The sequence below is a fragment of the Oncorhynchus masou genome, chromosome 2 (assembly GCF_036934945.1).
Source record: "Oncorhynchus masou masou isolate Uvic2021 chromosome 2, UVic_Omas_1.1, whole genome shotgun sequence".
Classification (NCBI taxonomy): domain Eukaryota; kingdom Metazoa; phylum Chordata; class Actinopteri; order Salmoniformes; family Salmonidae; genus Oncorhynchus; species Oncorhynchus masou.
Window position 1 is genome coordinate 37,570,867 of NC_088213.1, and position 72,089 is coordinate 37,642,955.

Consider the following 72,089-nt stretch of genomic DNA (forward strand, 5'->3'; position numbering starts at 1 on the left):
CATCACCCAAGGGGCTTGAAGTTTTTAGCCCTACTCTTATATGCTGACCAAACCACTCGCGCACATGTGACTGCGTGTGTGACTGCGTGTGCCATTGCGCCCAAGAACAGGCCACGCAGGTTGAAATACCAAAACCAAATCTGAACCAACTATATTAATTTGGGGACAGGTCGTATATCATTAAACATTTATGGCAATTTAGCTAGCTAGCTTGCTCGCTATTTTGTCCTGGGATATAAACATTGGGTTGTTCTTTTACCTGAAATGCACAAGATCCTCTACTCTGACAATTCATCCACAGATAAGAGTTTGTTTCTAGCAATCTCTCCTCCATCTGGCTTCTTCTTCGGACTTATATGGCAGTTGACAACCAACTTTAAGGTGCATTAGCACCACCAACTGGACTGAAGTGTGGACCTCAGTTCATCTTTCAATCACCCATGTGGGTTTATGCTGCTAATAACCAATGAAGAGATGGGAGAAGCAGGACAAATAGAGCAGTGTGGCTGCAATTTTTTTATTTAAATGTTTTAATTTCATCTTTATTTAACCAGGTAGGCTAGATGAGAACAAGTTCTCATTTACAAATGCGACCTGGCCAAGATAAAGCAAAGCAAACAACAGAGTTACACATGGAATAAACAAGCGTACATCAATAACGCAATAGAAAAAAGAAAGTCTATATACATACAGTTTGAGCAAATGGCATGAGGACGTAAGGCAATAAATAGGCCATATTAGCAGAGTTATTACAATTTAGCAAACTAACACTTGAGTGATAGATGAGCAGATGATGATGTGCAAGTAGTATTACTGGTGTGCAAAAGAGCAGAAACGTAAATAAAAACAATATGGGGATGAGGTAGGTAGATTGGATGGGCTATTTACAGATGGGCTATGTACAGCTGCAGCGATCGGTTAACCGCTCAGATAGCTAATGTTTAAAGTTAGTGAGGGAAATATAAGTCTCCAGCTTCAGTGATTTTTGCAAATCGTTCCAGTCATTGACAGCAGAAAACTGGAAGTAAAGGCGGCCAAATGGGGTGTTGGCTTTGGGGATGACCAGTGAGATATACCTGCTGGAGCGCGTGCTACGGGTGAGTGTTGTTATCGTGACCAGTGAGCTGAGATAAGGAGGAACTTTACCTAGCATAGACTTATAGACGACCTGGAGCCAGTGGGTCTGGCGACGAATAAGTAGCGAGGGCCAGCCGACTAGAGCATACAGGTCGCAGTGGTGGGTGGTATAAGGGGCTTTGATGACAAACTGGATGGCACTGTGATAGTAAACTGGATGCAGTCTGAGCAGAGTATAGGAAGCTATTTTGTAAATGACATCGCCGAAGTAGGATAGTCAGTTTTACGAGGGTATGTTTGGCGACGCGAGGGGAAGGTGGCTTTGTTGCGAAATAGGCCGATTCTAGATTTAATTTTGGATTGGAGATGTTTAATATGAATCTGGAAGGAGAGTTTACAGTCTAGCCAGACACCTAGGTATTTGTAGTTGTCCACATATTCTAAGTCAGAACCGTCTAGAGTAGTGATGCTAGTCGGGCGGGTGCGGGCAGTGAGCGGTTGAAGAGTATGCATTTGGTTTTTACTAGCGTTTAAGAGCAGTTGGAGACCACGCTAGGAGTGTTGTATGGTATTGAAGCTTGTTTGGAGGTTTGTTAACATAGTGTCCAAAGAAGGGCCAGATGTATACAGAATGGTGTTGTCTGTGTAGAGGTGGATCAGGGAATCACCCGCAGCAAGAGTGACATGGTTGATATATACAGAGAAAAAAGTTGGCCTGAGAATTGAACCCTGTGGCACCCCCATAGAGACTGCCAGAGGTCCAGACAACAGGCCCTCTGATTTGACACACTGAACTCTGTCTGAGAAGTAGTTGGTGAACCAGGCGAGGCAGTCATTTGAGAAGCCAAGGCTATTAAGTATGCTGATAAGAATGCAGTGATTAACAGAGTTGAAAGCCTTGGCCAGGTCGATGAAGACGGCTGCACAGTACTGTCTTTTATCGATGGCGGTTATAATATAGTTTAGGAACTTGAGCGTGGCTGAGGTGCACCCGTGACCAGCTCGGAAACCAGATTGCACAACGGAGATGGTATGGTGGAATTCGAAATGGTCAGTGATCTGTTTATTAACTTGGCTTTTGAAGACTTTAGAAAGGCAGGTCAGGATGGATATAGGTCTGTAACAGTTTGGGTCTAGAGTGTCACCACCTTTGAAGAGGGGGATGACCGCGGCAGCTTTCCAATCTTTAGGGATCTCGGATGATACGAAAGAGAGGTTGAACGGACTGGTAATAGGGGTTGCAGCAATGGCGGCGGATAATTTTAAAAAGAGAGGGTCCAGATTGTCTAGCCCCGCTGATTTGTACGGGTCCAGGTTTTGCAGCTCTTTCAGAACATCTATCTGGATTTGGGTGAAGGAAAAGCTGGGGAGGCTTGGGCAAGTAGCTGCGGGGGTTGCGGTGACAGTGTTACCTAGACTCAGTGCAGTGGGGCAGCTGGGAGGAGGTACTCTTATTCTCCATGGACTTTACAGTGTCCCAAAACGTTTTGGAGTTAGTGTCAAGTAATTCCCAGGTCACAATTGACCAGATCCCAATTTATTTGCGAGAGCTCTCAAGTTTTCACAAATACCTTCCTTCTTAAACCATCCTAAACTACGCACATGCATACACACCAACATAGATTTTCTCATGGGTCTAACCACAGTTTATAACCTCTCAGGCTCCCCCAGACACTATAACTCTGGAGGAGCTCTCCCTGTCCTCTACTTATCTTCACATACATTCCTTTCTTCCTAGGTACATGCCATATAACCCCTTCCTAATGAACAAACATGATTTAATACTACAAGAAAGACAGGGTAGAATTTTTGCCAGTTATAGTGCAGTATACCTCATTTAATCATTATTGATAAAAATCCCATAACATAGAGCTACAGGATGCAAATTTCTGTTTCGAAAAAGCTAGTCTTTGCTTTCCTGACTGACTGCGTGTATTGATTCCTGACTTCCCTGAAAAGTTGCATATCGCGGGGACTATTCGATGCTAGTGCAGTCCGCCACAGAATGTTTTTGTGCTGGTCGATGGCAGTCAGGTCTGGAGTGAACCAAGAACTGTATCTGTTCTTAGTTCTACATTTTTTTAAAGGGCATGCTTATTTAAGATTGTGAGGAAATTACTTTAAAAGAACGACCAGGCATCCTCGACTGACGGGATGAGGTCAATATCCTTCCAGGATAACCTGGACAGGTCGATTAGAAAGGCCTGCTCGAAGAAGTGTTTTAGGGAGTGTTTGACAGTGATGAGGGGTGGTCGTTTGACCGCGGACCCATAATGGATGCAGGCAATGAGGCAGGGATCGCTGACATCCTTGAAAACAGCAGAGGTGTATATGGAGGGCAAGTTGGTCATGATAATATCTATGAGGGTGCCCATATTTACGGAGTTAGGGTTGTTCCTGGTGGGTTCGGTGATAATTTTTGTGAGATTGAGGGCATCGAGTTTAGATTGTAGATTGAATAACATGTATATGTACATTTATTTAGCAATTCTCATGAACACAACGTGGGCGGTGTGGTCAGCATGTTAGATTTGGCAGTGATTAAGTGTCCCCATGAGTTACAGAACACAAAGCCAATCACGGCACAACTAGAGAACATTACCAACCCCTAAACTCCGTATTTTCCGCTGGCTGCCCCACCACCACCACAGAAAGCGCTAAGCTAGGCTGAAACACCTGCATTGTGGAGCTGCCTTACTCAAGGAAGCAAAAAAGAGACCATGTTTGTATGGAGGCTTTATTAACTCATGTGATTATTAAATTTTTTTTACATTGTTTGGAAACTGTTATGTGACACGTATTAATGCTAAAATTATATGCAAAAGTGTGGGGCTCAAAGCAGGTGCCCCACCTACCCTGGATGACTGGTCGCCACTGGCTAGTAAACATGATTAAATTATTATGGATATTTATATTTTACAAATGGCAGTCTGCATCGTGTCACCAGAATAAGACCCTCGATATTTATTCGGAAAGGAGCACCATGCTTATCACCGCGCACTGTCACCACCCTGTGAAGTTCATAATTTATTTAATCTGTAGCCTAATAAACTGCATGGTGTCCTCTGAGTCGTGGTGGGAGGGCCACACACAATATCATCGTGTGACAAGTTTACTTCGAAATGATGTTATTACATAAATATGTGAGCTTAAAGGCGTTTCCACCGCCATTCCTCCATAATTAATTTTACAGACACAAAAAGATCCCACCATGTCAAACTAAGAAATTATCTGTCCGCATTTATACAATTGTACCAAATCTTCCTGTTTCCATCACAGCTGGTGTATTTTTTTATACCGTATACTTTACCCACATATCAACTGTGGATGAAAACGTGGTTACGGTAGTTAATTACCACATTTCTGCTCTGAACAAGGTGAATTAATAGTTGGTTAACGAAAACTACAACTCCCTTCAGCCCAGTGTCCCGTATAGTTTTTGACTCGATTTCTCTCGTTAATGATTTTACATCTCTCTAGAGAAACGGCGCGTTGGGATCACAAAAATAACGACCTAAATGGAATTCAAGTAATTGAACCGACATCGTCCAACTATTTGTTTAATAACCGGAGAAAAACAATGACATTTCGGTTAATCACTCAGCACTTCCAATCTTCTCTCCATTTCCGGAGAGAAGATGCTTTCTCTAAACCGCTATTCACCTCTCTCATTCCCTCACTCCAGTGCTTAATTTGACCGGGATCCTACCGGAACAGGATCTGGCACCGCTCAGTTTTGGACTGTTTCGTTCTAGAACCTACAGTTGAAGTCGGAAGTTTACATACACCTTAGCCAAAAACATTTCAACTCACTTTTTCACAATTCCTGACATTTAATCCTAGTAAAAATTCCCCGTTTTAGGTCAGTTAGGATCACCACTTTATTTTAAGAATGTGAAATGTCAAAATAATAGTAGAGAGAATTATTTATTTCAGCTTTTATTTCTTTCATCATGTTCCCAGTGGGTCAGAAGTATACATACACTCATTTAGTATTTGGTAGCATTGCCTTTAAATTGTTTAACTTGGGTCAAATGTTTACGGTAGCCTTCCACAAGCTTCCCACAATAAGTTGGGTGAATGTTGACCCATTCCTCCTGACAGAGATGGTGTAACTGAGACAGGTTTGTAGGCCTCCTTGCTCGCACACACTTTTTCAGTTCTGCCCACAAATTTTCCATAAGATTGAGGTCAGGGCTTTGTGATGGCCACTCCAATAGCTTGAATTTGTTGTCCTTAAGCCATTTTGCCACAACTATGGAAGTATGCTTGGGGTCATTGTCCATTTGGAAGACTAATTTGCGACCAAGCTTTAACTTCCTGACTGATGTCTAGAGACGTTGCTTCAATATATCCACATAATTTTTTCTTCCTCATGATGCATCTATTTTGTGAAGTGCACCAGTCCCTCCTGCAGCAAAGCACCCCCACAACATGATGCTGCCACCCCCGTGCTTCACGGTTGGGATGGTATTCTTTGGCTTGCAAGTCTCCCCCTTTTTCCTCCAAACATAACGATGGGCATTGTGGCCAAACAGTTCTATTTTTGTTTCATCAGACCAGAGGACATTTCTCCAAAAAGTACCATCTTTGTCCCTATGTGCAGTTGCAAACCGTAGTCTGTCTTTTTTATGGCGGTTTTGGAGCAGTGGCTTCTTCCTTGCTGAGCGGCCTTTCAGGTTATGTCGATATAGGACTCGTTTTACTGTGGATATAGATAATTTTGTACCTGTTTCCTCCAGCATCTTCACAAGGTTCTTTGCTGTTGTTCTGTGATTGATTTGCACTTTTCGCACCAATGTACATTCATCTCTAGGAGACAGAACGCGTCTCTTTCCTGAGCGGTATGACGGCTACGTGGTCCCATGGTGTTTATACTTGCGTACTACTGTTTGTACAGATGAACGTGGTACCTTCAGGCATTTGGAAATTGCTCCCAAGGATGAACCAGACTTGTGGAGGTCTACAATTTTTTTTCTGAGGTCTTGGCTGATTTCTGTTGATTTTCCCATGAGGTCAAGCAAAGAGGCACTGAGTTTGAAGGTAGGCCTTGAAACACATCCACAGGTTCACCTCCAAATGACTCAAATGATGCCAATTAGCCTATCAGAAGCTTCTAAAGCCATGACACAATTTTCTGGAATTTTCCAAGCTGTTTAAAGGCACAGTCACCTTAGTGTATGTAAACTTCTGACCCACTGGAATTGTGATACAGTGAATTATAAGTGAAATAATCTGTCTGTAAACAATTGTTGGAAAAATGACTTGTGTCATGCACAAAGTAGATGTCCTAAATGACTTGCCAAAACTATAGTTTGTTAGCAAGACATTTGTGGAGTGGTTGAAAAAAGAGTTTTAATGATTCCAACCTCAGTGTATGTAAACTTCCGACTTCAACTGTATTTGGCCAGATCCGATACCTCTTCTGGCATGAACAATAATTGTCCCTTTTTGCAATGTACAAATTATAATAAACGCAATCAAAGTTAATTCAAGTTGCCTCATCTTTAATTCTCTCTCTCACCCCTCCATCTCTCACAGAATTACAATGAGATCCACTTTCTATTATCTCGCTCTCCCACTCTGCTTTGAGACTTCAGAATGTATTTCCTTATAGAGCGAAGGTTCTGGAGGAGCTGCAGCAAGCCTGAAAATTTGAAATACTTTTGCCAAAGTTATAGAATTACTGCTGTCTGTTCAGAAATAAATGAAATCATTCAGAATAGAGAAGGCCTATCATCTAGACACAGAGGATCAATAGCTTATTTTAAAAATGGCCTAGCTGTGTAATGTAGCCCAATAATAAGGCATAGCCTACAGTCGGGGTCGAGCTGCAAATCTGTGGGTGAACAAACAGCATGCAGACAAAACTGTCCTTTCCCAATATTTCAAATAGTCTACAATCGTGGGAAAATACAGGTTGGAAAGCAAATGGCTCCTGCTGAAAAGATAATTTTCTAATCTGTCAGCTGTAGGCTACCAATATTTGATAAACCTTTCTTCCAACTATTGTTTTACAAAGTAAAATGAAATTTTTAAAAATAAAACTTTTTTTGACACGAGCGCATATGCCTTTTTAGGACTATAATTGATTCCTCATATTGTAGCCTCCACACACCTAGGTCTAGGCTATTGATGGATTCAAGACAAGGTCATTTTCATTGATCTCAGATTCTCAGTTTGTCATAGCCTGTCATTTTGATCATCAACTGGGAACTCTGAAAAAAACTAGGTTGAATCATGATGTCAGTGATCTTCAGGTCAGAAATTCGGAGGTCTAGAAGAGGCCAGAGTTCCCCACTTGGAATTCCGTTCAAAACAAATTTTCCATATCGGAGCTCGTTTTTTCCCCAATTCCCCAGTTGTCTTGAACACACTGAAGTCAGAAGTCAGAGATTTCCCAGTTCCGAGTTACCAGTTGTTTTGAACGCAGCATTCAAAAAGATTATGCCAAAGTCTCCAGTCATGTAAAATGAAGTAGAATTACATTAAATGCGTTTGTAAAAAGGCCAACAATTTTTCGGACCCTAGGCCACAAATGTTTTTACTCCCATGTGTGCAACTTCTGTAAGTGCCTTTACTTAGTGCTCTATGCCACAACGCAAATGTGATGATTTGCATGCAATGCTTTCTTATGAAGGTGATTTTTTTCTCATGCGTTCTGGTACCTCAGAGCTCCCCAGGTCACCCCCCTCTGATGCTTACTTTTTGTTCCGGCATCTCCCGATTTACAAATTAGGCACTGCTTCGCTGTATTTTCTCCCTCAGTCTGTCTTTTTCCAGTCACTCCACAGTCAACAACTCCACAGTCAACAACGTCTAGCCCAGGGGTGTCAAATTTGATTCCCAAGTGTCTGTGGGTCTTTGGTTTTTCCTTTCATTAAAGACCTAGACAACCAGGTGAGGGGAGTTCCTTACTAATTAGTGACCTTAATTCATCTATCAAGTACAAGGGTGAAGGGATAACCTGCAGATACATGGCCCTCTGTGGAATGAGTTTGTCACGTGATCTAACCCTTACGGAACTCTCTCTCTGTGGCTTGTATTCTTTCCCCTGGCTTCCTTGTTAGGGCACACTCTCCTTCCCCTACTCACTCTCTCCTCTTCCCCTACTCACTCTCTATCCTCTTCTCCCTTTCTCCCCCTCTCTCTCTGTTTTTCTCCCATTCTTCCACCCCTGGCAGTGCACTCTCAATCCCCCGCCAGAGTCCATGCCCTTGTGGAGCAGAGAGCATATGATGGCGACCGTCAGCCCAGCTCCAGTAGGTGCGGTAGCAGCACATCGCTTAGGGGCCCTGGCATGGGTCACATCCTGCCACGGCCCTGTCGCAGCCCTCAGGGAGGCACCACCCCAGTCAACTCCCCCCTCCACTATCACTGCACTTCATGTGTAAGCACTGAGCATGCTTGGCTGCTTCACCCAATCATAATAACTTATCACAATCAAATAACAACAGCTTGTAGTCAACGGTAGATCCACAGAGCCAGGTAAACACTTCTTCAATCACTAGATGTCATATTGTGGTGCTGAACTATTAGTGACTTACTACATAATTGTTAACAACATGTAAATGAACTTCATATAAATGCACACACTCAATCACATAGAAATACAGCAAGGTCATTCTTCTTACCGATATGGATAAACTGGCAACGTCAAAGCATTTCCCCGAGCATGTCCATGTTTGTCTTGTCTTATAACGCATTTGTGTGGTATGGAGTCCACATACTGTACCTGCAAACCCCTAAGGCTATATAAAAATAACATGCTGACTGTTAATGGAGAGGGACAAACGTATGACTTTACGGTCTGTTTTGGCTTCAAGCTCATGTAATGAATACTACAACAATCTCCACCTGTATCAGGGCAGTCAATGGGCCTGACAGTTTATATTATCAGCACAGTGTCTTCCCTCCAAGATCACACTCAAGTCAACTTGTCGTTGGATTACACAGACAAGATAGCAAAACCATACCGCTGAGAAAATACAGTTCTCTGTTCATTATAATCTTTTAAAAGCTAGTCAGCAGGTAGTGACATAGCATGATGCAAATTAGAAATTACAGGAGAAAAACTCTCCATGTAACTAAATTAGGCTCTGAGTGAAAGTAAGCTCATCCATGTGGTTAATTTGACTAATTTTCCAAAAGGACTTTTGTTTCTCATGAGAGGATGTAGCTAGCTAATGTGTTTGTCAGTCCACTCCAGCTGAATAATATGTATAGAGATCCTATTAAATAACTATTCTAACTCCTAATTCTATGGTCATATGACCCACAATGAGAGACAACTGGGGAATGCAGCTGATCAGTAGACTACACTACGCTGACATCACAATATCAGACCCAGGAAGCACTGCTCCCTTTGCCTTCCCATGCACTCTTCCCATTTTCTCATTTGGTCACAGCAGACCCAGAAAGCACTGCTCCCTTTACCTTCCCATGCCCTCTTCCCATTTTCTCATTTGGTCACAGCAGACCCAGAAAGCACTGCTCCCATTGCCTTCCCATTTTCTCGGTCGGTCACATTAAATGGCTCATTTGATCTGCAAAGTTCCTTGATGTCCTTTAACCATATGGTTCCCCACAGCACGGCATTGACCACACCATCTCTTTAAAGGTACAGCACCCTGGTGAGAACTGTATTTCAACCACATGGCTGTCAGGTAGAGTCGTAGCATCTGTGCTGAGTGGTGTTATATTTTTGCTTTGAGTGCTTTACTATGTAGATTCTCCTCTTGTCAATTGTGAATTCCTCCATCCTGTCTTAGAAGCACCCTAATGTAGCCAATGGTAATCTGCAGTTTGAACAATAACAACGTTTTACATTTACATTTAAGTCATTTGGCAGACGCTCTTATCCAGAGCGACTTACAAATTGGTGAATTCACCTTATGACATCCAGTGGAACAGCCACTTTACAATAGTGCATCTAAATCATTTAAGGGGGGGGGGGTGAGAAGGATTACTTTATCCTATCCTAGGTATTCCTTAAAGAGGTGGGGTTTCAGGTGTCTCCGGAAGGTGGTGATTGACTCCGCTGTCCTGGCGTCGTGAGGGAGTTTGTTCCACCATTGGGGGGCCAGAGCAGCGAACAGTTTTGACTGGGCTGGTAGGGAGGCGAGCAGGCCAGAGGTGGATGAACGCAGTGCCCTTGTTTGGGTGTAGGGCCTGATCAGAGCCTGGAGGTACTGCGGTGCCGTTCCCCTCACAGCTCCGTAGGCAAGCACCATGGTCTTGTAGCGGATGCGAGTTTCAACTGGAAGCCAGTGGAGAGAGTGGAGGAGCGGGGTGACGTGAGAGAACTTGGGAAGGTTGAACACCAGACGGGCTGCGGCGTTCTGGATGAGTTGTAGGGTTTAATGGCACAGGCAGGGAGCCCAGCCAACAGCGAGTTGCAGTAATCCAGACGGGAGATGACAAGTGCCTGGATTAGGACCTGCGCCGCTTCCTGTGTGAGGCAACTCTGCGGATGTTGTAGAGCATGAACCTACAGGAACGGGCCACCGCCTTGATGTTAGTTGAGAACGACATGGTGTTGTCCAGGATCACGCCAAGGTTCTTAGCGCTCTGGGAGGAGGACACAATGGAGTTGTCAACCGTGATGGCGAGATCATGGAACGGGCAGTCCTTCCCCGGGAGGAAGAGCAGCTCCGTCTTGCCGAGGTTCAGCTTGAGGTGGTGATCCGTCATCCACACTGCCAGACATGCAGAGATGCGATTCGCCACCTGGTCATCAGAAGGGGGAAAGGAGAAGATTAATTGTGTGTCGTCTGCATAGCAATGATAGGAGAGACCATGTGAGGTTATGACAGAGCCAAGTGACTTGGTGTATAGCGAGAATAGGAGAGGGCCTAGAACAGAGCCCTGGGGGACACCAGTGGTGAGAGCGCGTGGCGAGGAGACAGATTCTCGCCACGCCACCTGGTAGGAGCGACCTGTCAGGTAGGACGCAATCCAAGCGTGGGCCGCGCCGGAGATGCCCAACTCGGAGAGGGTGGAGAGGAGGATCTGATGGTTCACAGTGTCGAAGGCAGCCGATAGGTCTAGAAGGATGAGAGCAGAGGAGAGAGAGTTAGCTTTAGCAGTGCGGAGCGCCTCCATGATACAGAGAAGAGCAGTCTCAGTTGAATGACTAGTCTTGAAACCTGACTGATTTGGATCAAGAAGGTCATTCTGAGAGAGATAGCGGGAGAGCTGGCCAAGGACGGCACGTTCAAGAGTTTTGGAGAGAAAAGAAAGAAGGGATACTGGTCTGTAGTTGTTGACATCGGAGGGATCGAGTGTAGTTTTTTTCAGAAGGGGTGCAACTCTCGCTCTCTTGAAGACGGAAGGGACGTAGCCAGCGGTCAGGGATGAGTTGATGAGCGAGGTGAGGTAAGGGAGAAGGTCTCCGGAAATGGTCTGGAGAAGAGAGGAGGGGATAGGGTCAAGCGGGCAGGTTGTTGGGCGGCCGGCCGTCACAAGAAGCGAGATTTCATCTGGAGAGAGAGGGAGAAAGAGGTCAGAGCACAGGGTAGGGCAGTGTGAACAGAACCAGCGGTGTCGTTTGACTTAGCAAACGAGGATCGGATGTCGTCGACCTTCTTTTCAAAATGGTTGACGAAGTCATCTGCAGAGAGGGAGGAGGGGGAGGGGGAGGAGGATTCAGGAGGGAGGAGAAGGTGGCAAAGAGCTTCCTAGGGTTAGAGGCAGATGCTTGGAATTTAGAGTGGTAGAAAGTGGCTTTAGCAGCAGAGACAGAGGAGGAAAATGTAGAGAGGAGGGAGTGAAAGGATGCCAGGTCCGCAGGGAGGCGAGTTTTCCTCCATTTCCGCTCGGCTGCCCGGAGCCCTGTTCTGTGAGCTCGCAATGAGTCGTCGAGCCACGGAGCGGGAGGGGAGGACCGAGCCGGCCTGGAGGATAGGGGACATAGAGAGTCAAAGGATGCAGAAAGGGAAGAGAGGAGGGTTGAGGAGGCAGAATCAGGAGATAGGTTGGAGAAGGTTTGAGCAGAGGGAAGAGATGATAGGATGGAAGAGGGAGAGAGTAGCGGGGGAGAGAGAGCGAAGGTTGGGACGGCGCGATACCATCCGAGTAGGGGCAGTGTGGGAAGTGTTGGATGAGAGCGAGAGGGAAAAGGATACAAGGTAGTGGTCGGAGACTTGGAGGGGAGTTGCAATGAGGTTAGTGGAAGAACAGCATCTAGTAAAGATGAGGTCGAGCGTATTGCCTGCCTTGTGAGTAATGGGGGAAGGTGAGAGGGTGAGGTCAAAGAGGAGAGGAGTGGAAAGAAGGAGGCAGAGAGGAATGAGTCAAAGGTAGACGTGGGGAGGTTAAAGTCGCCCAGGACTGTGAGAGGTGAGCCGTCCTCAGGAAAGGAGCTTATCAAGGCATCAAGCTCATTGATGAACTCTCCGAGGGAACCTGGAGGGCGATAAATGATAAGGATGTTAAGCTTGAAAGGGCTGGTAACTGTGACAGCATGGAATTCAAAGGACGCGATAGACAGATGGGTAAGGGGAGAAAGAGAGAATGACCACTTGCTAGCTGGCAGTGGCTGCGTTGTTGACACTACACTAATCAAGTCGTTCCGTCGAGTGTAATAGTTTCTATAGTGCTGCTATTCGGGGGCTAGCTGGCTAGCTAGCAGTGTTGATTACGTTACGTTACGTTAAAAGAACGACAATAGCTGGCTAGCTAACCTAGAAAATCGCTCTAGACTACACAATTGTCTTAGATACAAAGACGGCTATGTAGCTAGCTAGCTACGATCAAACAAATCAAACCGTTGTACTGTAATGAAGTGAAATGAAAATGTGATACTACCGGTGGAGCGAAGCGGAATGTTGACCGGGTTGTTGAAGTTCTATTCGGTAGACGTTGGCTAGCTGTTGGCTAGCTAGCTAGCAGTATCTCCTACGTTAAGGACGACAAATAGCTGGCTAGCTAACCTCAGTAAATTAAGATAATCACTCTAAGTCTACACACTCTAAACTACACAATTATCTTGGATACGAAGACAGCAAAGACAACTATGTAGCTAGCTAACACTACACTAATCGAGTCGTTCAGTTGAGTGTAATAGTTTCTACAGTGCTAGTAGACGGTGGACGTTAGCTAGCTGCTGGGCAGATAGCAGTGTAGACTACGTTAGGACGACGAAATACGATAATTACGCAATTATCTTTGATACAAAGACGGCTATGTAGCTAGCTAAGAAGAAATTGCTAAGATTAGACAAATCAAACCGTTGTACTATAATGAAATGTAATGAAAAGTTATACTACCTGCGGACCGAAGTGTAGATGCGACCGCTCGCTGCAACCCGGAACCGGAAACAGTAAAGGGATGTGCGATGGGGCTGGAGAAATGAAACCACTTTCAAAATGATAGAGTTATGGATGCAAGGACTGACCATCCATGGAATTAAAATGATAGTTTTAACCATGTTTTGAGGCTATACAGTTTTTGTTTACATTGTTAACAAACAATGGAGTAAAACAATACTTTTGGGGGGAATCTGATGGGGTACAACAGTTAAACTAAGGTCATGAGGCAATACATAAATAGATTGAAAAGTTGTTGACAAGCAGCCAGCAGCCAGTCCTCCAGACGACAACAGATGACTGTGTATCTGTTAATACGTGGTCAAAGGTTTGAGGACAGTGAAGGTCAAATGCGTAAACATGATAAATGATTGCATTCTGAAGAAACAAATCTATGAATTAAACTTTTGACGGGATTGTATCACTGCCGAGGAGTCATTCAAACTGAAAGATGTAAAGTTTCAAGTAGCTTTTAAGTTGGCGTAACAGACCCTGCCTAACAAAGAAAGTCCATGGCCATCTTGCCTGACTCCACTACACTATTTACGTAGATAGAGAGACTCCTCAATGGGAGCATGAAATACAATGAACTCATATGACTCAGAGCAATGGATTGGAAATTGGAAAATATTTAACAAATGAATGACGTCCAGAGTTATGAAATTCCTGTAGGTGACTTGTTGATCTAAGGAGGTTTTGAATGTTATATGATCACAGATGACTCAGGCATGAGTCACCTGGTTCAAAGGGACAGTTCTAATCCTCTGATTGGCAATCAGTAAACCTTTGTTGATTCCCTATTGAATAGCAGCGATTGAATCCACATGAATAGTTTGAAACATTCGTGACTAAGACCTTTGTATAGACAGACAAAACTATCCTGTGCTGCAGCGAAAGTAGAGAGGATGCCGAATGCGTAGTACAGCAACGTGAAAGTGCAACCATACAGAGAACAGCTGAAGAGTAAAGGCTGGCAACAGTGCACCGACTCGTCTCTTTCTCCTGCTTTAAAAACATTTTACTGCAGTGGACCAAATCTGTGTCACAAAGAGTGTTTCTTGGTAGTCAAACAAACCTACTTCGAAACAAAAGTACCACTCTTAGGAGTGGAGTAGTTTGTTCATAACCATCCTCCTTTTTGAGGCCACTACAGTAGGTCATTTGACTGCAGGAAAGGGCTACAGCTGGAATCCTTAATTGGTGAAACTGCCACGTCTGCTTGGGATATTACAACAACAAAGAAGCAAACAACCGACACTGTTTTTTCCCCTCTGACATCATTCCAATAATTTGACGACGCTGCCGGAGGCTTCTCTCCTCTGTTTCAACAACAAATCAAAAACAATAACTAAAAATACAGGTTTGTCCCTCAGATCCTCAAGAAGTTCTATAGCTGCACCATTGAGAGTATCTTGACTGGCTGTTTCACCGTCTGGTATGGCAACTGCACTGCCCTCGACCACAATGTTCTACAGAGGGTGATGTGGACAGCCCAGTACATCAACGGGGCCGAACTCCATGCCGTCCAGGACCTTTATACCAGGCGGTGTCTAAGGAAGGCCCAGGAAATTGCCAAAGACTTCAGCCACCCAAGCCATGGACTGTTCTCTGTGCTACTGTCAGGCAAGCGGTACCAGAGCAACGGGTCTCAGACCAACAGGCTCCGAGACAGCTTCTATCTTGAAAGCAATTAGACTGCTGAATAGCTAATCAATGGCTACCCGGACTATCTGTATGGACTACCTGCACTGACTCTACCTGCACTGGCTATATACACACTTACAGGTCTCTATCCACACACACACTCACGTGTACTGATGCCACATACACACGCATGCAATCACACACTCACACATACACCCATCATATACTCTGCTGCTACTTTTCACTCTTATTATTATATCCTGATTCCTAGTCACGTTACCCCTGCCTACACGTACATATTTACCTCAATTACCACATATCGCTGAATGTTATATGGTATTGGTACTCCTTGTACTCCTTGTACAGTATATAGCTTCATGCTTGTGGGAGGGAGGGAGGGAGGGAGGGGAGGCAGGCAGGCAGGGCATCCATCCCTCTGTCCTTGCATCAGTTATTGTATTATGCCAGCCCTCCCACCTGTTTCAGAGACATTAATGAATGATACCATCTGAGTGACAATCTGCCAACTCGTTAGCCCTGACACAGTTCCTATTAACAATGGCTGTTTTCTATACTGTAATTACACTGATGGGGTACATGATACTGTTCAGTCACCATCAATCCCTAGATCTACAGTAATATAAGTACACGACAACATGCTGTACTGTCACGGTTGTCGTAAGAACAGGACCAAGGCGCAGCGGATGTTGAGTTCCACATATTTAATTCAAAGAGAAACTTAAACCAAACAAAATATATCACTAAACGAACAACTAAACGTGACGACATGGTGCACAAACACAAAACAATATCCCACAAATGCAGGTGGGGAAAAAGCCTACCTAAATATGATCCCCAATTAGAGGAAACGATTACCAGCTGCCTCTATTTGGGAACAACACAAACCACCAACCTAGAAATCTATAAACTAGATAACCCCCCCAGTCACGCTCTGACCTAAACACCGTAGAGAACCGAGGGCTCTCTATGGCCAGGGTGTGACATGTATGTTATACGCTCACCTCTTTGTTACAAAGCACTGTAGCTTTTTTTCTCTTTGTCAATGAAAGCCTCTCATTTTACAGTTAATCGATAATATTGCAAACTCATTTTTGCACGGACTAAAAGGAGGATGGTTATGAACAAACTACTCCACTCCAACGAGTGGCCATAAGAATGAGATGGCACACTAACACATGTCAGAAGGTGCTTTCAACTGGGATGTGGTAGTAGCCCTGTCCTGCAGTCAAATGACCTAGTGGCCTCACAGGTGGAGTGACATTCATATTTTTCATAATTGAGTCATTAGTAAACATTATTTGATTTTTTTAACGCAGAAAATCCGGTGTTTCTATGTCTAACAGTTCTGTTATATTTCAGTATTCTATGATGTATATAAAGTGTAATATTGGGACGCAAACTCAAAATGGAATACATCAGATAATGACCAGATCTCCCAGTGGAAGAATGTCACTTAATCCTTCAATTTCTTTCCCCAACACCAGAATATGAATTGGTTGCAAGGCTGGATTTTCCCTAATGTTGTTGAGAGCCAAGAAGCTTGGCAAAAGGACAGACTATTTGTTTACTCAACTTTACTCGACTAGGCCACCTGTTCTTTGTACCTCGGTCAACAGCCACGTGGAATTCACATGATTTCACAAAGCTGGTATTTTAAAAGCTTGGATCCTTTACAACAAATGCAAAAACACTAAGTAAATGTTTCTCTCCAGATGTTTCAAAGGCAAGCACATTTTATTCTTCTTGAAAAGCGAGGGTAACACTTTACTTTACACCCAGTGTCATAATGTGTTATATAATATGTTTTTTCATCATCTTTTAAATACCTTGTAGAAAATGCACTTTCTGACACTGTCATGAAGCATTATGACCATCCTGTGTCACTTCACTTGGACTAAGAAAATACACTTTATGACACTGTCATGAAGCATTATGACCCTCCTTTGTCACTTCACTTGGACTAAGAAAATACACTTTATGACACTGTCATGAAGCATTATGACCATCCTGTGTCACTTCACTTGGACTAAGAAAATACACTTTATGACACTGTCATGAAGCATTATGATCATCCTGTGTCACTTCACTTGGACTAAGAAAATACACTTTATGACACTGTCATGAAGCATTATGACCATCCTGTGTCACTTCACTTGGACTTAGAAAATATACTTTATGACAGTGTCAAGAAGCATTATGACCATCATAATCATATAAGCCAGATATGCCTATCACGTACAGTTGAAGTCAGAAGTTTACATGCACTTAGGTCATTTTCAACCACTCCACAAATGTCTTGTTAACAAACTGTAGTTTTGGCAAGTCGGTTAGGACATCTCCTTTGTGCATGACACAAGTAATCTTTCCAACAATTGTTTACAGACAGATTATTTCACTTATAATTCACTGTATCACAATTCCAGTGGGTCAGAAGTTTACATACACTAAGGTAACTGTGCCTTTAAACAGCTTGGAAAATTCCAGAATATGATGTCATTGCTTTAGGAGCTTCTGATAGGCTAATTGACATCATTTGAGGCATTATTTGAGTCACCCAAGTCTGGTTCATCCTTGGGAGCAATTTCCAAATGCCTGAAAGTACCATGTTCATCAGTACAAACAATGGTACGCAAGTATAAACACCATGGGACCACGCAGCCATCATACCGCTCAGGAAGGAGATGCGTTCTGTCTCCTAGAGATGGCTAAGGTGTATGTAAACCTCCGACTTTAACTGTACATGTCCTTATATCAGTAAAAAAGAGGTTATCATGTCCTGCTCCTGATATCAGTCATCAGCCACAAAGAATTGGGGTTGGTGCATGTCTGACATCAATGTGTGCGCAATTACAATGATAATTAAATATGATCAATTAAAAAAATATATATAATATGAACATACTGTTGACATGTAGGCTATGGTGTGATGGAATGTTTTGCCTTGTGTGGTAGGTTTTGTGGGTTTTGACACTCTTATGTAGGTGTCATAACCAGCCATAAAATAACACAATGTATGTCACAACAGGTCTAAATATGTGTCATGACAGTGTTATGACCATATTATAACCTGGTTATATCTGTGTCATGACAGTGTTATGACCATATTATAACCTGGTTATATCTGTGTCATGACAGTGTTATGACCATATTATAACAGGTTATGACCATATTGTAACCTGGTTATATCTGTGTCATGACAGTGTTATGACCATATTATAACAGGTTATGACATATTATAACCTGGTTATATCTGTGTCATGACAGTGTTATGACCATATTATAACAGGTTATGACATATTATAACCTGGTTATATCTGTGTCATGACAGTGTTATGACCATATTATAACCTGGTTATATCTGTGTCATGACAGTGTTATGACCATATTATAACAGATTATGACATATTATAACCTCGTTATATCTGTGTCATAACGTGTTATGACGCTGGATGTCAAGTAAAGTGTTACCAAAGTGAGTCATAAACAGCAAATGTGAGCCAACAACAACAACTTTTTCATTGGGATTTTCCAAATAACATAATCAAGAAAACATTTTGGGGATTCTGATGGTACCACATTTTTTCAATAACACACTCTGGTGCTGCATTTATATCCACCTCCTTTCCTAGCAATAGACCAAACTGACACAGAAATTATAGATGTGCTGTGTCCTGTTCTGGTTTCATAATTCATACCCTATGAAATGATTTATCCCTCAGATGGTCTTTTCGGATACTAGTGGGCTCTGGCTGAGCTCCAGATGGGGCCAGGGTTAGGGTTTAGACATGATCCCAATAATGGGTTGGCAAGAACAGAGATTTTGCAATCTCTCTGATTTTCGGGAATCAGATCTGAAGCTGTGTCCAGCAACATTCCCAGGGGTGGGCAGACAGGGGGTGAGTTCTCTCCTCAGCAGATATAAGCAATTGGTCCCATAACTTCTAAAGTACATTGTCTTTACAGAGGAGACACAGCTCAACATACAAACTGATATTTCCATCAAAATGTGGTATGTTATACCTTTCATATTCTTTCCTCAACGAAACCCTAGTTGCCTGACAATTGTTGTCGTTGCAGTACCAATCCAAATAAATCTCTGAAATGTCTTTGGACAAAGGATCTTTGTAATATGGCAGGGAAATGCAGGTGTTATATCTTTCAAAAAACATTCAAACTGCTCTAGCTAGAGACCTTTTCTAAATATAGATAAACATGCAAGTCCCGAGAAGCCCTAAGTAAAGGAACCGTGAGCTGTGGTACTGGTGAGTGTTTGGGCTCTGTCTGTCAGTTGGCTCTGTGTGTGTGTACTGTACCCATGTGTTCCTTCTGTCCACAGGTCATCCCTGGCAGTGCTCCTCGCAGCCTCCTGTGTCTGTCTGGCTCAGGTCAGAATCAAAATCAAAACCCAAGAATCACATGCAATGGATGAGATCTCAGGCAATTCAGGTAACTATCTAACTGACACATAACCCATTCCCTGCTTTATGCCAATACAGGCTTACTTCTTCTGATTTAGATTGAAATGTCAACAAAGGGAGAGGGATTAAATGTTCTGAATGGAGAGAGGAAACGCGTTCAAACAAAAACAAGATCAAGGAGCATTGACACCCTTTCTTATCCCATGTCTATGTTAATGTTATGTTAAAGTTACTCCATTGACGCAGAATATCGCACAAAAATATTGGGCATACAAGTGCAAATCTTGTATTTCCAAAACATGTTATATTTGCTGGCACATTCTGACTGGTTCGTGTAAGGATATCACTCACATTTCAATTACACTGTCACTCTAATCTGATGTTCTGAAGCCAATCTTCACTATGGCTCCCCTCAGGCTACTCTGAGCTTAGCAGACACAAGCTGTTTCTATTCAGCCTGTTGGCCTCTGTAAGAGGAAGAGAATACAGTAGCTGTGGCCAAAATGAGGATGTCACCATCACTTTCAAGTGAGAACCTTGTTAAGTCTCACGGCTCACAGCTATTATCCCGATTATCTTAAAAATCGATTCAGCAGCGACACACATGAGATGGCAGGGATCAAAGAGAAGGCAAGCAGGGAAGAAAGAAAGGACAGATCCTCAGTCTCAACTTCCTCCAAGCTGAATTGTAAGATATGTCATTAGGAAAATCTACAGAGCATGAAAGCCTTTAAAAGTAAAATTCCTCGAAAAATCCACCTCTCATCAAGCGTTTCAAGGAAAATGTTTGAGAAGAGAAACGACACTAATTCCATCCTCATTTAGGTTTCTGCGTATTGTGACCCCCAAAGTAATTCTGTGAAAGCTAGCCTTGTCTGGCTCAAGTCATGACAACACTTATTTTTTCAGATAATAGTAGATGATTAATTAATTTACTGAGCTTCTGTCAGGTCAAGGTTCCACAAAGCTATTACCAAATGCTGTGTGTATTCAAGTGAATAGTGCTGATTTTAGCAAACTGGAACTGAAACTAAGGCTGGAATTGTATTGAGGCACATTTCATTTTTCTGCAATAATCTTTTACAGTTGTGTTTGAGTTGCACAGCAGTATGTGCTAGGTGGTGCGAGGGAGATGGGAGTGTTTTAAATATATAGAGATTGTATAGATTGTATACAAATAATGTTGTTGTGTTTCTTGCTCAGACCTGCGCTTCAGGCGTATGGTTGGGGGCACCCTGGCCCCTCATGTCCCCTGGCAGGCCATGGTCTACCTGAGTGAAAACGTCATGAACGGGGGCTTCGCTGGGGGAGCTCTAATCTCTGACCGCTGGGTCCTGACGGCTGGCAGGAACTTGTTTGTCAGGAAGAGTAGGCAGGACACCCAGGGGAAAGAACCAATCATCCCCAAGGTGTACCTAGGCATCACGCAACGCTCCCAAGCCAATGCTTCCAAAGAAGTTGCTGTTGAAAAGGTGAGCTAGTATGCCCATTACCATCTCTTTCAAACAATATTCAGACAATTCAGTATTTTCAGCAAGCAGAACTGCACTGGGCTCTCATCACTGGGCTCTCTCAGTCTTACAGGTAGTCAGAGCACAAATACAGTAGATCATCAAAAAGAGGTCCTATGAATGATTCCCTTCCCCCTTCTAGGTGGTTCTGCACCCAGGCTTCCAGAACGTGTCAGACTGGGACAACGACCTGGCTCTAATTCAGCTGAAGGAGCCATTCACACTGAGCGAGGATGTGATGCCCATCCCTCTGCCTGAGAGGGGTGAGGACCTGGCTGAGGCAGCCCAGAAGAAAGGCATCATCACAGGCTGGGGCTTGGGGGTCCACTTCACCCCCGCTGAGTCACTGAAACACCTGGTGTTGCCTGTGGTATCGCACGGCTTCTGTAAAGCAGAGTACAACCCCAGAGGCCAAGTGCTGAGCAGGACTCCTACCATAGACGACAACATGTTCTGTACTGGAGCCAGCAAGTACCAGGAGAATGTGTGCTTTGGGGATGCAGGCAGTGCCCTGGCAGTCCAGGACCCCAAAGACAGGAGAGTGTATGCTGCAGGGATCCTGTCCTTCGATAAGGCCTGTGCCAGGGAGAAATACGCTGTCTACATGAAGCTCTCTGCCTACATGCCTTGGATCAACAGTGTCCTCAGGGGCGACAGTGAGACATCAGCCAGTCTCCGCTCCAGTGTAATGTCTGACATGTATTCGAGGCAGTTGTAGCCTCCACTCAGCACAGTTTCAGATATGAGAGCCGGGGCTCATAATCTCCATTATGCCTTCGCAAACAAAGTCATTTTCTGCCTTGATCTTGTAAAACTCTCAAGTTATGACTTTCTTTGAGTGTGTGTCCTCGCCTGATTGAGTATGTCTTCCGATGTTGATTTCAAAGGATTTTCAATAAATTCATCTCTCTTAAGAAGTTTGGTTTCCGATGTTTCACCTTACAACTTTTATTCACATTTTCTTCAACTCCTATTAGAATGCTGGGAAACATGTTGTAGATAATCTCCCAAGCTGTAAGATGAGAGCATGTTAGAGCCATTAAAACAAGTAGGCTACAGCTAGGACTTGAGATGATTTGAATTTAATTTTTAATTTTAATTTAAGTCATGGAATTATTAAGGACAAGATGTTATCTGGTCAAGGAGGATATTGTGATGAGATTCTAGCCACTAGATTTCTACGGCCTTTGTCAACCAGGAAGGATTTTTAAGTGGATTTGTCATGAAAACCACCCAAGAAGGAAATAACTTGTTCTAAAATAGAGCTGCATAAACGAGGACCTCCATTCCCCTCCCAGCAGGGGCATGGAGGTCCTGTCACTCCTGGTTAGTGACTCATTTAAATACAGATGACAAAAGGCTTGTCATCATAGCCCAACTCTAGTTAATAGCTCTCTTGCTTTTGAGCAGCCTGCTGTACCTCAATTTGTTCAGTTTCAACAAGATATATATCTCAGATGTCACATGCATAACGTGATGATAATCTCAACCATATACATTTCATTTCAATGAAGGAAGTGAATTGAAATTCCATTTTGAAAATGGAAAAATCCTCTTTGATGATAAATGGTACCTTATGGTACTTTCCCCAACCCTGATCTCTTGAGTTGAGTTCAGCTTGACATAGCATAGCCCTGACACAGCATAGCCTTGACGTAGCATAGCCCTGATGTAGCATAGCCCTGACGTAGCATAGTCCTGACGCAGCATAGCCTTGATGCAGCATAGCCCTGACGTAGCATAGCCTTGACGTAGCATAGCCTTGACGCAGCATAGTCTTGACGCAGCATAGCCTTGACGTAGCATAGCCTTGACGTAGCATAGCCTTGACGTATAATGGAATATGCTATCTAGTCCCCATAAAAATCTGAAAGTGAAAATGTTTCAAACTCCTTGTCAAACCTGAATTGCATAATAACACACATATACAGTTCCATGAAAGATTCTAGCTTCTGCCAGTCACGAGAAACTGCTTTCATGTGTGTGCATGTGTTGCACAGAAGAAGGGACAGAGAGAGTGAGAGGGAGAAGAAGTGAGAGAGAATTGATTGTTGCGCAATTACTATCCCTTCTGTCTGTAAATCCAAGAACCTGAGAGTGTTTGCATCGTTTCTGCATTACATCGGAGGGACAGACAGATTGAGTTATCTTTTATCCATTTAACAGTGGGAGCTCTTTGTCATGTCGTTTGTCACTGTGAAGTTAGTGAGCGGTGGTCCCTCAGAGTATGTGAGGATGACTGGGGGCTGGTTCAGAGTGGAGCTATGCCCCCCCCCCCCCCCATCCGGATTTTGTAGCATTTGGGATTTTTTAAACACCTGAAACAGCTTTTACCTGCAATCTAGAGGCATAATGATTATGCTTACTTCTACAGGTATGTAAAAATATATATATATATATTTTTCAGCATATCTTAGCATACTTTCTTGAGCTGTCTGTATCCTGTTGGTTCTTTTTTTTAAAGAAACTAAATATGCTTCTCTGCATTTCTGTTCAAATCTGAGTAAAGGATGAATGTGTTAAATGAATGAGAGTCTTATTCGGTATATTTAGTTATTGCTTGTTTTTTGAAAGTCTACCAGCCTTGCCAGAAGGCATGCCAGCTAAGATAGAGTAGCTAGCTTGTCTAACTAACTTGATTGACAGCCTGAAATGGCTTATTGGTAGCTAGTTGTGAGGTTGGGAGATTAGGAACATATCTGGGCTAGCTAAAGCCAACTTCATAATTATTATTTGTATTATTATTAAACAGGATCAAATTAGGAGGCATGTGCCTCTGTGCCCCCTATGGGCCTGTGGTTCTGCCCTGGTTTCATGTCAGTCTGTCTCTCCATCTTCAGAGCCACAGTTAGAGGCAACAGTTGATACATACAGATCTTCAATCCTCAACCAACGTACTGTAAATTGTACTGTAAGGATATGATTAATTATATTTGTTCTTCATATCAAAAAACTGCTGTGTAGTAACAGGTCCCAGGAAAGAGAACATTATCACTCAACTGGTATGTTCAGGTGTCCACCAAAATGTCTCAAAAGCCTAGCTTGATAGGAGCAATACCTCCTCCTTGTTTAATAACATACAAGTGACAGCGTTTCGGCTAGTATTGTGAGACATCAAATTCTGAACTAAATTGAGCTTCTGGATGTTAGTCTAGTGGGATCTGATAAGCAAGACACAGTAGGTGCAATGTGAGGATGTCCATGTGACTACACAGTAGGACATAACATTCTGTAAACTCATCACCACCTAGTGTTGAGAACTGAGGAGAACAGAGGAGAGGGCCATTTTGAGATAATGAAATTCCAAGAACGAGGAGCGCTCTTCCGTTGCCACATGTACAAAGATGACACGCTGTGGTTCTTGGTACTTCAACACCCACCTCTGTTGACAGGTTGTCCAATTCCCTAAATTAAACAGTGGGTGGGGGGCAGAACAATTGAGCTCAGGAGAATACAGTAGATTACCTAAGATATCAACCCAGAGACTGTTATGTCAGGTGGGAAGATTCAATTCCTAATTTATCATTGAAAATTGACATTAGTCACTCTTCTATATTGTAGCTATTTCATCACAAGTGAGTGTGCATAGCAACAGGAAATGGTTAACCAATCCTATTACACTACCAGAATGACTCAACACTATTTCTATGCCATTTTCCGATGAAAACACGACCTTCGTATATGAGGATTAAGTAGGCATTTTTTAAACAATCGGTAAGAGCGAAGTAGTGTGTACACCTCTGTCCAGCTGAAATATTAATGTCCCTGTCAGGGGTCATTACACTCTGCTCGTCTCAGTGTGTGCACCCTCGCTAAGACTGGTGTTCCTGCTGTGCTGACAGAGTTACATAAAGTCCCTCACCCCGGTATGGAGGGTAGGTATCGAGGGCTCGTCCTCATGGTTTCTTGCAGCACATTGGCGCTTAGACTCAGCAGCATGTTCGTTTCATCACCTTATCTGTCACGATCGTTGTAAGGAGCGGACCAAAATGCAGCGTGGTATGTTTTCATGATGATTTTTTAATTAAAGAAAGCACTGAATACAAACTATACAAACCAATAAACAAATAATGACCATGACACTATACTGAGAACTATGCTGACACAAGCAACTAACATAGACAATCACCCACAACCCAAAATGACAAAACAGGCTATCTAAATATGGCTCCCAATCAGAGACAATGTCTAACACCTGCCTCTGATTGAAAGCCATATCAGGCCAAACACAGAAACAGACAAACTAGACACACAACATAGAATGCCCACTCAGATCACACCCTGACCAAACAAAACATAGAAACATACAAAGCAAACTATTGTCAGGGTGTGACATTATCCAACACATAGTCCAGCCTAGGCCGGGTTCCTCAGGGGACTACTGATAAAGTGCTCTTTCTCATCATTGTTACTACGAGACTTGATGTGTACACTTGACATCTGTGTGAGCTTTTGAAATTGTGTTGTCTTTTCCTGCATGGATACGCCGACAAACAACTGCAAAGCTACAAGTAATGCAACTATTATGGAGAGAACATCAGGCATAATTAGTACTTTATGTGTTAATATTTGTACCTATTTTAAATACACATTTAAACACAGACAGCAAGTTCTGATATAATCACAGTCTTCTGAACAACCTTCTGATCTCCTTCATGGTCAACAGTAGAGCCCTTGTGTGCAGCGGTTGGCTTACCATTAGACAGAAGAGGCAATTGCCTCAGGCCTCATATACTGTATCATCATGGGTGAGCTGGGCATAATTGAAAAAATGATAACTAGTAATAAATAAATAAATAAAATATCTGCTGACCTAAGTTAATTCATTTCCTCATTAAAAAGACAGGTGCTGCTGATAACACTGTCATCGTCGTCGAGGCAGAGGCCATGTGTCTGATGCTGCCCAACTATCTGATGCTGTCTGGCCAAAATGAGCATGGCATGTCAGACCTCAGACTGGACTCTGCCTGGAGCCTTCAAATCACTAAGTCCACCCCTGCTTGTATGCAACTCTTTGAGGAAGGTTTACAGTTCCAGGCATTTTATTTATTTATCCATTGTTTTACCAGGTAAGTAGACTGAGAACACGTTCTCATTTGCAGCAACGACCTGGGGAATAGTTACAGGGGAGAGGAGGGGGATGAATGAGCCAATTGTTAACTGGGGATTATTAGGCATTACATTTCATGCACTATTGCCACTATTATCACACACAGTTAAAATCACTGCCTCCTACACCTCTGATCCACTAACTGGCCTCTATAACCTTACACAGCCTAGAGGGACCAACATGATAGAGAGAGGAGAGTGGGTTTAAAGGCTACTGACACTCTTACTAGTTTCAATATGGCAGGTAGCCTTGTGGTTAGAGCAGGTAGCCTAGTGGTTAGAGCAGGTAGCCTAGTGGTTAGAGCAGGTAGCCTTGTGGTTAGAGCGTTGGGCCAGTAACCAAAAGGTTGCTGGATAGAATCCACGAACTGGCAAGGTAAAAATCTGTCGTTCTGCCCCTGAACAAGGCAGCTAACACACTGTTCCCCGGTAGGCTGTCATTGTAAATAAGAATTTGTTCTTAACTGACTTGCCTAGTTTGATAAAGGTTACAATACCAGAATATCCCCACTTATACAATCAGAGGCTAAGCAACCAAGAGAATTCATCTGTGTTAAGCCACTGACAATTTGTTCCTGACATCCTTTTGTTTTTCTTTTAGACCCTGAACGGTGAGTTTTGGGGGTTTAGAATAGTTCACCAAGTTTATATACAGTGCCTTCAGAAAGTATTCATACACCTTGACTTATAGCACAATATTTTTCTAAAATGAATTACAAAAATTATAATTCTCCCCCATCTACACACAATACCCCCATAAGGACCAAGTGAAAGCATGTTTTTAGAAATGTTTGCAAATTTATAGAGAATTAAGTACAGAAATATTTAATTTACATAGTATTCTGAGTCAATACATGTAGAATCACCTTTGGTAGCGATTAGAGCTGTTAGTCTCTAAGAGCTTTGGACACCTGGACTGTGCAACATTCTCACATTATTCTTTAAAAATGATTCAACCTCTGTCAAGTTGGTTGTTGATCATTGCTAGACAGCCATTTTCAATTCTTGGCATAGATTTTCAATCCGATTTATGTCAAAACTGTGACTAGGCCACTCAGGAACATTCAATGCCGTCTTGGTAAGCAACTCCAGTCTATATTTGGCCTTGTGTTTTAGGTTATTGTCATGTCTATTACTTTTCTTTTCATCCTAAAAAAATCCTAAGTCCTTCGATGACATGCATACCCATAACATGATGCAGCCACCACCATGCTTGAAAATATGAAGAGTGTTACTAAGTGGTGTGCTGGATTTGCCCCAAACATAATGCTTTGTATTCAGGACATAAAGTTAATTTCTTTGCCACATTTATTGCAGTTTAAGTTTAAATTTTATTTTTTATAAGTGACCTTCTTTGTGAGACATTGGAAAACCTCCCTGTTTTTTGTGGTTGAATCTGTGTTTGAAATTCACTGCTCGACAGAGGGACCTGACAGATAATATGTATGTGTGGGATACAGAGATGAGGTAGTCATTCAAAAATCATGTTAAACACTATTACTGCACAGTGAGTCCATGCAAATTACACTACAGTATATATATAGAAGTATGTGGACACCCCTTCAACTGAGTGTATTTGGCTAATTTTGCCTGTAGCTGACAGGTGTATAAAATCGAGCACACAGCAATGCAATCTCCATAGACAAACATTGGCAGTAGAATGGCCTTACTGAAGAGCTCAGTGACTTTCAATGTGGCACCGTCATAGGATGCCACATTTCCAACAAGTCAAATATCTGCCCTGCTAGAGCTTCCCCAGTCAACTGTAAGTGCTTGTTATTGTGAAGTGGAAACGTCAAGGAGCAACAATGGCTCAGCCGTGAAGATGTAGGCCACACAAGCTCACAGAATGGGACCGCTGAATGCTGAAGCACGTAGAGTGTAAAAATAGTCTGTCCTCGGTTGCAACACTCACTCCTGAGTTCCAAACTGCCTCTGGAAGCAACGTCAGCACAACAACTGTTTGACAGGAGCTTTGTGAAATGGGTTTCAATGGCCGAGCAGCGGCACACAAGCCTAATAATCTGGGTTTGGCGGATGCCAGGAGAACACTACCTGCCCCAATGCATAGTGCCAACTGTTAAGTTTGGAGGAGGAGGAATAGTGGTCTGGGGCTGTTATTCATGGCACCTGGTTACAGCATTCTATACTAATATGTGCTTCCAACTTTGTGTCAACAGTTTGAGGAAGGCCCTTTCCTATTTCAGCATGACAATGCCCCGTGCACAAAGCGAGGTCCATACAGAAATGCTTTGTCAAGATCGGTTTGGAAGAACTTGACTGGCCTGCACAGAGACCTGAGCCCCGACCTAATCAGCCTAGTCAGGCCTAATTGCATAACATCAGTGCCCGACCTCACTAATGTTCTTGTGGCTGACTGGAAGCAAATTCCCACAGGAATGTTCCAACTTCTAGTGGAAAGCCTTCCCATAAGAGTGGAGGCTGTTATAGTAGCAAACTCCATATTAATGCCCATGATTTTGGAATGAGATGTTCCACATGCAGGTGTCCACATACCTTCATTCATGTAGTGTATTATGTGACTTGTTAAGCAAATTTTTACTCCTGAACCTATTTAGACTTGCCATAACAAAGAGGTTGAATATTTATTAACTCAAGACATTTCAGTTTAAAATGTTTTATTAATTTAATAAAATGTAATAAAATTGTAAAAATATATGTAATTCTACTTTGACATTATGGGGTTTTGTGTGTAGACCAGTGACACAATATTTCAATGTAATCTATTGAAATTCAAGCTGTAACACAACAAAATGTGGAAAAAGTCGAGGTGTGAATACTTTCTGAAGGCTCTTTACTTCCTCTAATCACAGACAGTAGTGAACATGGCAGGAAAATGCAATTGGTTAACCAGTGGATGCTTGTGGGGGAGCTATAGGAGGACAGGCTCACTGTAATGGCTTGAGTGGAATAAATGGAACAGTGTCAAACCGATCAAACATATGGGAACCATGCTTGACTCCATTTCTTTGACACCATTCCAGCTATTACAATGAGCCCATCCTCCTATAGCTCCACCCACCAACCTACACCGTGGTCAACATGCTATGGAAAAACATTAAAAACAACAAACCCCATGTACAAAAATACACTTAAGACACATGTATTCTGTCCAGTGTTAAGGGAAAGGAATGTGCCGCTACCTCGCTCCTCAACCAAAGATGATGAATTGAGGTGCAAAGTGAAGAGGAAATATTGTTCAAACGGGCCTATTGCAACCACAATTGGCCACCGATTTAACACAGGGTAATCCATTGTTGAACCAGACATTTGCGCTAAAATCACCCGCACATCTTATCTCCATTGCAACCATTATCGGCCACTGAATTACCGTTCCCTCAGTGTCACCTTTTAGTAGACTACTGCTTGCCTTCAACATCGTTGAAGAAATGTTCTCCCTCTGGTGTGGATTATCAGCAGTGTAAATTAAACATTTAAACGTGTGTAAGACACTCAGTCTCTCTCTCTGTTCTCATAGACAGACAGACAGACAGACAGACAGACAGACAGACACACACACACACACACACACACACACACACACAGACAGCCACACAGTGACAGACAGACACACACAGATACACACACACACACACGCACACACGCACACACACACAGCTCATTCCCCAGACATTTGTCTCATGTTTATGAAATGTGAGGAGCTTTGTATTTTTATGTTGATATTGGGTGATCACAATGTGTTCTGAGGTCTGATTGTGAGACTGACTTTAATTTCCTGTCTTCCTTCCTTTCCCTTCTCATCTGCATCCCCATGTGTTCATACGTGCGTGTGCTTGTTCGTGTGTGTGTGTGTGTGTGTATGTGCAAGTGCGTGTGTGCAAGTGTGTGTGTGCAAGTGTGTTGCAAGTGTGTTTCTGAGAACGTGCATGTGAATAAAACCCCTTTTATTTCCCATAGGGCCTGTTATCATACCATTATTAGACGAGTAGAATGTGGCTTTAGAAGGAGCCTTATCGGAAAGCCTTTTATGTTGCTGAACTGACAAATAAAAGTCAGAAAGACATTCAGAGTAAAATCCATGAATAATATTTGTTTTCAATCGCTCTGATGTTGTGGATAGGACACAGTATAAACAGCTGTTTGGCTTTGTCGCATGTCCTCCACGGTATCTGGGAAACTAAAACTGTAAAGGAAACATTCACAGCTTTTCAACAAGCAACAATATCAGAGATACTGTAGATCCACAGAAGCCTGTGAACTCTACCATAGCAACCCCATCTTCCACAGAAAATTCATATTGAACTAGTCCGATATTTAATTGTTATAGATATGGCCGGTATACAAACACGCATTTGATAACGCTAGTACACACTTAGAAAAGAGGGTTCGTGGAGTGTTCTTTGGTAAGGGTAATGGTGTTATGTGGAATCATAATGACTCAACGAACCCTTCAAGCCCTTCAATGGCTATTGTCCTCCATCCACACCTGAGAAGCTGGGACAGTTCTGACCAGTTGTGGTGACTGTGGCCAACTCTCCCATGACTAAACTCCTAGACTAAATGGTGTTGTATGAGTGACTGCCCCTCAACCCAGGTGGGAGCTGAGGGGTACTGTTTTCCCAGTGGACAGAATAAAGAGAAAGTAGAAAAGATTGAGTTTTATATGGAGTTGTGAGGACTGTATGACAGGATGCTAGAGACACCAGCATGCAGAGATCAAGTCACTGAGAGACATGTAAGAGAAAACTTTATCATACAGGGCACCAGAGAATTATAACTAGTGAACTTTTTTTTTTAACTGGAAAATATTGCACCTTTTGACAATTCTTCCATGTGTCCGAACCCCCTGCAACCCCAATCCCCTCCTGGTGAATGTAGCGTTTTATATCACACACACACGGTGGGGATAATTGAAATAAGTCACTAATAGAGACAGGGGGTTATCACTGTCTCCAAAAGTAGATTATCTGATTTGCTTACATGTGCATAAGGTCTGAGCAAACCTTCCTCTGAAAGATAGATTGCCATTCAGTGTTGCAGCAGCACTGTGTATGTGTGACATATTTCATCTGTCCTTCTGTGGTGTCTCTGCCTTTGTCATCCATTCTGATTGAGTTTGCAGATGAGGTTATATAACATCACATGATCAAAACATAGAGAAGATAGATAAAAATGCAAAACAAATCCATCAAATCACATTAAATAATAACAAGCATTCACTATTAGTTTTGTCTGTACCTGTCGGAAATAATGTAATAAGGATAAGCACGTTGTTTAGCTATTATTAGCAGAATCCACAAATGATTTCCCCTTCTGACTTTCAGCCTCTTGATTGTTTGAGAATCCATTTTACATTCAGATGAAGGACATTAGTTATTGACTCAGGAGACAGCATTTCAGAGTTGTTACTTAGTTCGCTGCTTCTTAGTTCCTGTATGACAACATGCTGCCCAGACAAGCTCTGAAGATAATAAGAAAAGAGGGAAAACAAGTTAAAATATGATATTGAAGCCAATTGGCTGAAAAGATCAGGCATTATATTTTTGAAATTATGTCTGAATCGCTTAGGGGAAATGTTTCAACTGACCAGCAGCCACTGTGCACAAACTCAACTGCTTCACTCTTCATTCGTTTGTATTTATTCTTCTTGGGGCTGAAAGGTGGTGCTCATTGGCTTTGATGTAATTTGGGAATGAATTCCCGATTAACAAGGTTCCGGCTGACAGAGTTTGATTGCACAAAAAGGCCAAGGCTTAACTTACATGAGAAGTGGATGAGATGAGGTTGTAATTGGGCACAGAGGGGAAAGGCAACTAACATGAGAAGTGGATGAGATGAGGTTGCAATTGGGCACAGAGGGGAAAGGCAACTTACATGCGACACTTACCTCTAGTCCCTTTGTATGCTGAAGTGAGTAGCATAGCCAACGAGGTTGACTTTTTTAGGGAAGATCAAAATACTCATTATTCTGCTGGTCTCCCCTTAACCACTATTCCTGATAAGTTTCCTGTTTTTTGTAAATTATATATTTTTCATATTGAGGTCCTCATAGAAAGCCTTCAAAATTTGCATAGTCATTTTATTTAAACATGTTTCTCTGGCTAAAAGCTCTGGTGTGTGAGAACCGGGTGATGATGATGATAATCATTTGGACAAACAGACAGACAAACAGACAGGGATGCAGACAGGCAGGCATCGGTCCCAGATGGCACAGGAAGCCTGGCTGTCTCAGTGGCTCTTCCAAGACACCCCCTCCACTCAGGAATGAAACGCTCATTACTGCCCAGGCCAGGCTCTACACAGCTGCCCCATTACAACCAGCGTGTGCCGGACAGAGACACGATGTGTGTGTATGTGTGTGTGTGTGTCTTTCTCCTGGTCATCAGCAATGAGACAGACTATGGAGTAAGGAGCTGCTGTGACACACATGGTACCCAACACCGTCACTCACACTCCATTGCAGAGGAAACTCATTCTGTTGCATGGCCTTTTAAGGGTCCGCTGTCTCTGTGGCTGAACGACATGGACCAGCAACTAATTCTAACAATATGTTCTATTCAGTATTTCAGAGACACTCAACAATGTATGCGCGTGTTAGCGCATGCATATAATATGCATGTACACATGCATGTGTGCTTGCATTTGTCTTGTATGTTGTAAATATACTGTACGTTCTAGTATATATCTATGGAGCGCGTGCCTGTCTCTGAGCAGGAGTGACTGTGTTCTGCCTCTGTGGGTGGTTGGTGGGTTATAGGCACTGGGCTTCTTTTCTTCACAGCTCCCTCAGTGGCTAAGTGCCTTCCCACGTTCTGACACGAGAGAGAAGAGAGAGGACAGGTATTAAATGTCTGTCACACCTGTTTTAGGCAGCAGCCTGCGATGGCCTTCTCTAATGTCCTCACCCAGACTTACTTACAGGAGAGGCAGTTGGACCATGGGTAGAGGGAGTGCTCAGGTGGCCACAATCATCTCTTCAATTCAATTAAAGGGGCTTTATTGGCATGGGAATCATATGTTAACATTGCCAAAGTAAGTGGAGTAGATAATATACAAAAGTGAAATAAACAATAAAAATTAACAGTAAACACTACACTAACAGAAGTTCCAAAATAATAAAGACATTACAAATGTCATGTTATGTATATATACAGTGTTGTAACAATGTGCAAACTGTTAAAGTACAAAAGGGAAAATAAATAAACATAAATATGGGTTGTATTTAGAATGTTTTTTGTTCCTCACTGGTTGCCCTTTTCTTGTGGCAACAGGTCACAAATTTTGCTGCTGTGATGTCACACTGTGATATTTCACCCAGTAGATAGAGGAGTTTCTTTTCAAATTCTTTGGGGATCCGGTAATCTGAGGGAAATATGTGTCTCTAATATGGTCATACTGTCATGACTTCCGCCGAAGTTGCTCCCTCTCCTTGTTCGGGCGGCGTTCAGCGGTTGAAGTCACCGGCTTTCTAGTCACCGCCGATCCATGTTTCATTTTCGTTTTGTTTTGTCTTCATTATACACACCTGGTTTCCATTCCATAATCAGTGTTCCTTATTTAACCCTCTGGCTTCCCCTTTTGTTTTGTGCGTGATTGTTGTTGTCAAGTGGTTTCATTTATGTGCTCTGGATATTTATGTTTATTCTTGTTGGAACATTGTTGATATTGAGTAAAGCTAAGATGTTTACTCATACCTGTGTCCTGCGCCTGACTCCGCCTTATCCATTCACCTAGAACGTTAACAGAATCACACATCTGAGAATGGAGTCAGCAGGTGCACCCTGCCCTCATCTACCTGTGGAGGAGCGCGTCCAGCAGCACACGACTATGTTGCAGAGTCTCGGTACAGCCATGGATCGCTTGCTGCAAACCATGGAATGATGGGAGAGGGGGTTTTTCCAGCAACCCCATCATCATCGCCCCAGCTCCCACAACAACCTACACCCCGATGTCCACCCCTCCTTCACCAGGATCCAGTGGGATTCGGCTCTCGCTCCTGGGGACGTATGACGGACCGGCTGCCGGGTGCCACAAGATTTCGCGCTGGACTTTCGAACTCTGGCCGCCGGCGCGGGATGGAACGAGCGGGCCCTGATCGACCACTACAGGTGTAGTTTACGCGAGGACGTTCATAAGGAGCTAGCCTGCAGGAACACCACCCTTAACCTTGACCAGCTGGTGGACCTCTCCATCCAGCTGGATAACCTGTTGGCCTCCTGCGGACATCCGGATCGGGGTCCGTCAGTTCCATCCCCCAGCACTTCAGAGAAAAGCTAAGATGTTTACTCATACCTGTGTCCTGCGCCTGACTCCACCTTATCCATTCACCTAGAACGTTAAGACAGACATTTGGCAGGAGGTTAGGAAGTGCAGCTCAATTTTCACCTCCTTTTGTGGGCAGTGTGCACATAGCCTGTCTTCTCTTGAGTTCCAGGTCTGCCTATGACGGCCTTTCTCAATAGCAAGGCTATGCTCAGTCTGTACATAGTCAAAGCTTTCCTTAGGTTTGGGTCAGTCACAGTGGTCAGGTATTTTGCCACTGTGTACTCTCTGTATAGGGCCAAATAGCATTCTAGTTTGCTCTGTTTTTTGTTAATTCTTTCCAATGTGTCAAGTAATTATCTTTTTGATTTCTCATGACTTGGTTGGGTCTAATTGTGTTGCTGTCTTGGGGCCCTGTGGGGTCTGTTTGTGTTTGTGAACAGAGCCCCAGTACCAGCTTGCTTCGGGGACTCTTCTCTAGGTTCAACTCTCCATAGGTAATGGCTTTTCAGGATTTTGTAATTAGCGGGTATCAGCCTAATTCTGCTCTGTATGCATTATTTGGTGTTTTACGTTGTACACTGTGGATATTTTTCTGAATTCTGCATGCAGAGTCTCAATTTGGTGTTTGTACCATTTTGTGAATTCTTGGTTGGTGACCCCAGACCTCACAACCATAAAGGGCACTGGGTTCTATAACTGATTCAAGTACTTTTAGACAGATCCTAATTGGTATGTAAAATGTTATGTTCCTTTTGATGGCAGTCGCTATAGGTAATGGTCTGCTCTGAAGTTTTACAGCTTCACAGTATGAGTCTGTCTGTCTGTCTGTCTGTCTGTCTGTCTGTCTGTCTGTCTGTCTGTCTGTCTGTCTGTCTGTCTGTCTGTCTGTCTGTCTGTCTGTCTGTCTGTCTGTCTGGTTGTTCCATACTCAATTTCTGTCATATATTATATATCACTCTCCCTTCAATAGTGACTGTTCTATGGTCCCTCACTTCTTCACCCCCACCTCTACATCCACTCCCCACCCCTCCAGCAGAAAGATTTCACATCTTATCAGTCTCTCTTTCATCCTGCACTCCTTCAATTGATATACATTCCATTTCTCGCTTGCTCTCTCTAGTTTTCTTGATCACCTCTCTCCCTCTCTCTGACACACACACACACACACACACACACACACACACACACACACACACACACACACACACACACACACACACACACACACACACACACACACACACACACACACACACACACACACACACACACACACACACACACACACACACACACACACACACACACACACGGTCATCACCCAGGGCACTGTGGGGATGTTGAGGGTGGACGCCAGGGTATTGTGTTGGCTAAACACCCCAGAGCATGTCACACAGTTCCTCTGATACCCCTCCCCCATGTCCCTAGAGGGGTGCAGCTCTGTGTCCTCATGCCACCGTGTCTCTAAGACCACAGTCTGGCTTGAGCCACAGCCATGTGTTGTTGCTGGATTTGAAGGAGAAATGATTATGTGACTCACACAGCTGTAATCATTTAGCACATATAATTGCTCAAAATCCATGGGAAATGTTGATATTAAGATGGGTGGAGCCAGGTCTGGTCTATAATGGCATGGGTGACATGCGGACCTCGGTAGGGCATATAGGGCTCTTGGATGTAAGAAATATGCTCTTGATTCAACCATGATGAATAATTATAATGGATTGCATAGTGCACAGTGACTAAACACCTTGGTCACACAACAATCAGTGTCATTCTAGTCTCTGAAAACGAGGAGGTTTCACACAAATCACGAGATTCTACTTCTACAGACGCGTATGCAGGAAAGTTGGTACATTGTGGGAGGCAACCCGTCTGTCTAGAGAGACTATTGTCATGCTACACATTCAAATGTTTTCTCATCGAAAGGTCTGCTGAGATTTGTCTGACTTCACTCTGTTACTTAATCAAAGAAGAAAGTGACTCTGTGGAGTCTCATACAGCGAAAGCCATAAGACTTCAGACCAGTACCTATATTCACCAAATGTTGTGACAGATATTCACAGTGACAATTATTTCTCCTCTTAGCCCAGTGTACAGGTGGAGTGGTATGAAGAGGATACTCCTCTTAGCCTGTGTTTCCATTCATTGTTTCACTCTGCATAAGTTAATTAGCGGTTGTTACAATAACACATGCACTGCACAGTGTGCATTATCATAGCTATGATAATTCTATGAAGTGAATGTGAGGATGGCTATTGTGATGATTTTTAGCCCGTTGCTGCCCTATTCCTCACTCAGCTCTACCTGTTTGCTAGACTAGTTGGCCCAAAGATATTTATCATGTTTTGGATTTTTCTGAAATGCAACCTTATAAAGGCCCTTTTGGGGGAAGGATGTTTTGAATACCTATTGAGAAATAATTGCTTACAATGTTGAAATTTGTGACACTACAATGATGAGTCTGTAGATGCTACAAAGTCAGTCTTAGTGTCATTTAAAATAGGAGTAGTGTTTAGATTAAGAATAGCTAAATGTCTTCACATTCTTTCATCCAAAACATCATAATTATCTATGGTGTGGAAATGCAAATTCAACATACACTATATGCATAAGTATGTGGACACCCCTTCGAATTAGTGGATTCGGCTAATTTCAGCCACACCCTCTGCTGACAGGTGTATAAAATCAAGCACACAGCCATGCAATCTCCATAGACAAACACTGTCAGTAGAATGGCCTTACTGAAGAGCTCAGTGACTTTCAACGTGGCACCGTCATAGGATGCCACCTTTCCAATAAGTCAGTTAGTAAAAACTTCTGCCCTACTAGACCTGCCCCGGTCTACGGTAAGTGCTGTTATTGTGAAGTGGAAATGTCTAGGAGCAACAACGGCTCAGCTGCGAAGTGGTAGAACACACAAGCTCACAGAACGGGACCATAGAGGGCTGAATCGCATAAAAATGTAGTGTATACTCATCCAAAGACCCATCACCACGCCCTATTCTGAAATATGGAATCATAGAGTATATTGTATGAGTTATATATATTGAGTTATATGCATGGGGGCTGAAGCAGGTCTCCACAGTGGAGTCTGTCTGGCAACACAACCACGTGCCACCCTCCTGGTGGCTAGGTGCAGTACTCTAGCTCTGGCCTCTTCCACTAATAAACAGTACTTCCCCTGATAAACAGCACTTCCCCTAATAAACAGCACTTCCCCTGATAAACAACACTTCCCCTAATAAACAGTACTTCCCCTGATAAACAACACTTCCTCTAATAAACAGTACTTCCCCTGATAAACAACACTTCCCCTAATAAACAGCACTTCCCTGATAAACAACACTTCCTCTAATAAACAGTACTTCCCCTGATAAACAACACTTCCTCTAATAAACAGTACTTCCTCTGATAAACAACACTTCCCCTAATAAACAGTACTTCCCCTGATAAACAACACTTCCCCTAATAAACAGCACTTCCCCTGATAAACAACACTTCTCATCAAAGAAACATTCCTGTCAGACATGCGCTCTATGAAGCACCACTTGTCTTGCCGTGTAAGTGCTAATCAAGCAGCCGGAGTCTGAGAGCAGCAGATGAAGGTCGATGTCATTAGTTACTGAGGGGACACTCATTGGATCCACTTGACACACTGCCACTCATTGATATAAACTGTGATCGAGTTTAAAGATAATGAATAAATATTTCTTACCTGAAAATGAACCATTAGGGATTATAGGTTATGTAGCATGTATAAGGAGTAATTAAAATATTAAACATGAGTCCAACTAGGTTGGACTGGGAAAGAGAGGAATGTGTGTGTGTGCCTAAGAAAATACAGTGAACAATTAAACTGTGTTTGAACCGACCCGGCTCGAACTCTGAGAAATGTATGATAGGACAGGGAGTACCCCTCCAGGTTTCCCTAATCTGGGGGGAATGGAACTGTCGGCTAGGTAGTGATAAACAGTGGTGAGAACTATAGAGAAGAAGATAACTCTCCTAATGTTCGTGTGCATGTGTGTGCATAAGTAAGGAGCATGGTATAAAATGGAAATCTTTGTATACTGGACTTCAGAGTGCTCTGATGAAAAAACATTGATTTGACTGGGAATTCTGTCGGTTTCATTGAAACCAGAACTTTACAAACTCTGGGTTGCAGACTAAGTAGATTAATTGAAGTTTATGAACATTGATAACAAACATCTATGTCAGTTAGTGTTCGCATAACTTCACCATAATGTTCCAAAGCTGACAGCTTGACAGGCCCAAGGGGGATGGGGACACATGTGACTTACCACCAGTGAAAGAGTAGACTACTTCCTCTTTGACTAAACCACTTCCTGTATTTGTGTTGCTGATACATTTATTTTTTTATTTCACCTTTATTTAACCAGGTCAGTTGAGAACAGGTTCTCATTTACAACTGCGACCTGGCCAAGATAAAGCAAAGCAGTGCAACACAAACAACAACACAGAGTTACACATAAACAAACATACAGACAATAACACAATATAAAAAAATATAAACTCTATGGACAGTGTGTGCAAATGTAGAAGAGTAGGGAGATGTGCAGATAATGATGTGCAAGTAGAGATACTGGGGTGCAAAAGAGCAAGAGGGTAAGTAATAATATGGGGATGAGGTAGTTGGGTGTGCTATTTACAGATTGGCTGTGTACAGGTACAGTGATCGGTAAGCTGCTCAGACAGCTGATGCTTAAAGTAAGGGAGATATAAGACTCCAGCTTCAGTGATTTTTGCAATTTGTTCCAGTCATTGGCAGCCAACCAGGACCAGCCAACGAGAGCATACAGGTCGCAGTGGTGGTTAGTATATGGGGCAGAGTGTTGGGAGCTATTTTGTAGAGTGTTGGGAGTAGAGTGTTGGGAGCTATTATATTTTGTAGAGTGTTGGGAGTAGAGTGTTGGGAGCTATTTTGTAAATGATATCCCCGAAGTCAAGGATCGGGAGGATAGTCAGTTTTACGAGGGTATGTTTGGCAGCATGAGTGAAGGATGCTTTGTTGCGAAATAGGAAGCCGATTCTGGATTTAATTTTGGATTGGAGATGCTTAATGTGAGTCTGGAAGGAGAGTTTACAGTCTAACCAGACACCTAATGTATTTGTAGTTGTCCACATATTCTAGGTCAGAACCGTCCAGAGTAGTGATGCTAGTCGGACGGGAGGGTGTGGGCAGCAATCAGTTGAAGAGCATGCATTTAGTTTTACTAGCATTTAAAAGCAGTTGGAGGCCATGGAAGGAGATTTGTATGGCATTGAAGCTCGATCGGAGGTTTGTTAGGACAGTGTCCAAAGAAGTGCCAGATGTATACAGAATGGTGTCGCCTGCATAGAGGTGGATCAGAGAATCACCAGCAGCAAGAGCGACATCATTGATATATATACAGAGAAGAGAATCAGCCTGAAAGAGTCAGCACCCCCATAGAGACTGACAGAGGTCCAGACAACAGGCCGATTTGACACACTGAACTCTATCTGAGAAGTAGTTGGTGAACCAGGCGAGGCAGTCATTTGAGAAGCCAAGGCTATTGAGTCTGCCGATAAGAATGCAGTCATTGACAAGAGTCAAAAGCCTTGGCCAGGTCGATGAAGACAGCTGCACAGTGCTGTCTTTAATCGATTGCGGTGATGATATCGTTTAGGACCTTGAGCGTGGCTGAGGTGTGTCGTAGCTGAATCAGAATTAGTTAGGTAACATTGATAAATAAGATGTTTTATTTATTTTCATAATATGCTTATGTGGGTAAAAGTCACTTGGGGCCCAGAGAGGGGAGAGGTCAGGATTGTCTTCATATGTGAGTGAATACCTGTTAAACCATGTGAAGGTCTCCACAATGTCTGTACTCCAGTCACTCCCTCCTTTTCCCATTGGAGGGAGGAGTATGGCAGTGTCTGGAACCATTGTATTACCCCTCTGATGTTGAAACTTATCTTTCATAGTATATGACCTAGAGGCTCACTCCTCTCAGGGAGCTTGTCCAGGGGTGGGTTGTATTTGAGATGGGAGTATCTAGAATTGACAATTGATATATAACATTGGATGAGGTAATGTTTTGATAATAGGAAGTACCAACTACGAGAAGTAGAACCGTGTCTTAGAGAGCAAACTGAACAATAATTTATAGCTAATGCTATCTAGCTATGGGATACTCCTCTTTCAAGTTAAAGGCCCTTTGTGAAGTTCCTAAGTTCTGTGGTTCGTCATTGTGAGTTGAGAGGGGTGTATCTTGGCTATAAAAGATGAAGTATTCTTTTGTAAGCACTCTCAGAATTTATTTATAGACACTGATTTTATCTGAGAGTCAAAGGGCTATGGTGAAGCTCATATTATTAAAAGATGGACTTTAAATATATAACTCTGACTTGTGTGTGGTTTGCTCTCTCTTCATTTGGTAATACAGGAAATTGCCACGACCGGTGCACCCATGACCAGCTCGGAAACCAGATTGCGTAGTGGAGAACATACGGTGGGATTTGAAATGGTTGGTGATCTGTTTATTAACTTGACCTTAGAAGATTTTAGAAAGGCAGGGCTGGATGGATATAGGTCTATAACAGTTTGGGTCTAGAGTGTATCCCCCTTTGAAGAGGGGGATGACCGCGGCAGCTTTCCAATCTTTGGGGATCTCAGACGATACTTAAGAGAGGTTGAATACATGTCACACAGGGACAGAGTTCATGCTGACCCCCAGAAATAGCTCTGGCACACCACTTTGCAATGGAATCCAGTGGTGACCCCTGATGTCACTGACAGCTGAACACAAGACCCATGACACACAAGCCCCGCAAAGACAACTTCAACAACCAACCCAGACTGAATATCATGATATGCATGGTCTCTTTCTCTCTCTCTCTCGGAGGACCTGAGCCCTAGGACCATGCCTCAGGACTACCTGGCATGATGACTCCTTGCTGTCCCCAGTCCACCTGGCCGTGCTGCTGCTCCAGTTTCAACTGTTCTGCCTGCGGCTTTGGAACCGTGACCTGTTCACCGGACGTGCTTCCTGTCCCAGACCTGCTGTTTTCAACTCTCTAGAGACAGCAGGAGCGGTAGAGATACCCTTAATGATCGACTATGAAAAGCCAACTGACATTTACTCCTGAGGTGCTGACTTGCTGCACCCTCGACAACTACTGTGATTATTATTATTTGACCATGCTGGTCATTTATGAACATTTGAACATCTTGGCCATGTTCTGTTATAATCTCTACCCGGCACAGCCAGAAGAGGACTGGCCACCCATCATAGCCTGGTTCCACTCTAGGTTTATTCCTAGGTTTTGGCCTTTCTAGGGAGTTTTTCTAGCCACCGTGCTTCTACACCTGCATTGCTTGCTGTTTGGGGCTTTAGGCTGGGTTTCTGGTCTCTGGTGGATGAGACAGTATCCTTACTGTCACAAATGCTTTCAATACACAACTCACCATCCTTCACATTATTTTAGATGAGCAGCACATGGAATCTGGGATTAGGTAGGCCTAACGATGATATCCGCCTATTTGTTAGCATCTGTCACATCGTTTTCCATTAACCTTACTGATGGAAGTACAGTACGTAGCTATGAGCTATATATGGGAAATCCAGGTTGTTCTGAGTCAAGCTATGTGCTGACGTAACAACAGTTTTTTTATGTACACATCAGCCTTTCTGGAGTTAATATATGAGCCCTTCTGCTTGATGCACTGCCACACACTGGGAGGTTTTCTAATGTGTCAATGTCAGGGAGTTCAATGTGTCCCTCTCTGATTCCATCAGCAGGCTAATGAGAGGGACAGGCTGACAGCGCTAGCTAGGGAGGAGACATGGTTTGTTCATCTAGCTATTGCAGCACATGCCAAGATGGAGAAGAAACTTCACTCTCATTCAGTTACAGTTTTTCTCAATTGCTAAAACACTAAAACCCATTGGCTGAACAAAGTTCTCAGTTGCCTGGACTCATTTAGCTAATTATGCAGTCTGTTGTCAATACCTTAAACCATTTCACATGGTAAAACACAATTTGCAGATCTCACTTAGACTTTTCAGCAAAACTCTAAACACATTCTCATTCTCAAAACACATTCTGCACTCTAATGCACATGTCCTCCATACTGGTAAACACAAGTGGCAACAATCAAATACAAATAGAGAAGACATGTAATTGATTGAACACAACCACTCAAAATTGATTTAACCTGTTTCAAATGATGTGACACAACCAATATAAGCCAGTTCAGAGAGCAAACAGGTTGTTGAAGGTGGGAAGGAGAAAGTCTGAGAATGGATAGAAGAAACAATGTGAGAGGACGAGGACGAGTGTGTATGCGAGGTGGGCGACGAAGAGGAAGAGTAGGAGGAGGGAAACAAAGAGGAAGAGGAGGATGAAGAGGAAGAGGGAGACAAAGAGTGGAAATATCTGATGAAATTCGAGCAACAGTTATAGACAATGTTCTTGTTCATGGACTGACAATGAGGGAAGCACGATTTTCTGTGTCCACCATAGTAAGGACATTCAGAGAAGAGAACAGGTACAGTATACTACTGTATTTTTGTCATTTCAAATGTACTGTACTGCACTATCTGCAGCTGTTTCAATAGACATTTGTAAAGTTAATCACTGTATGTATTGTACTGCATGAATATGTTTTGTAACTGCACAACTACTTTTTGTAGAATTGCAAGGCTGCCAAATGCAGGTGGAAGGACAGCTATATTCACTCGGGAGCAAGAGGCCGTTGGCATGGTCCTTCAAGATAATGCAATACGACTCAGAGAAATCCAGGAACGAGTGATACAAGACAACACACACTTCCAGGAAATCGACAGTGTGAGCATTTCCACAATTGACCGTGTCCTCCATCGTAACAGGATGCGAATGAAACAAGTATTGTGACGACCCTCCCACATTGTCTGCCGTATTCTCTCTTTGTTGTTTCCTTATTTGGATGTCGGTGGGCGAAGTTGGAAGGGTCGTCAGCTACATGGGAAACACCTGGGCCCGGTGTCTCCCAGGATAAATACACCACTTCCCATTCATGGAGACTCTCTCCATGCAGACACCTTTATGGATTTTGTTGTTTCTTGGTGGTTTTTGAGTTGTTTGCTTTAGCATCTTTTCAACACCCTGCATTATCACATTCATGCATGCAAAACACTCACTTACACTACTGATTACTGATTACACACACCATTGTATATTTTCCTTAGTTGCTTGAGTTAATAAATATATCTTTTGTTACGCCTTATCTCCACGTTGTCTCCCTTTTGTTATGGGCTTTGAGCCGGTTCGTGACAGTATAGAGTACCTTTTGAGCGCAACTCACAAAGGGTGAAAGAACTGCGAGCTCAGTATGTGCAAGTAAGTGTACATTCAGAAACATTTACTGTAATCCAGATTGTCTACAGTACTAACACATACTATGTGAATGACATTACTCTTCACTACATACAATGTACATGAATCAGAAGCCTAATTGTACTTTACAGTATAGCACTGTCTCTGAACGACTGACAAAATCCTACATACAGTATATTGTATTTCTACACAGACAATATTTGACTTGGAATCCTTGGACAGACCCCATGAGTTCATCTTTGTCGATGAAGCAGGCTTCAATCTAACAAAGAGAAGGAGAGGCCGAAACATGATTGGACAGTGGGCCATTGTTGAAGTCCCTGGTCAACGAGGTGGCAATGTCACAATCTGTGCTGCAATCAGCAATAGTGTTCTACATCACCATGTTACACTCGGGCCATATAACACCTAGCACCTTATTTATTATTGATTTATTGCCAATATAAGAGATTTTATTTGAGCAGCAGGTCCAAGAGCAGCAGGGTCAAGAGCTAAATGAGAATCCCATTCCCACCTATGTGATAGTCTGGGACAATGTCAGTTTCCACCGAGCTGCTCAGGTAAGGGAATGGTTTAACATCAACGGGCAGTTTATGAACTTGTACCTCCCTCCATACTCGCCTTTCCTGAATCTGAGGAGTTTTTCTCCTCTTGGAGATGGAAAGTGTATGATAGACAACCCTACACCAGAGTAAATCTGCTGCAAGCCATGGATTTAGCCTGTGGTGATATAGGTGAGGAAACATGTCAGGGCTGGATACGACACACAAGAGGCTTCTTCCCCCGTTGCCTCAAGAGGGACAATATTGCTTGTGATGTCAACGAAGTGCTCTGGCCTGACCCAGCCCAAAGACAAGAAGAAGCACATTGATCACATGTTTACTCCTTTGATTTTTGTCCCTTTTAGTATTGTATACTGTAGTACAGTGCATCGTAGGCTGTATACTGTACAATGGACAAATTGTATGGCCCTGAACATTGTGCTTTCCATTTATTAACAGTACTGACTGCTTAATAGATTTTGACTGGTTGCAGGTTCAGATCAACAAACAACTAGAATTACAGTATCACAGAGACAAAGGACAAGTTTGTGAGATGCAGGGTACAGTACTGTAAAAACAGGGGTACAAGGAGGAGGAAGAACAAAATTGCGAAGAGCAAAGCAGAGTAGTAATTTCTGATCAATTTTGAGCTACTATGATGGAACATGCTTTCATTCATCAAAAGACAATGACGGAAAAATATGAATATTTTTTTCAATTAAAGATTTACTTCTCCCTGAGAATGGTATGTTTTGAACAACGTGTTTTCTATTTTTCGGGTGTATTGTTCACTGACTGCTTGAGAGTGTATATCATTTGAATCGCTTTGTTTATGATTTGAGAGCCGTGTTTGATTTTGAACACAGGTAAAACTGTTTTGAGGCGAATGTTTCACTTTGCGAGAGGAGTCAGAGGTCATGTAAATAGTGCTTGAAGATGAGGTTTTGTGTTTAATGTTTTCAGGAAATGGAGCAAGGTTTCAAATTGTGTTTTAGCAATTGAGAAAAACTGTAACTGGAAAATCTAGAATTTAGAAAAATCCAACAACAACAACAAATAGGTCACACACAATATTTGTTTATATTAGAATATCAATGTTATTATATTATTTGACTATATTAGCTTATGTACCTTATATTTACATTCACAAAAACATGGAGAACATCAGTGGGAGAATACCAGGACTTGTATGAAGCGTATCCATCAATCTCCGGCGGCATGGAGGATAAGGGCCCTCCCCTGATCCCCAGAGGCCTGTCCTCCTACTCCTTCTCCCCATCAGGACACTTCCACAGAAAGGTCAGAGGACAGTCTTGCATCTGGTAGCTGTAGACGGTGTCGAATAGACAAATCTGGTCCTCTGTGAAAGTGTTTCTCCAGTCACCGATTTTACCTGCAAACAGAACAAAGTCTTCATTATTATGGCCCATCTCTCTCCACAGCACTGTGAGTGCAGGGGAGGCCTATGGTACTATTCTACCCTTCTGGCACTGCCTGAAACATATCTCAAGTCAGGATTGTACTCCTGTTGAGCAAGGGAGCCCCACCTTTCCTCATGAATTTGCCTTTGCTGTGGTCCATGATCTCCTGTGGGACCAGGGTGTAGTTCACCATGGCGTTGTCTCTCATGCTGCTAAAGCTGCAGTATCTCAAGGAGCTGGTTAACTCCTCGCCCACTAGGGGGCACTGCAGGAAAGCACTGATCTTCTCCATCGAGCCTCGCAGGTCCTGACAAAAGTCATTGCTCTTATTATAGATACGGACAAAGAGGGTTGTTTTCACAAGAGGCTGAATTGATCTTCTATGTCTAGTCTATCAACAACACTTGTGGCATACTAAGAGATCAAACGCTCATTAGGTCAGATACAGTGAATATCTGTCATGCAAGCAATTATTTTTCCTAAAACAATGTTCATGTGGTATTTTATGTGCACCTGTTCTCCAAGAATAAATGATGATGTCACTTAAAATAGCATCTCACAAAGGTCTATTTATAATCTATGACTAATATTTTCATGTCTGAAGAACAGCCTATTTCTGTAGTTAACACAATCTCAGAGAATCATGAGACTGTAATACAACTGCTGTGATGCAAGTGTTGTGTTTTGATGCCCTTAAATTGACATGTCTACAATAAGGTTAGAGGTGACACAACTGCCATGGGGAAGAGAGAATGTAATGGGGTGTTTGCAATGCATGACAACCACAATAAATAGCAGACAGTAATAGAGAAGAGTTCTCCTACCAGCCACATATCCTCATAAGAGATATAAAGAACATTTGCCAAGACTTCTGCTTGTTTCGTCCAGCCTTTCACATGATCGAACCAGGACCCATAACTCACTGCAAAAAGGGTAAACGTTGGATTAGATCTGACTGTTAACAGGGGGATTAAATCCCAGAATTGCTTGAGGTACAAATCATTAGTGTCAACTCACCTGATCCCTCCAGAAAACTATCCAGAAACTCATCAAATGAATTGGGTTCTGGGAGGAATTTGGCCATTTTATGGAAGTGGTAATATGACACAACAACATCTTTGGGGTTTCTGGCAACATAGATGACCTAAGAGATGGGGTGAAGATAGTGTCACTTGCTATCAATATATTATTTCCATAGAGTTGCTTTACAAAAAAAGGAAATGTCTCACAGCATTGAGAATAGTTTCTTCAACATAACCACATCCTACCTTAGCTTTGGAGCCCTGGAGGGCAGAGGCCAGCAGGTTGTAGGGCAGGTGAGTGGTAATGATTCGGGGCCCTTGGGTGGCCCCTAGCACCTTTGCACTGTAATACTGTTCCAGCCAGGGGGCTCGGGCCCAGTTGGGAACAGTTTTGGAGAGTTGTGGGTCCCCTCTGTTTTTCACAAGGGTGACAATCTCCTGCATCCAGGTAGTCCCTTTAACAAGAGATCACAGAGGGAAAGAATGAAGAGTTAAAGAGAGAGAACTGTACACCTAATACCTCTGTCTTCATTGAATCCCTCCCTAAACCACTACTTCCATAAAGTTAGGCTGTCTGAGAGAAGTGGATCTTGAAAACAATTAATCAATAACAAGCAAAACCAACCGTGACAATACAATAACCTACTGTAGTCTGTACATATACAGTTATTAAAAACCTGACCGTTTTCTTCAACTGCAAAGTGTGTGAAAGAGGGAGAAGGACTATAGTTGGCTAGTGTTGCAGCATGTCTAATGTGTTGTGACACAGAGCAGAGGTGTGACAGAGCTGTCCTGTCCTTACCTGATTTGGGGTAGGTGGCGATGATGGTGTCCCTGTCCTGGAACTTGAAGTGGCAGGCATAGTTCAGGGAGTCCTGGGTGTGAATGTGCCCAGGGAATGAGATGTGATGGAAGGTCTCTGTCACGTCCAGCCTGGCCATGTCTGTCTGTCTGCCTGCCTGTCGGCTTGTCTACTTAACTGCCTGTCTGCCTTTTGGTCTGCCTGTGCCTGTCTCTCCGTCTGTTTGTCTGATTGACTATCTGTGAGGAAGTATGAGATGATCTTGATTGCTACAGACCTTAAATAGCGAAGCAGTAAGATGCAACAGGAACTGTAAGAGGAACTCTAAAGCTGAGTGGGTGGAGCCGTAGAAACCATTTAATGTTGTCTGGATGGTGGGGGATTTCCCAGGAGGAAATGTACTGTATGGTACATAGTGTAGCCATGGGAGTTACCACTTGTATAGAGATCATTTTCTTTTGGACAGATGAAGTTGGGGCTGAGTAAAATGATCCGCACTGCCTGTACATAAAAATTGCTGGAATCCTTAGTTGATACATCCATTTTTGGACTTATAGATTAATGATATATACTCATTGATGCTTAAGGAATGTAACTTTATAAATGCCTCACGAGCTTAGTTAAACTGTCCTACTCCATCAGAACCCAAAGTACAAGCTTGATTTACTCCAATGATTGTGAACAATGTAATTGTAAACAAACACTGTATAGCCTCAAAACATGGTTAAAGGCCCAGTGCAGAAATATGTTTTTCACCCATGTTTTATATATATTTCCACACTATGAGGTTGGAATAATACTGTGAAATTGTAAAAATTATGATAATGTTCTTTTAGTGTAAGTGCTGTTTGAAAAGATCACCTGAAATCTCAGCCTGTTTTGAAGGGTTGGAGTTTTGACCTGCCTGGTGGAATCGCCAGGTGGTAAATCAGTAAGAATGAGAGTTCCAAACCTCTCTACCAATAACAGTTTTCCCCTCCCCACTCAGACCACTCCCAGAAAGTCCTAGCAAAATTCTTGCCTGAGAAATTGCTATTTGCTACGAAGCTATTTTTGTTTCTGTTTGACCATTTGAATTGAAAACAATCACAGTAAGGTATTCAATTGTTATCCAGAAATGATGATGAAAGCAGCTGCATTGGACCTTTAAGGGCTCCTCTTTGGAAATTCAGGGTTACAGAATGATTGAAATTTAAAGGCGATGTTACTGCGTTAGCGGTGACAGCATTCACGGTAAACACTGCATATGTCGGCTCACTAGGAAATGACCTTTACATTTATATTGCGCAATCTGGAACGCTTCAGAGATACAGATTGAATGGAGCCCAAAACTATCATTTTGATATCATGGTTTGTCCGTCCTTGCATCTATAGCTCTGTCTATGAGTTTGAGAGTGGTTACATTTCTCCAAACCCATCCCTCAGCTTTTTACCAAAACACAGGCAGGGTGCCACTTTGTTCTTGTTTCAATTAAGGATTCTAGCTTTAATACTACAGTACTTTCTGCCAGACTGCAGGATTTTTCTGTTTCATGACGAGGGTGACTGGAGTCCTTGATTATACTACAGTGTTGAGTTATATTTTTGCCACTGTTTAATTGACTCAAGGACGAGAGTTGTTGATGATGAGCGAAGAGTCCTGAGGGCGCTCTCAGGATGTTTTATCTAAGAGTTGATTATCATAATGCAAACAAGTCATGACCTTCGCAGGGCTCTTTTTACTGCTCCTGATAGAGAGCGGACTGTTATCTGATTCAAATTAACATCTTACCTCCAAATACTGTTATTTTAAGAATAGACTTCTAAGTAACCATTCATAAGAGGCTATTATTATTTTATTTCACCTTTATTTAACCAGGTAGGTCAGTTGAGAACAAGTTCTCATTTACAACTGCGACCTGGCCAAGATAAAGCAAAGCAGCGCGACAAAAACAACGACACAGAGTTACACATAAACAAACGTACAGTCAATAACTCAAAAGAAATGAAAAATAGAAACATCTATGGACAGTGTGTGCAAATGTAGAAGAGTAGGGAGGTCGGCAATAAATAGGCCCAAGAGGCAAAATAATTACAATTTAGCATTAACACTGGAGTGATAGATGAGCAGATGATGATGTGCAAGTAGAGATACTGGGGTGCAAAAGAACAAGAGGGTAAGTAATAATATGGGGATGAGGTAGTTAGGTGTGCTATTTACAGATTGGCTGTGTACAGGTACAGTGATCGGTAAGCTGCTCAGACAGCTGATGCTTAAAGTTAGAGAGGGAGATATAAGACTTCAGCTTCAGTGATTTTTGCAAATCGTTCCAGTCATTGGCAGCATAGAACTGGAAGGAAAGGCGCCCAAAGGAAGTGTTGGCTTTGGGGATGACCAGTGAAATATACCTGCTGGAGCGCGTACTACAGGTGGGTGTTGCTATGGTGACCAGTGCGCTGAGATAAGGCAGGGCTTTATCAAGTAAAGACTTATAGATGACCTGGAGCCAGTGGGTTTGGCGACAAATATGTAGTGAGGGCCAGCCAACGAGAGCATACAGGTCACAGTGGTGGGTAGTATATGGGGCTTTGGTGACAAAACAGATGGCACTGTGATAGACTACATCCAGTTTGCTGAGTGTTGGGGGATATTTTGTAAATGACATTGGATGGGTAGGATAGTCCGTTTTACGAGGGTATGTTTGGCAGCATGAGTGAAGGAGGCTTTGTTGCGAAATAGGAAGCAGACTTTAGATTTAATTTCGGATTGGAGATGCTTAATGTGAGTCTGGAAGGAGAGTTTACAGTCTAACCAGACGCCTAGGTATTGGTAGTTGTCCACATATTCTAGGTCAGAACCGTCCAGAGTAGTGATGCTAGTCGGGCGGGAGGATGCGTGCAGCAATCGATTGAAGAGCATGCACTTAGTTTTACTAGCATTTTACTAGCATTTAATAGCAGTTGGAGGCCACGGAAGGAGTGTTGTATGGCATTGAAGCTATAGGATGGTCCTCACAATAGTCAGGAAGATAAGCTAATGGTACCCATAAAACGATGAATTCAGTCATAAATTAATAAACCAACACTGTGGCCTTGTGTTTAGAGTGTCTGCACTGAGATTGGAAGATTGGGGTTCCATCTCTGGTCAAGTCATACCAGGGATTGAGCCTCATGCCTCTCTGCTTGGCACTCTGCATTAAGGAAATGGATTGGGGTTGAGGTCATGTCCATGGGGTCTACTTGCTCCTGTCCCTATGTGTCGTTCTGGCTTGGACAAGGATTACTTGTCTAAGGTTTACCATTTAGGATTATTAGGAATACCTGTAATGTAGCATATGCTATTTAGCAGCAAAAGTTTCCAGGATCCCATATAGGCCTAGCAACGTAGAACTGTGAGAGGACGAGAGAAAAGGTCTCGAAAATACCACGGCAAAGCCTGGATTAGCTGAGTCAACCGTTCATTATGCCTTAATTTAGAGTGGGGCTCCAGAAACATGGACGTACACAGACCACTCTGCTCAACACGTAAGCGGGCCTCAATCATCTGTGAACACGAGTGGTCTAGATGAGCACTTATACAGCCAAGGATCCACAAGAGACTTGCTATAGGGTACAGATAAAGGATCTTAATGTGACCAGTTTCTCACAGTAGGGAAATAATCCTGCAGCAACAGGAAATGTTAATTTTTGTATGGACTATAATTAATGGGCATTTTTGTAGGGGTTGATAAAGTATTAGTAAGGTCAAATCAAGTCTGAAATTTTTAAGTGGAAATTAAAAACTTTATAAGCCTTGAATACCGTAGACGTTTGAATTTCCTGCTGTGCTGGACATTTCCTGCAAAAACAGGGTGGTTAAATTAAGATCCTACAGCTGTAGGCAGCTATAGTCTATGTACATCTTTGTGAGGCAAACAAAAAAAATGTTGGGGGATGCATGCCAGCAAAGCCGCTACACAACACATTACAGTTTTTTCCAACTGCTTACACACATTTTCAAAACAGTCTCCTTTTTTCAAAACTCTACACACAATTCCCAAAACTGCACACACAGAATGCAAAATACCTCACATCTCCTTCAAAATGTAACACTGCATTCAAAATGCCATAAACACATGTCAGAATGAAGCGTTTGCATCAAATGGCAAACACTGCTTTCATAATAGTACATTTTTGGATATACCATGTAAACACGGTTTTTCTAAATCTAAAGCTCTTTGGTCTTTCATAGGCTTATATCTACATTTCAATACAATGTTCTACAGTGAAAGTAATCTGCTGAGAGGGGTAACAAGTACACGAAACACCAATGCAATGTAGAAACAGAAAGGGGGGTAGGGGGGGAGGCAGTCACCAGTGTTAAGCTACGCTTCATCTCTTCTCCGGCCTGGGTCTGGTCACAAATTTTGCCCTAATCTCATTAGAGATGCCTCTCCTTCCTTCTCTTCTTTGCCCTCGTCCTCTTCCTCTCCCTCCTACTCCTCTTGCTCTCTGTCCATTGTTGGCATCCATTGTTCAAAACAGGTCATCTGACCTTTGACCTATTTATAGGCCTATACTACAGTAAAGCAGTGATTGGTTAGTGATCAGTTAAGCTATTAGTGTTTGCACATGTGAGGAGTGTGTGTGTGACCTGGTGAATAAGTGTAGCATTTTGATTGGTTGTGTTTGGAAAAGGAAAGCAAGTCACTTCCTGTTAGATTTTTGTGTTTTAGGTTGAGAATTGTGTGTAGTGTTTTGAAAAAAGTGTTTTATGCAATTGACAACTGAGTCAAAGGCTTAGAAATAGCTTATGGTGTTGGATATTTGGTGTGTAGTTTTGCACTTTGAGTGAGAGGTTTCAAAAATCGTGTGACATGAAAAGATTTTGTGTGTAAGCAGTTGGAAAAAACTGTAATTGCACTTTAACGGTGACAAAGTTTGACCACAAACTGTTAGGGCCTACATAAAGCTGTCCCAACAGCAGAGTCCCAACAGCAGTCCCAACACATTACCACTGCTACGCCTGGATATCAGTGGAGTGTTGTCGGGCAGCGAAACAGTTCATTCAGCCTTTTAACAATACATAGCTGATATGGCTGACTTGCTTAAGCAAATGTGGTTTCTACTGAGTATTGAGATGTACAAACTATGGCATAAGGCGATGACAAGTTTATAACAGGTAATCAGTAATTTCGATTAAGACATTAATGAGCGAGCTAGGACGAACGTAGTCTATATAACTATTTGTTCAGCACTTTTGAAAATGTACAGCAACAGAATTCCGAACATGGGCCGTTCTTAGAGTATTCTCCCTGTACACCAAGTCAGAACCGTAGGATAAATAAAGGGGGCATATAAGCAGACAATGAAAGCTCTTACAATATTTCAATGATTACATTTCTCTAAAACAAGTTATAGGCTACATATGCACCATCAAGTCAGAACGCTAGGTGAAATTAAGAGGGGAAAATAGGCCACATTATTAGGGTGAGTCACATGGGCTACTAACAGCACAACATATATTTAGAATTACTTTCTTAGCTACAGTATACATATCTTCCCTGGCATATTACATAATTTATGCAGCAGCGTACAAGACATTTTTGGACTCTTGTTGTGCTGTCCTCACTTGAACAGGAAGGTGGTGCGGCAGTCCTTCGTGGGCAAATTTTGTCATCAAAATCTGTCATTCTCTGGGTTTGTTAAGGTCGTAGCTCTAGAAAGAGACCCGAGTTCCCGACTTACAATTCCGAGTTGGATGACAGTTCAAAATGTATTTTCTCAGTCAGAGCTCTTTTTTTACCAACTTCCCAGTTGTCTTGAACTCATTGAAGTCAGATTTCCCCGTTCTGAGTTAACAGTTGTTTTGAGTGCTGCAGAAATCATGCTGGATTGACAGCATGACCAATGTTGAATGTTTATAATTTTAAGCTTGGAAAAGCCCTTAAACCCAGAATTGGGACCACACACATATTCCATTGAATAGCAGGCTAGTGATTGCTTTGCAATGCTTGCAGTTCTTCACTGATTCCTTCCAAACCACTCATTGTTGAATTTGCGATTTCCGACTTGTGAAATGTTTGTCCAATGGTCAATGAGCACCGATATGTTTTATCTATAATTTATCTTCATTATTTCTCTTCATAATGACAAGGATTGAAAAGGATTTGCCAGTAGATTGTTGACTTGATTCATGATGATGACTGCTAGCTAAGATTTAGAAAGTATGATGATGACATAATCAAATCAAATCAAATCAAATTGATTTATATAGCCCTTCGTACATCAGCTGATATCTCAAAGTGCTGTACAAAAACCCAGCCTAAAACCCCAAACAGCAAGCAATGCAGGTGTAGAAGCACGGTGGCTAGGAAAAACTCCCTAAAAAGTCCAAAACCTAGGAAGAAACCTAGAGAGGAACCAGGCTATGTGGGGTGGCCAGTCCTCTTCTGGCTGTGCCGGGTAGAGATTATAACAGAACATGGCCAAGATGTTCAAATGTTCATAAATGACCAGCATGGTCCAATAATAATAAGGCAGAACAGTTGAAACTGGAGCAGCAGCACGGCCAGGTGGACTGGGGACAGCAAGGAGTCATCATGTCAGGTAGTCCTGAGGCATGGTCCTAGGGCTCAGGTCCTCCGAGAGAGAGAAGAAAGAGAGAAAGAGAGAATTAGAGAGAGCACACTTAAATTCACACAGGACACAGAATAGGACAGGAGAAGTACTCCAGATATAACAAACTGACCCTAGCCCCCCGACACATAAACTACTGCAGCATAAATACTGGAGGCTGAGACAGGAGGGGTCAGGAGACACTGTGTCCCCATTCGAGGACCCGAGGACACCAAACAGGAAGGATATAACCCCACCCACTTTGTCAAAGCACAGCCCCCACACCACTAGAGGGATATCTTTAACTACCAACTTACCATCCTAAGACAAGGCTGAGTATAGCCCACAAAGATCTCCGCCACGGCACAACCCAAGGGGGGCGCCAACCCAGACAGGATGACCACATCAGTGACTCAACCCACTCAGGTGACGCACCCCTCCCAGGGACGGTATGAGAGAGCCCCAGTAAGCCAGTGATTCAGCCTCTAATCAGTCCAATCAAAAGCTACTGTACATATAACATGATTTGACGTAATTTTATCTGTGGCCAATGACCTTGAGCCTTCTTGGATGGGCACTTCTAATGTAACTCTATGGCAGCACCCAAGGGGCTTGAATTTTTTAGCTCTACCTTAGGTTTGGCAGTGACGTAGAGTCCCCATGAGTGACAGAACACTGAGCAAATCACGTCTATATTTTTACCAATGTTTATTTTTTAAATATTTTTGCAATTTAGCAGATGCCCTTATCTAGACCAATTAGGGTTAAGTGCCTTGCTAAAGTGCACATTGACCGATTTTTCACCTAGTTGGCTCAGGGATTCAAACCAGCAACCTTTTTGTTACTCGCCCAACACTCTTAACTGCTAGGCTACTGTACCCGTTGCCTTGTGTCGTGGAAATTCATACTGAGAAAGACTTTGTAATTTCTTCAAACAATCATCTTTATTTCATATCTTTATTTAATATTGATTAATTATTGCAATAATGAGAATTGTCAACCCAACAGTCAACAGACCTTTGGGCCCAGTAGCCTAACCTTTACAGACAATGCCGTTTTATATAGCTGACACTAAAGATGCTTAGTCATGGCTGGTTCCACCCCTCCCACATAGATTTAGGGGCACCACTTTGGGTTCATCCTGTTGTCATCTGCCTCTGCCCCTGCCTCTGGCGTTGTTTCTCAGATGCAAGAATAATTAGAAACAACAAGGGTTTTGTTCTATTCCTCCAGGCTCTCTTTATCTCAGTTACACCCAACACATTTTATCTATGGAATGCCAGCTCTAGGTTTTTAGGCTCATCTCAGTTCACACAGACATTTAATAGAACATAAATGTCGTACTATTAGTTAAGTATATAATCTATTAAATGAACTATTAATATCAAACAAATCAGGTAAATATGTAATTGTTCGATAACATTCTCCCATTTTGAGATTTCTCTCCTCTTGAAACTCCCCATCCCGGATCCGGGATTGTGACTAAGCCTCAGGCTCATTAGCATAACGCAACGTTAACGATTTCTGAAAATCGCAAATAAAATAAAAATAATGCGTTTGCTCTCAAGCTTAGCCTTTTCTTAACAACACTGTCATCTCAGATTTTCAAAATATGCTTTTGAACCATAGAAATTGACTAATTTGTGTAAGAGTATGCAAAGCTAGCATAGCATTTTGTGTAGCATGTAGCACGCAACATTTTCACAAAAGCCAGATAACCAAATAAATAAAATCATTTACCTTTGAAGAGCTTCTGATGTTTTCAATGAGGAGACTCCCAGCCACATACCAGTTGCGCAGTGTTTCCTGAAAGCGTCTGTGTGTAGGAGAAATCGTTCCGTTTTCTACATTGCGCCTGGCTACCGAAACGAACCGAAAATGCAGTCACCTACAACGTGAAACTTTTCCGGATTAACTACATAATATCGACCGAAACATGGCAAACGTTGTTTGGAATCAATCCTCAAGGTGTTTTTTCACATATCTCTTCATTGACATGCAGTTCGTGGAAGCTTGCTTTCTCTCTGTGCCCCATGGAAAAATACTGGCAGGTGACTTTTGCGCACCAATTTCGGAGCAGGACACCGGGCGGACACGTGGTAAATGTGGTCTCTTATGGTCAATCTTCCAATGATCTGCCTACAAATACGTCACAATGCTGCAGACACCTTGGGAAACGACAGAAAGGTCAGACTCATTCCTCTTGCGTTCACAGCCATATAAGGAGATCATGAAAGACAGAGCCTCAAAAATCCTTGTCATTTCCTGGATGCCAAGTCATCTTGGTTTTGCCTGAAGCTCACGTTAAAGGGCACGCACAGAGAAGATATTTGTATTTCTGGACACGTCAGAGTGTTTTCTTTCGAACAATAGCAATTATATGCATAGTCGAGCATCTTTTTGTGACAAAATATCTTGTTTAAAACGGGAACGTTTTTCTTCCAAAAATGAAATAGCGCCACCATAGGTGTATTAAAAGAAAAATTCCAAGGTTTAAAAAGACGTTAAGAAATTCTCTGCAATCTAAATCAGAGTACATTTTTCATCAGCATGAAACAACTCATCATGTTAATACTACTCCAATTGGTCAGCATGATAGAAATAACCATTTCCATCCCCATAGCACCATCTGTAGAAACAAAAATTAGCATATCCTGTTGGACAAATCCAGGTAGTGACTCCCGTTTAGAGGAAGAGGAAAAAACGGTTAGCACTGTTATTTTAATTTGAAACCCTGTCTATATGAACATGGAAACCCATACCATTGACAAAATATTGCCTAATTAGTGGTCCCACAATGGGGTGTTGTATCCACACTGGGATATGGCCTACTGTGATTACTATAGTATAGATTATCTTACGTTTATCCAAATGTGCAAAACCTCCTACAGAGTCTCCTATCTAACTATGTAACACGGTCCCAAATAAATCCAACAAAACACTCACAATAACACTTTACAATAGTAACCCAGTACATACCGGTTTACATCATTTATCAAACATTTTATCAAAACATTACACATTATAATTTGAACTTCACCAAGCCAGATGCCCTCGCAAGGCGTTTTTATATAGCTGACACTAAAGATTTAATCATGACTGGTTCCACCACTCCCATTTAGATTGGGTGTCACGCCCTGGTCTATATTTATTATGTTATCTTCATTTATTGGGTCAGGCCAGGGTGTGACATGGGTTTATTTGTAAGTGTGTTTTGTCTTGGGGTTGTGTGGGGTGTATAGATTAGTCTATGGCTGCCTGAGACGGTTCTCAATCAGAGTCAGGTGATTATCGTTGTCTCTGATTGGGAACCATATTTAGGTAGCCTGGGTTTCACTGTGTGTTTGTGGGTGATTGTTCCTGTCTCTGTGTTTGTTGCACCAGTCAGGGCTGTTTCGGTTTTCGACGTTTGTTGTTTTGTATTGTTCGTGTTTTTTTTCATCATTAAAGATGTATCGAACGAACCACGCTGCATTTTGGTCCGATCCTTGTTCCACCTCTTTGTCAGAGGAGGAGTTGGAAGAAACCCGTTACATTGGGGGACCCCATAAGCCAGTTTGGGTTCATCCTGTGGTCATCTACCTCTGGTTTTGTTTCTCAGATGTAAGAATGATTAGAAACAACAAGGGTTTTGTTCTATTCCTCCAGGCTCTCTTTATCTCAGTTACACCCAACACATCTTATCTATGGAATGCCAGCTCTAGGTTTTTAGGCTCCTCTCTGTTCACACAGACATTTAATAGAACATAAATGTCTTACTATTAGTTAAGTATATAATCGTTAACTATTAATATCAAACAAATCACGTAAATATGTAATTGTTCTATCACACCTGGCATATGCAGGTATTGTGACTCAAATATAGATGTCTTTATATTTTTAGGCATATTTCAGTGACTCCACTCTGAGTAGAGCAAAAGGTTAACCCTTTAGATAGATCTGATTAAACTTCCCCTGACCCCTGATAGACTCCGACCCTCAGCACATATTGTTGATGAGGTGCTATCTACAGTTGAAGTTGGAAGTTTAAATACACCTTAGCCAAATACATCTAAACTCAGTTTTTCACAATTCCTGACATTTAATCCTAGTAAAAATTACATGTCTTAGGTCAGTTAGGATCACCACTTTATTTTAAGAATGTGAAATGTCAGAATAATAGTAGAGATAATTATTTATTTCAGCTTTTATTTATTTATTCACATTCCCAGTGGGTCAGAAGTTTACATACACTCAATTAGTATTTGGTAGCATTGCCTTTAAATTGTTTAACTTGAGTCAAATGTTTCGGGTAGCCTTCCACAAGCTTCCTACAATAAGTTGGGTGAATTTTGGCCCATTCCTCCTGACAGAGCTGGTGTAACTGAGTCAGGTTTGTAGGCCTCCTTGCTCGCACATGCTTTTTCAGTTCTGCCCACAAATCTTCCATAGGATTGAAGTCAGGGCTTTGTGATGGCCACTCCAATACCTTGACTTTGTTGTACTTAAGCCATTTTGCCACAACTTTGGATGTGTGCTGGGATCATTGTCCATTTGGAAGACCCATTTGCGACCAAGCTTTAACTTCCTTTAACTGATGTCTTGAGATGTTGCTTCAATATATCCACATAATGTTCCTACCTCATGATGCTATCTTTTTGTGAAGTGCACCAGTCCCTCCTGCAGCAAAGCACCCCCACAACATGATGCTGCCACCCCCGTGCTTCATGGTTGGGATGATGTTCTTCGGCTTGTAAGCCTCCCCCTTTTTCCTTCAAACATAACGATGGTCATTAGGGCCAAACAGTTCTATTTTTGTTTAATCAGACAAGAGGACATTTCTCCAAAAAGTACAATCTTTGTCATCCCGTAGTCTGCAAACCGCAGTCTGGCTTTTTTATGGTGGATTTGGAGCAGTGGCTTCTTATATGCTGAGCGGCCTTTCAAGTTATGTCGATATGGGACTCGTTTTACTGTGGATAAAGATACCTTCGTACCTGTTTGCTCCAGCATCTTCACAAAGTCCTTTGCTGTTGTTCTGGGATTGATTTGCACTTTCGCACCAAAGTACGTTCATCTCTAGGACACAGAACGCGTCTCCTTCCTGAGCGGTATGACGGCTGCGTGGTCCCATGGTGTTTAAACTTGCGTACTATTGTTTGTACAGATGAACATGGTACCTTCAGGCATTTGGAAATTGATCCCAATGATGAACCAGACTTTCGGTCTTGGCTGATTTCTTTTGATTTTCCCATGATGTCAAGCAAAGAGGCACTGAGTTTGAAGGTAGACCTTGAAATACATCCACAGGTTCACCTCCAATTGACAATTAGCCCAACAGAAGCTTCTAAAGTCAAGACATAATTTTCTGGAATTTTCCAAGCTGTTTAAAGACACAGTCAACTTAGTGTATGTAAACTTCTGACCCACTGGAATTGGGATACAGTGAATTATAAGTGAAATAATCTGTTTGTAAACAATTGTTGTAAAAATTACTTGTGTCATTCACAAAGTAGATGTCCTAACCAACTTGCCAAAACTATAGTTTGTTAACAAGAAATTTGTGGAGTGGTTGAAAAAACGAGTTTTAATGACTCCAACATAAGTGTATATAAACTTACGACTTCAACTGTACATATATTTATAACACGTTTTAATATCATTTCTTATTTGAGTGGTCATGCCATCATTGGGTATCGGGCAGTCCAACGTTAATCCACATTTATATCATTACTGGGGTTGTCTTGCATATGGATTTCAAACTTGAGGGAGTTTTACTGAACATTACACATTAACCAATATGCTCAACTTCATGTGTTTACTTTACAACCAAAGTGATAATGACAGAGGAACTGAGGAGGCCTAATAAACTCTCTCTGTATTTGAGCCTGACCCGCAAAGAGACACTTTGGGGACAGAGGAAGAGTGTGGAGGGAACACAGTGTCCTGTGAAATCTGGCAGATGAGGATGACGTTTAACAACCAGCTGAATACAGTGGATCTGTACACCCTCATCAACACACCCACCAACATCCCCAAGATCAGGGAGGGACGACTGGCAGCACAGGTACACACACACATGCACCCACACACGCACGAACACACGCACACACACAAAACCGACAGGGACTCACAAAAAGGTGTATGTGATGGTGGTTAATAATACATGTATTACATCAGGGATCATCAATTAGATTCAGCTGCGGGTCGATTTTTTTTCTTGAGAGGATGGTTGGGGGTCCGGAACATAATTTTCAAATAATTTGTAGACTGCAAATTGACTGCAAGAAGCCCAGATATAATACATAATATTTTACTAACACATGATAATGTCAAACCTTGCTTACATCTGTATATGATCACGTGCCTCTCTCTATTATACGTGGGAGTACTTGGGAACGGATCTCCCAGATTAAAATCACTTGGAGCTGATTTCATGGTGCTTTTACAGTTTGTTATGTCCAACAATGAAAATTCAACAAAATTAGTATTTTTTTGGCTCAGAAAACTTGGGGTGGGCAAATAAAACTGCCAGTTCTGTATTACATGATAACAATAAACTGATCAGATGTTTATTGTACCCTTACAGTTCTGGGCAACATATGTACCATGTGAGACTCAGTACAAAGATGCCGCCAGACAAATTCTTGAGCAGATAGTCGTCATCCACAGAATGTGTATGAAATACACAGAAGCCTTCATGTTTGCTTCCAGCAGCAAAGGTGAGTCATCTACCAAAACAAAATGTGATCAAAGGTTATACAGTAAGGGCTCTATTCAATATCTAAAGCGGAAGTGTTGTAGATTCCGCAATATACATTTCAAGGTATTTTCCGATTGAGCCAAACATGCAGCGTTTACCGTGAACGCGGTCTCCGCTAAACTTCAATCACACCGTAGAGCTGAACTTCCGCGATATAGATTGAATGGAGCCATACATTTGGTTATGAGAATGAACCCCCCCCCCCGTTTTTTAGAACACTCCACTGTGAAATACCATAGATAGCAAAGTTGTATTCACTTCCCACCTGTATTATCAATCATTTCTTTTACCACAGATATCGTGGATGCCTTTAGTCAGAACAGGACAGCCAGTCTGATCGGGGTGGAAGGATGACACTCTTTGGACAGCAGCCTGGGTACCCTGCGTACCATGTACCACCCGGGGGTCCGCTACCTCACCCTCACCCACAGCTGCAACACACCATGGCGAGTAGGCTCTGCTACCCTGCTGACGACAGGGCCACCCTGGTCTGAGGACTAGGTGCCACAGATTATACTCAGTAAGTGACAAGGTGCTCAACATTTTTTTCCTAAGATTCCTAAGTTTGTTAACACTTTACACACCATATGATGCACTCTCAAAGAGCACATACAGCGAAGATAAAAATGACAAGAATGCATATGAATGAGACACAACAGGTAACAGCTGAAACTGCTGTTAAGAGACAAATAAAATACTGTATTTCACAGAATTCTGTGGTGGGGGAAATAGGGGATTCCTGTCGTCACCTGTTTCAGAGGTGTCATATTCTGGGCGAGTCGTCTAAACAGATGGGCCTGCTAATCACACCATGGCCCTGGACAGACTACAGAGCCTAGTGAATCCCTCAGCTCCTCACTGATTCATATCATATTAGCAGGATATAGGAAAGTGGAAGAGAAAGATGTCTTCCAGAAGCTGGCCGGGTATTTTACTGTGGTTGTGTGTGTTTTCCCCCCAGGGCAGACAATTGGCTAGTGGATTCGGGAGCCAAGCCATGAGCGCAGCACAATGGACTGTCTGAGTTTGGAAAGGTTAGTCTATCACACTGAGTCACACACACACACTTTGGAAATACCCAATCATATCATAGGTCAAATATACTATACTATTTGGCACAGCTTGTAATACTTCTTCTTTTGAGTTTATTTGGAAATCAGATATAAATGCCTGTCATAAACATAGGTATTCCAAGTAAATGTTTTAATCAAATGGGCAATTCCTCAGAAACTATTGGGTTACCCTCAATACTTATTTTCATCTACAGCTTGCCTTCATTTATGTTATAGCAGTATTATATCACCGGTATAAAACACACTGGATGAAAACATGTACATTCTCTTGACAGACTATCCAAGCTACAAACCATATCATTAGGTTTGAAAGGCTGAATGAATCACATATAATTGTCTCGAAAACACCAGTAGGGTGACACAGTAAGAGGGTAATTTCCCCCAGTCCTGGCAGAAACATTCATTACGGTTTTTCACCCGACAGCAACTGGTATTTGAGATGAACTGCATTGGGATGTTGATTGACTTGGCCCACGTGTCAGAGAAAGTGATGAACCAGGTTCTAGACCTGTCCAAAGCGCCAGTCATCTTCAGTTTTATTTATTTTTTTATTTCACCTTTATTTAACCAGGTAGGCTAGTTGAGAACAAGTTCTCATTTGCAACTGTGACCTGGCCAAGATAAAGCATAGCAGTGTGAACAGGCAACACAGAGTTACACATGGAGTAAACAATTAACAAGTCAATAACACAGTAGAAAAAAGGGGAGTCTATATACATTGTGTGCAAAAGGCATGAGGAGGTAGGCGAATAATTACAATTTTGCAGATTAGCACTGGAGTGATAAATGATCAGATGGTCATGTACAGGTAGAGATACTGGTGTGCAAAAGAGCAGAAAAGTAAATAAATAAAAACAGTGTGGGGATGAGGTAGGTGAAAATGGGTGGGCTATTTACCAATAGACTATGTACAGCTGCAGCGATCGGTTAGCTGCTCAGATAGCACATGTTTGAAGTTGGTGAGGGAGATAAAAGTCTCCAACTTCAGGGATTTTTGCAATTCGTTCCAGTCACAGGCAGCAGAGTACTGGAACGAAAGGCGGCCAAATGAGGTGTTGGCTTTAGGGATGATCAGTGAGATACACCTGCTGGAGCGCGTGCTACAGATGGGTGTTGCCATCGTGACCAGTGAACTGAGATAAGGCGGAGCTTTACCTAGCATGGACTTGTAGATGACCTGGAGCCAGTGGGTCTGGCGACGAATATGTAGCGAGGGCCAGCCGACTAGAGCATACAAGTCACAGTGGTGGGTGGTATAAGGTGCTTTAGTGACAAAACGGATGGCACTGTGATAAACTGCATCCAGTTTGCTGAGTAGAGTGTTGGAGGCAATTTTGTAGATGACATCGCCGAAGTCGAGGATCGGTAGGATAGTCAGTTTTACTAGGGTAAGTTTGGCGGCGTGAGTGAAGGAGGCTTTGTTGCGGAATAGAAAGCCGACTCTTGATTTGATTTTCGATTGGAGATGTTTGATATGAGTCTGGAAGGAGAGTTTACAGTCTAGCCAGACACCTAGGTACTTATAGGTGTCCACATATTCAAGGTCGGAACCATCCAGTGTGGTGATGCTAGTCGGGCATGCGGGTGCAGGCAGCGATCGGTTGAAAAGCATGCATTTGGTTTTACTAGCGTTTAAGAGCAGTTGGAGGCCACGGAAGGAGTGTTGTATGGCATTGAAGCTCGTTTGGAGGTTAGATAGCACAGTGTCCAAGGACGGGCCGGAAGTATATAGAATGGTGTCGTCTGCGTAGAGGTGGATCAGGGAATCACCCGCAGCAAGAGCAACATCATTGATATATACAGAGAAAAGAGTCAGCCTGAGAATTGAACCCTGTGGCACCCCCATAGAGACTGCCAGAGGACCGGACAGCATGCCCTCCGATTTGACACACTGAACTCTGTCTGCAAAGTAATTGGTGAACCACGCAAGGCAGTCATCCAAAAAACCGAGGCTACTGAGTCTGCCGATAAGAATATGGTGATTGACATAGTCGAAAGCCTTGGCAAGGTCGATGAAGACGGCTGCACAGTACTGTCTTTTATCGATGGCGGTTATGATATCGTTTAGTACCTTGAGTGTGGCTGAGGTGCACCCGTGACCGGCTCGGAAACCAGATTGCACGGCGGAGAAGGTACGGTGGGATTCAAGATGGTCACTCCTCTGCCTACGCTGTGTGCCCACACAAGAGGAACGTGCCTGACGACGTCCTGAGGAAGGTGCTGAGTGAAGGGGGAGAGGGGCAAGGGGATAGTGGATTACAGAATATATATGAGGAACTTAGTCATTCATTCCCCTTAGACATCATCCCTTCCCTGAGGAGGGTGATGAGTCAGGGGAGAAGGGTGAGAGACGAGGGAACAGAGAATTGGGAGTTTGGTAGTGAGAGGACAAGTACTAGGGGAGCAGGCAGATTGAGGGGATTGGATGCTGAGGAGGGTGAGTTGTATAAAGGAATTAGACCTGAGAGTGTTGGTGAGTGGACATATGATAGGATTAAGGGGTATGTGACAGGGGGGATAAGGAGAAGAACATGGATTGAGAAAACAGACAGAGAACAGAAAATGGGTTAAGAGTGAACAGGAGATGTCTGGGTATATAGACTGAGGGCAGGATGAGAAAGGGCTAAGAGGAAGGTTGAGACAGGTTGTTTTAGGCAAATACCAAGAAAAGTAAGCAATAAGACTCCAAAAGAAACGTGGTAATGTCTACAGTGATATTAAAACTACAATGATATCAAAAGGAAGTTAGAAAAGCCATCAGATCTTTCCAATACTTTGGAAAACAGACACAAACTAAAAGCAGGTTTTCATCAAGGATCTCTCTGTACTTTGCTCCGTTCATCTTTGCCTCATTCCTGACTAGTCTCCCAGTCCCTGACGCTGAAAAACATCCCCACAGCATGATGCTGCCTCCACCATGCTTCACCGTAGGGTTGGTGCCAGGTTTCCTCCAGACATGATGCTTGGAATTAACACCAAAGAGTTCAATCTTGTTTCTCATGGTCTGAGTCCTTTAGTTGCCTTTTGGCAAATTCCTAGTGGGGTTTCATGTGCCTTTAACCGAAGAGGGGCTTCCGCCTGGCCACTAAATCAAATCATAAATCAAATCAAATTTTATTTGTCACATACACATGGTTAGCAGATGTTAATGCGAGTGTAGCGAAATGCTTGTGCTTCTAGTTCCGAAAATGCAGTAATAACCAACAAGTAATCTAACTAACAATTCCTAATCTACTGTCTTATACACAGTGTAAGGGGATAAAGAATATGTACATAAGGATATATGAATGAGTGATGGTACAGAGCAGCATAGGCAAGATACAGTAGATGGTATCGAGTACAGTATATACATATGAGATGAGTATGTAAACAAAGTGGCATAGTTAAAGTGGCTAGTGATACATGTATTACATAAGGATGCAGTCGATGATATAGAGTACAGTATATACGTATGCATATGAGATGAATAATGTAGGGTAAGTAACATTTATATAAGGTAGCATTGTTTAAAGTGGCTAGTGATATATTTACATCATTTCCCATCAATTCCCATTATTAAAGTGGCTGGAGTTGAGTCAGTGTCAGTGTGTTGGCAGCAGCCACTCAATGTTAGTGGTGGCTGTTTAACAGTCTGATGGCCTTGAGATAGAAGCTGTTTTTCAGTCTCTCTGTCCCAGCTTTGATGCACCTGTACTGACCTCGCCTTCTGGATGATAGCGGGGTGAACAGGCATTGGCTCGGGTGGTTGATGTCCTTGATGATCTTTATGGCCTTCCTGTAACATCGGGTGGTGTAGGTGTCCTGGAGGGAAGGTAGTTTGCCCCCGGTGATGCGTTGTGCAGACCTCACTACCCTCTGGAGAGCCTTACGGTTGAGGGCGGAGCAGTTGTCGTACCAGGCGGTGATACAGCCCGCCAGGATGCTCTCGATTGTGCATCTGTAGAAGTTTGTGAGTGCTTTTGGTGACAAGCCGAATTTCTTCAGCCTCCTGAGGTTGAAGAGGCGCTGCTGCGCCTTCTTCACGATGCTGTCTGTGTGAGTGGACCAATTCAGTTTGTCTGTGATGTGTATGCCGAGGAACTTAAAACTTGCTACTCTCTCCACTACTGTTCCATCGATGTGGATAGGGGTGTTCCCTCTGCTGTTTCCTGAAGTCCACAATCATCTCCTTAGTTTTGTTGACGTTGAGTGTGAGGTTATTTTCCTGACACCACACTCCGAGGGCCCTCACCTCCTCCCTGTAGGCCGTCTCGTCGTTGTTGGTAATCAAGCCTACCACTGTTGTGTCGTCCGCAAACTTGATGATTGAGTTGGAGGCGTGCGTGGCCACGCAGTCGTGGGTGAACAGGGAGTACAGGAGAGGGCTCAGAACGCACCCTTGTGGGGCCCCAGTGTTGAGGATCAGCGGGGAGGAGATGTTGTTACCTACCCTCACCACCTGGGGCGGCCCGTCAGGAAGTCCAGTACCCAGTTGCACAGGGCGGGGTCGAGACCCAGGGTCTCGAGCTTGATGACGAGCTTGGAGGGTACTATGGTGTTGAATGCCGAGCTGTAGTCGATGAACAGCATTCTCACATAGGTATTCCTCTTGTCCAGATGAGTTAGGGCAGTGTGCAGTGTGGTTGAGATTGCATCGTCTGTGGACCTATTTGAGCGGTAAGCAAATTGGAGTGGGTCTAGGGTGTCAGGTAGGGTGGAGGTGATATGGTCCTTGACTAGTCTCTCAAAGCACTTCATGATGACGGAAGTGAGTGCTACGGGGCGGTAGTCGTTTAGTTCAGTTACCTTAGCTTTCTTGGGAACAGGAACAATGGTGGCCCTCTTGAAGCATGTGGGAACAGCAGACTGGTATAGTGATTGATTGAATATGTCCGTAAACACACCAGCCAGCTGGTCTGCGCATGCTCTGAGGGCGCGGCTGGGGATGCCGTCTGGGCCTGCAGCCTTGCGAGGGTTAACACGTTTAAATGTTTTACTCACCTCGGCTGCAGTGAAGGAGAGACCGCATTTTTCCATTGCAGGCAGTGTCAGTGGCACTGTATTGTCCTCAAAGCTGGCAAAAAAGTTATTTAGTCTGCCTGGGAGCAAGACATCCTGGTCCGTGACTGGGCTGGATTTCTTCCTGTAGTCCGTGATTGACTGTAGACCCTGCCACATGCCTCTTGTGTCTGAGCCGTTGAATTGGGATTCTACTTTGTCTCTGTACTGACGCTTATCTTGTTTGATAGCCTTACGGAGGGAATAGCTGCATTGTTTGTATTCAGTCATGTTACCAGACACCTTGCCCTGATTGAAAGCAGTGGTTCGCGCTTTCAGTTTCACGCGAATGCTGCCATCAATCCAAGGTTTCTGGTTAGGGAATGTTTTAATCGTTGCTATGGGAACGACATCTTCAACGCACGTTCTAATGAACTCGCACACCGAATCAGCGTATTCGTCAATGTTGTTATTTGACGCAATATGAAACATGTCCCAGTCCACGTGGTGGAAGCAGTCTTGGAGTGTGGAGTCAGCTTGGTCGGACCAGCGTTGGACAGACCTCAGCGTGGGAGCTTCTTTTTTAAACTTTTGTCTGTAGGCAGGTATCAGCAAAATGGAGTCGTGGTCAGCTTTTCCGAAAGGGGGGCGGGGCAGGGCCTTATATGCGTCGCGGAAGTTAGAGTAACAGTGATCCAAGGTTTTTCCGCCCCTGGTTGCGCACTCGATATGCTGATAAAATTTAGGGAGTCTTGTTTTCAGATTAGCCTTGTTAAAATCCCCAACAACAATGAGTGCAGCCTCCGGATAAATGGTTTCCAGTTTGCAAAGAGTTAAATAAAGTTCGTTCAGAGCCATCGATGTGTCTGCTTGGGGGGGGATATATACGGCTGTGATTATAATCGAAGAGAATTCTCTTGGTAGATAATGCGGTCTATATTTGATTGTGAAGAATTCTAAATCAGGTGAACAGAAGGGTATGGGGATGTGTGTGTGTGTGTGTGTGTGTTATAAACAAGGTGCCTTGGCATTGTGTCCATTTCAAGCTTTAAACAACAATTAAACCGCCATCTAAATAATGTTTCTCAGCCTAGTTTCCTATTTAGTTCTCTTTATATGTACAGGCACAGAGCTTCCAGATGGCTCCAGCCTAAGGATTTGCAGTGCATGTACACCTGGGGAGATTAGAACCCCAAAGAAAAGATCCTAAAGGTAATTTCAGATTCAAGTTTATCATGACAGCCACTTTATGAAAGGCCTTTACTTATGGCTAAACAGCTTCTACACAGCTTATTAATTAATGCTGTGGGATCAAATTTGGTGTTTCGAGGAGGGCTTAAACAAATCTACAGTGAAACAAACATGTACACTTTACACAGACCACAGTAACATGACAGAATTTGTGCAAATGCAACGATAACACACAAGTACTCCACCAAATGACATGAATACAAAAAACAATCCCGCACAAAACAAGGGCGGGACAACCTACTACATATAATGACACTAATTAAACTAAAATACACACAGGTGAAACTAATAAGACAAAACCAACAGACAAACGAAAAAGGGATCGGTAGTGGCTAGTAGGACGGTGACGACGACCGCCGAGCACCGCCCGAACAGGCAGGAGAGCCAACCTCGACGGAAGTCATGACAGTACCCCCCCCTGACACGCGGCCCCCGCAGCGCGCCGCCACCTTCCTCGAGGATGACCCGGAGGACGAGGTGCTGGGCGATCCGGGTAGAGGCGGTGGAAATCTCTCAGGAGAGAAGGGTCCAAAATGTCCCCCAACGGAATCCAGCATCTCTCCTCCGGACCGTACCCCTCCCAGTCCACGAGGTACTGTAGGCCCCTCATCCGGCGTCTTGAATCCAGAATGCCCCGAACTGTGTACGCCGGGGACCCCTCGATGTCCAGAGGGGGCGGAGGGACCTCAGGCACCTCACCTTCTTGCAGGGGACCAGCCACCACCGGCCTGAGGAGAGACACATGAAACGAGGGGTTAATACGATAATACCTAGGAAGTTGTAATCTGTAACACACCTCGTTTATTCTCCTCATTCTCCCATTCCTCCACCGCAGTAGCCTCGGTCTGGCTCTGATGCCATGGGGCCAGGACCGGCTGGTAACCTAACACACACACTCAAAAGGGGACAAGTTAGTTGAGGAGTGGCGTAGGGAGTTCTGAGCAAGTTCAGCCCAGGAAACATACCTTGCCCACTCAGCAGGCCGGTCCCGGCAATAGGACCGCAGAAACCTGCCCACATCCTGGTTTACGCGCTCCACCTGCTCATTACTCTCGGGGTGAAAACCTGAGGTTAAGCTGACCGAGACCCCCAGTCTCTCCATAAACGCCCTCCACACTCTGGACGTGAAATGGGGACCCCGATCAGAAACAATGTCCTCAGGCACCCCATAGTGCCGGAAGACATGGGTAAACAAGGCCTCTGCAGTCTGCAGGGCCGTAGGGAGACCGGGCAACGGGATGAGACGACAGGACTTAGAAAACCGATCCACAACGACCAGGATCGTAGTACTTCCCTGGGACGGGGGAAGGTCGGTAAGAAAATCCACCGATAAGTGTGTCCACGGCCGTTGTGGAACGGGGAGGGGTTGTAATTTCCCTCTAGGCAGGTGCCGAGGAGCCTTGCTCTGAGCACACACTGAGCAGGAGGAGACATAAAATCTCACGTCTTTAGCCAGCGTGGGCCACCAGTATCTCCCTCTCAGACTCCGCACTGTCCTCTCGATGCCCGGATGACCCGAGGAGGGGAGAGTATGAGCAAACCGGATCAGCTTGTCCCGGACCCCCTCGGCACGTACTGAGTCCCCACTGGACAGTTTGGAGGGGCCGGCTCTGACCGTGAGGCCTCCTCTATCTCCGCGTCCACCTCCCATACCACCGGTGCCACGAGACATGACGGTGAAATGATGGGAGTTGGCTCAACGGTAAACCGGAACCTGGTAAAAAACATGGCCCATCTAGCCTGACGTGGATTTAGTCTCCTAGCTGCCCGGATATACTCGAGATTACGATGGTCAGTCCAGATGAGAAAAGGGTGTTTAGCCCCCTCAAGCCAATGTCTCCACACCTTCAGAGCCTTGACTACAGCTAACAACTCCCGGTCCCCCACATCATAGTTTCGCTCCGCTGGGCTGAGCTTGCTCGAAAAGAAGGCACACGGGCAGAGCTTGGGTGGCACGCCCGAGCGCTGGGACAGCACGGCTCCAACCCCAGCCTCGGACGCATCCACCTCCATTATGAACGTTAAAGAGGCGCCCGGATGCGCCACCTCGGGCGCATTGGTGAACAGCTCCTTCAAATGACTGAAAGCTCTGCCCGCCTCTGCTGACCAACGCAATCGCAACGGTTCTCCCTTCAGCAGTGAGGTGATGGGAGCAGCCACCTGACCAAAACCCCGGATAAACCTCCGGTAGTAATTGGCAAACCCTAAAAACCGCTGCACTTCTTTCACCGTGGTCGGAGTCGGCCAATTACGCACGGCTGTAACACGATCATCCTCCTTCACCACCCCGGAGGTGGAAATACGATACCCCAGGAAAGAAACGGACTGTTTGAAAAACTCACATTTCTCCGCCTTGCAATACAGGTCATGCTCCAGCAGTCGCCCCGTTACCTTACGCACCAGAGACACATGCGCCGCGCGTGTGGCAGAATAGATCAAGATGTCATCGAAGTACACTACCAGTCCCTGCCCGAGCAGGTCTCGGAGAATCTTATCTACGAAGGATTGGAAGACGGCTGGAGCATTCTTCAACCCGTATGGCATGACGCGGTACTCATAATGACCAGATGTAGTACTAAATGCGGTTTTCCACTCATCTCCTCCCCGGATACGCACCCGATTATACACTCCTCAGGTCCAGTTTTGTGAAGAAGCGCGCCCCGTGAAATTATTCCATCGCCGTAGCGATGAGAGGTAGTGGGTAACTGAACCCCACTGTGATGGAATTTAGACCTCTATAATCAACGCACGGACGCAGACCTCCATCCTTCTTCACAAAAAAGAAGCTCGAGGAGACGGGTGATGCGGAGGGCCGAATGTACCCCTGTCCCAGCGATTCAGCAATGGTCGGCTATCTAAGGTCGGCTATCTAAGGAGTGCACGGGGAAAGGTAGGTCCAACGACACCAGGGGAATCCCTAGCCTTAACGCAAACCCACGATCCATGAAATTCCCAGCTGCGCCTGAATCGACTAGCGCCTTATGCTGGAGAGAGGGAAAAAACCCAGGGAAAGAAGTCAACACATACACATAACCGACAGGAAGCTCTGGGTGAGTCTGGTGCTTACTCACCTGGGGTGATCGAGCAGTGCTCCGCCTGCCCTCCCGAATCCCAGAAGAGTTCCTCCAGCACCGGTCGGACGTGTGCCCTCGTCGACCACAACTGGTGCAGGAGGACAATCCTCCTCCGGTCCCCCTCGAAGCCGCTCCTCCTAAATCCATAGGGATAGGGGCAGGAGGGCTGGGAAGTGGAAACGACAGGGCCTGATCCGAACGCCCGCGGGCAGCCAGCAGGTTGTCGAGACGGATAGCCAAGTCAATGAGTTCCTCCAGTGTGAATGTGGTGTCCCGACATGCCAGCTCCCTGCGGACGTCCTCCCTGAGACTGCATCTGAAATGGTCGGTCAAGACCCTGTCATTCCATCCTGCTTCTGCGGCCAAGGTCCTGAACTCCAGAGCAAAGTCCTGTACGCTCCTCGTCTCCTGACGCAGGTGGAACAGCCGTTCACCCGCCGTCCGACCCTCTGGTGGATGGTCAAAAACAGCTCGGAATCGGTGGGTGAACTCTGGGTAATTATCCCTCGCTGAGTCCGGACCATTCCACACTGCGTTGGCCCACTGGAGGGCTCGCCCAGTCAAGCAGGAGACGAGGGCGCTCACGCTCTCCTCTCCGGGGGGAGCAGGACGCACGGTAGCCAGGTATAGTTCTAGTTGAAGGAGGAAACCCTGGCACCCAGCCGCCGTTCCGTCATACTCCCGTGGGAGTGTCAGCCGAAGTGCCCCGGAGCCAGATGTGGTTGCAGAAACAGGAGGTGATGGAGAAGGTGTTGCTAGAGATGAGGTGGGGAGGCCACTCCTCTCCCATCGATCCATCCTCTCCATCATTTGGTCCACCAATCCGGTGAATCACGCTGGTGTGATGGAGGACCCTCTCTTCCATCGATGGGTGAATAATCCAACACAGGATCAAAATAGACCGGAGAATA

General features: G+C 43.6%; 2 protein-coding genes and 1 pseudogene across 2 annotated transcripts; 2 read left to right on the forward strand and 1 right to left on the reverse strand.

The window, feature by feature from the left end:
* The first annotated feature begins 18,905 nt into the window (after nt 1–18,905).
* LOC135504412 (haptoglobin-like) lies at nt 18,906–21,896 on the forward strand. Its single transcript, XM_064922999.1, has 4 exons — nt 18,906–19,059; nt 19,387–19,496; nt 20,672–20,940; nt 21,122–21,896. The coding sequence occupies exons 1-4, from the start codon at nt 19,055–19,057 to the stop codon at nt 21,695–21,697; spliced, it is 960 nt and encodes a 319-aa protein (XP_064779071.1). The 5' UTR covers nt 18,906–19,054; the 3' UTR covers nt 21,698–21,896.
* Nucleotides 21,897–45,170: 23,274 nt separating this feature from the next.
* Nucleotides 45,171–47,750, reverse strand: sult5a1 (sulfotransferase family 5A, member 1). The gene is made up of 6 exons (XM_064923013.1): nt 47,486–47,750; nt 46,930–47,138; nt 46,679–46,805; nt 46,486–46,583; nt 45,788–45,986; nt 45,171–45,633 (listed from the first exon to the last, which is right to left on the reverse strand). Exons 1-6 carry the CDS (start codon nt 47,622–47,624, stop codon nt 45,503–45,505), a joined length of 903 nt encoding a protein of 300 aa, XP_064779085.1. The 5' UTR covers nt 47,625–47,750; the 3' UTR covers nt 45,171–45,502.
* Nucleotides 47,751–59,296: 11,546 nt separating this feature from the next.
* Nucleotides 59,297–68,007, forward strand: LOC135553041 (dipeptidase 1-like; annotated as a pseudogene).
* Nucleotides 68,008–72,089: the final 4,082 nt, after the last annotated feature.

Excerpts from the sequence above, each read along its gene's own strand:
- sult5a1 (XM_064923013.1), bottom strand. The coding sequence starts at position 47,624 with ATGGCCAGGCTGGACGTGACAGAGACCTTCCATCACATCTCATTCCCT. Across the intron at positions 46,806-46,929 it reads TCCAGGGCTCCAAAGCTAAG|GTCATCTATGTTGCCAGAAA; the intron begins GTAGGATGTGGT and ends CCCATCTCTTAG. Across the intron at positions 45,634-45,787 it reads AGGCAAATTCATGAGGAAAG|GTAAAATCGGTGACTGGAGA; the intron begins GTGGGGCTCCCT and ends TTCTGTTTGCAG.
- LOC135504412 (XM_064922999.1), top strand. Across the intron at positions 19,497-20,671 it reads TGAGATCTCAGGCAATTCAG|ACCTGCGCTTCAGGCGTATG; the intron begins GTAACTATCTAA and ends TTTCTTGCTCAG. Across the intron at positions 20,941-21,121 it reads AAGAAGTTGCTGTTGAAAAG|GTGGTTCTGCACCCAGGCTT; the intron begins GTGAGCTAGTAT and ends TCCCCCTTCTAG.